The following is a 72,089-nucleotide window of genomic DNA, read 5'->3' on the forward strand; positions in this document are numbered from 1 at the left end:
TCGTTATTTAAAACACCGAGAAACAAATGAGTAAACTTTTTATATCCGGCGGATCTCTGGGAACATTTGTACTAAACTAGGACCTCGCGAGTTTCCTAATGTTGAAACAGTTGGTAGACAATTATAATCGTGCGATTTAAAACGTGCAGTTTTGTAACTGTCGCTACTTTGATACTTAAGCCTTGAAAAAGAAACGAGCACCCGTAGATAATAACTATAGTGAACATTTTGGGATCCGTCATCTATGTAAGGGGAAGTTCTAGCCCCCCTCACTCCCCCACCCATTTCCGTCTTCGCCACTAATCATGTAAATTAAAACTGTGTAAAACAATACTCTACTATTAAAAAGTTAAAATATCTTCTACTTGAGATTCGACCCCACTTCTGCAAACCACGCCTGGTTGTCCAAGCATGCTATTAATTGAATTTTAAATCTCAAAAAATAAAATCCGAATACTGGAGATAAGAAACGAAACAAAGATAAACTTACTTCTAAATTTAAGCTACTCAAAACACTTTGTTATCCCACGATATCTAGACTTGTCTCTTTCTTAATTCCAAGTCGCTCTACTTAACTCTCGCTCTCAAATATCTGTCGCTTCTGTCAGCTAGCTATCTCCTGGCTGTAAGCTAATCTACACCTGAGCTTACCTGTGTCGAACGGTCTGAGTTTACCTGGCCATTCCAGACGATTCAAAGTTTTTTTTGTTTACCTGAGTTCAATCACTAATATCGATTTGCTATCAATTTTTACAGCGGCACTTTCTCTTACCCCCCCCCCCTTTTTTTTCCAACAACCTTTTTTTTAAAGTCATATAAGCAATGAAGCGAGACCTGAACTGAGACCAAAATATGTTTACACGACTGATTTGATAAAAGACCTGGTGACGTCATTCACTTCTGCTTCACCTTTGGCCGTTGTTGTAGACCAATCGCGGCAAATCGGGTGGAAAAATGGCGTGGACGTCGTCGTACGCAAACGTGAGCGGACGTCATTGAGAAAATAAATAAACTTCGGTACACGCTTTAAAAAAAGATCAGGAATTTAAACTTCTAATTCGTGTCACTGGGTGTGAGATCTTCAGCGGTGAGTTTGTCGTTTGTTATGTCACACAAGAGGGAATCTCGACCGTCACATATCGTCACAAAATGTCAGATCCACCCCTCTCCACACCCATCGTATATTATGTCCTAAGTTCTAACTCTTACCATAACCCTAGCTATATTAATCCTTACTACAAATATAAAACTAATCCAGATCCTAAACCTAATGGGTTTGATGAGACCAGGAAGGCTAAAACTTTACTGCAAGTAAGGAACCAGGGGCGCCGGCACTGTTGGCCACCTACCACTGTCGGCCACCCACCACTATCGGCCACCCACCACTGTCGGCCACCCACCACCTCCAACGCTACTTAAGGGAGGGCTATTTCTGAAAAGCAAAAAAGTCTAGAGATCTGTAATAGAATAATCCGCATTAATTTGTTATATATAAATATTACATTATTTTATAATTAATTTTATTGCATATTTTCATAACATAACTAATGCAAAGTATGTTCAAAAAATTATTGTTAAGTAGATTTTTAAATCGCTTTTAAAAATAGTCTTTTTTTTTCAAAGCGCTAAGGTTGCGTACACTTTAATAAATAAGATTGAAATGAAGGGGGGGGATAGTGTTTTCTAAATTAAAAAAATTAAATTCGTGTATTGCTTACTCAGACTGATAAGCCGTCGTAAATTGAATGTTTATAGTTTGTATCAGTAAATCAGACGGGAAGGTGGTAAAACTCAACAGAAAAATGCATTTGACTTAATTCATATGGCGTAGTTGGAAAGGGTCTTGACTTACTTCCCTTAGCCCTCTTTATTACGTTTTGAGCATAGAGTCCCAAACTTTATCTTCAGTTCAAAAGTTTCAGTGAGGGGGTAAATATATACGCCTAAATATAATTGGTAGTTAAATACGTCACTGAATCGAGGCCCGACTACATCGTGTAAGTATGAATAGCAAAACACGAACTATCAGCACAATACCGTAAAGATAGTCAACAGCCGTCAACAAAAGCGAATGGCGTGCCGACCTCTAAAGACAGACAAAAAGTGTTTATAAATTATGGAGAGCTCTGCCCATCCTGGGTTCGAGGCTATCAATGTCTTTACAAAGTCTAGATAGTGTGTTGGTTTAACCCTAATAACCCGATACGCTGTATCGATTAGGTCGACGTCATCAATACGATTTGGAGGGTAATGAAATATCTACAACAGTGTATCTCAAACTGACAGGTGTGGGGCGTGTCATGGGCGTCCCGGGGTGGGGATCATACGTACAACTGTGCAGAGGCGTAGCGGGGGGGGGGGCATATGTCCCCGGGCGCCGAACATAGGGGGCGCCAAAATGGGTTGGAAAAACAAATTGAAAGTTTGAGGGGGGGGGGGTGGAAATCGAAAGTTTGTCCACGGGCGCCGGGAAGGGTCGCTACGCCTCTGCAACTGTGAAAAGGGGTGGTCTATAAATGACGTCACACTAGTAGGAGATGTGTGCCCCTCCCTCCCCCTACGATTTTGAGAGGATTTGTAGTGTGACGTCACTTTGGGGGTAGGGCGGGGGCTGGCTTTTTGTGACGATGTGGGACAATCGAAAGGGGGAGGTAAAAATGGCTTTAAAAAATCGTAATGTCATGGAACACTTCTATGAAAGGAAATAAGTGTAAGGACCACTTAATGTGTTAAAAATAGCAAGGCCGTGAAAACAGCGACCCTAAAAATACATTTTTAGCCTCAGTGAGCTTCTAGCTTGGGTCTAAACCATTTTTACTTTCTCGCATATACGAAGTATAGAGAAAGTCTTGTAATCGTGCAAGTATATTATGTATGCCCCACCCACTTTAACATTTATGACTACCGTGCCCCGCCCACCATTACATATCTGATCTATGCCCCACCTACCATAACATATCTGATGTATGCTCCACCCACTTTAACATGATGTCCAGTTTGCCCCACCCACCATAACATTCTGATGTATGCCCCACCCACCATAACATATCTGATGTATGGCCCACCCACCATAACATATCTGATGTATGCCCCACCCACCATAAAATATCTGATGTATGCCACACCCACTTTAACATGATGTCCAGCTTGCCCCACCCACCATATAACATATCTGATGTATGCCCCACCCACCATATAACATATCTGATGTATGCCCCACCCACTTTAACAGTGATGTCCAGCTTGCCCCACCCACTATTACATTACTGAAGGGTCATTTTATCTGTCCTCTGAGCACAGACCACGATGTTTACAAAATGACAAATTCAAAGCCTACCATTAGCGTCTAGTCACACGGCATTTAAATCTCTGATGTAATATTTACCTGCTGGTATTAAACTTTTTATCTTTGAAGTAATGTTTACCCTAATAATATTTAACTTCAAATCTCTGATGTAATGTTTACCCAGCTGGTATTAAACTTTAGATCTTTGAAGTAATGCTTACAGTGATGAAGTACTTTGAACTAAATATTCGATGTAATGTTTATACTTTTAGTGATATCAAACTTGGAAATAAAATCTCTAATTCTCAGAAAATTATTTTTTTTAAAATTTAACAAGAAATGTTCTTATAAAATGTGTAACCTATTTCCATTATTTTACTCCCATGAACATGAAGCCAGCATCATCAAATAAATTCATTTATTTTTTCATAAGATTTACACTGCCCCTTTTACACTTTTTCTTAAATATAATTCTTACAATACAGTTCTCGTAATTTGGCCTTTGTATCCCAACAAACTTTGTATCCCAACTTTTCTGATATATTATAGATCAGGGGTCTCCAAACTACGGATGCTGCCCGCTGAGATCTTTTTGTCCAAGGAAAAATGTTTGTTGGAGGAGGCTGAGGAAAAATTCAAAACAAATTGAAAATGTAGCATTGAGTGCAAATATAATTGCCCACCGTGTTGCAGCAGTAGCGTAGCGAGGGGGGGGGGGACATATGTCCCCGGGCGCCGACCTTAGGGGGGGCGCCAAATTGAAAGTTTGAGGGGGGGTGCAAATGAAAAGTTCGAGGGGGGGGGGGGTGCAAATCGAAAGTTTGAGGGGGGGTGCAAATCGAAAATTTGCTCCCAAGGGGGCGCCAAATTGAAAGTATGTCCCCGGGCGCCGGGAAGGGTCGCTACGCCTCTGTGTTGCAGACATTCGTGAAAACATTGCATCAAATGACGAAAAATGCAAGCAAGTTTCGCCATTTTTCAATTTCAATAGGCCTATATGAGTCACTTGACAGCTGTATTTATATTTCTATATGAATTAAATTATCGTTGGGGGTGGGGGGAGGTAGACGTTTTTCGGGGGGAGGGGGCGCCACCCCGAAGAGATGCCTGGCAGAAACTCGAACTGATATTTGATAGTTTATGCGGCCCTCGGGATAAAAAGTTTGGAGACCCCTGTTATAGAGCAACTAAAACATTTCTATATAGACCTATTTCCAAATTGATTTCTTCTTGTCTTAAAAGATATTATTTCTATCTTCTAAACTTTTAATTTTTCCTCAAGACATTTTTTTGGTGAGGTAAACTAATTTTTTTACTGCAGTCTACAATGATGTAGCCTACAGCTTTGAAATAGTAGTACTTCCAATGTGTATTCATGAATCTGTAACATAAGCAGAATTGTTCAACAGGGTGTAGAACTCTGGTTTTTATGTGTGCTTTTAGTATTATTATGATTACCTCCCCTCTATTCTTCGCAACATTAAAATTTGCTCTTGTTCAGTTGTGCTCTATTTTTCTTTGATTCTGGTTCTGTTGGGTGATGGTTTTAGTGCTCGTTACATGATTACTTCTGCTGGTTACATAGTTACTTCTGCTTCCCCTCCGACTACGCCACTAACTTATTTAATTTTTTAACGAGTGTCCCATTCGTTTGACCCTACTAGGCCTACGGTAAAACGAACTATGCTGTTGACCTAGTGACCTAGATAGAGAAAACATAAATAGGTCAGTTGTAGCTTTTTTTTTTAAGTAAAGTTTGTGTCTTGTTTGGTCCTATGCTTTCGAAGTCTAAAGAACACTTGCCTTTAAAAAAAAATACAATAGCTGAAATCGATTTTTTTTTTACATTGCACTGTTGATGTAAGAATTATTTAGTTGGAGCAACCCTGTAATGTAACGGCCGGTTAGCTCAGTTGGTTAGAGCGTCGTGCTAATAACGCGAATGTCGTGGGTTCGATCCCCATACTGGCCAGTAACTTTTTGTGTAATTTTGATTATTAAAATTACACAATTTTAATTTAGCTATCACTAATCTCCCGGCGAAACGTGACCCCTGCCAGTTGGACCCTTCATCAATACTTTTAGAGTTAGTTTAAGTAAAGCAACAAACTATGCATGTCTTCTGCAGTAGGTCTTAATTTTATAGGTAAAACCGACGCTCGCTAAAATAATTAGCCCGAACAGCGTTCGCTTATGACAATAAAGTGGGTTGATTTTAGAGTTAAAAACACAAACAGCGGTCGAATTCCGACACATCAGTCTATGATTGATGCCTTTTGAAAAATGCACAGCACTTGAAAGTTATTTAGTCAGATAGCGTCAGATCGTGTAGTGAGGTGGTAACTAAAATTAAAATAATACAATTGTTAGGCCTAGGGTCTACATTCTGAATTAGGTCTCACTCGCAAGCATCCCCCCCCCCCCCCCCCCCCGGAGAAAAAAGTGTGGAAGAAACACTGTTAACCATACATCCTTATGCCATTTCACAATACTTTAATGTTAGTATTTTAAAAACACGATAAAAAAACATTCTAGGGGTCGTCCATGAATGACGTCACACTCGTAGGGGGAGGGGGGGTCCGTAATTTTGTGACGTTGTGTGATGAGGGGGAGGGGGGTCAGATGGTGCGACGTCACACTTTTGCATTATAAAAAAGCAATGCTAGAAAACTAATTTTAGACATTATTTTGCGTTTTAGAAAACTGTTTTAATAAATTGTAATAGGAATTGATTAAAATACTCTATTCTGACAGAGTACAGACAAGATTTTGGAAAAATATCGATGTTTTCAAAAAAAATTCAACTGCATATTTGAGGGGGGGGGGGGGGGTAGGCTGAGGTGTGACGTCATTTTAGGGGGGGTCTGGCTTACTTTTTGTGACGATGTATGACGGAGGGGAGGTAAAAATCGTCCAAAAAAGCGTGACGTCATTTATGGATAACCCCCCTATTAAATAGTATATGGATAAAAGAATTAAAACATACATACTTCATACTAAATATTTTACGTGTTTTATAAATATTACAATATGCACACAACCTACTACGCACATATATCTACAATGCTTACATTACATTTAATTAATCGTAAGTTGATTTGCATCTACTGAATATTTTATGCATAAAAGTAGGCCTATTAAAAAATTCCATGTTAATACACATTTGTGACTTTTTTCACGTGACTTTTTTCTGTTTTTTTTCCTGTGACAATTTTTCCTACAAACTACAATCCAATAAACATTTTGTCTGCCTAGGTGCTAACCAGAAGTCTACAAAATGTGCGAATGAAAAGGACATCTTGGCATGACAGAGTGCTTTTCGGTGATTGCTGGTTTTATTTATCGATCTCATAAAAACAAGTTTGTACATGCTTATGTAAACTTTATGAAAAGCCATTCATAGTCACCATAGTGCTGATACTTAGTCGTTTTTGTTTGTTTGTTTTTTGTTAATAAAGGGGAAATAATCCAACTCAGGTTCAGTGCCTTTACTATAATTCCCATGCCATTGACAAACGTTTTACTAATCATCGAGCTTGGAACATCAAACAATTTTGTAGTTCCCTCCAAATTTAACCCATTCTTGTCTAGATCTAGGTCTAAATATGAAAATAACGCGAATAAATCTCTATAATAGCGCTCATACTGACAGATTTCGGTTATCCTTGTTTTTCATTATTAATGATTTTTCATCAATTATTTTTTCTAGACTGTATTTTTTTTTTTATTTCGACAAATACTGTAGTCTAAAAAGAATCGTTTCTTACTGTGATTAGGTACTACATTTTGTTTGTGGAGTAATAAACTGGTGATGTAGCTTCATTTGCATAATCTCGTATTTTAGCGGGAATTGAATCTAATAGTAAAGACGCCATCTTTGTATAAACACCGAGTTTCGGATAGTTGTCTACGTATTAAAAATGTGAAGATGGTGTGATTTGTTGGTTAAAAAATTCGAATAATCCAGGTAAACATCAGAAAAGACACCACCGTTGTTAATTTTTCCATCGAAAATCTGAACATTGCCTTAAATAATTGTTTTTATAAGTATGCACGACTTATTTCTGCATTCTCTTTCCATACTTCCCAACATCCAGCAGGCAATGAATGTTGTTTTGTGACCTAAATTTACTTTTGCAAACTTCCTTCGGCCTAGTAAAATTCTAGCTCATACTGCAGACGTGAATTATGATAGATTCTAGGTTAGATTTTAGTAGATCTAGATCTAGATCTAGTATTGTAATTTCGTCTAGTTTCATGGTTACGCGGGATGATTGAAGATTTAGATGTCCGATAATAGACTCTTCCAGAAATAGGTGTGTTCGGTTGGTTAGCTTGATAGTTGATAAAGTTAATGTTATGGTTACAAGGCGTATGGATAGGGACTTGGATGAAATTTCATTTTTAAAAAAATAAAAAATGTAGTAGCACCAGTTTATAGAGCTCATTTAGACAAGAACAAAGATACTTTTATTTTAATTTTAGCTCAAACGGTTACGAAGTTATGAATTTTTAATGTATTTAATTTTCTGGTTTTTTTACTATGGGGTTTTCTCAATTTTTTGCTTCCCTACTTTTTTGGATGCGAACTAAAATCTCTGTAACTTTTTAAATAGCAGGTATTTTTTAATGAAAATTCACTAAGATCAAGCTTATGATATCAGTAAAAGAGTAAGATAAAAATAATTGAATTGGATGAGAATGATCATAAAAAATAATGTTAACAAAGAGGGTCACCCCCCTAAAATTTTTGAATAAGCGTCTTTGATAGGCTACACACAATCTGTTGCCAAATTTTTATTATATGGAATATCTTACTGAAAATTGGCCTGAATAGTGCCAACACTGTATACATAGGCTTTTTGATGAGAATTACAGAATGATTTTTTTATTAAAAATGTATTAATAATAGCTAGAATACTAGTAAACTAAGCTAATTTAGCATATTTTAACTTTCTGTGCAAAGTCATTATTACTAAAAAAAATTCCAAAGTCAGGTCAGCCTGTGGCACCCTCCACTGAACTTGAAAGAAGGAAAAAAAACTTGACCCGTGACCTTCATTAAAACAGAATTTACTTATGTTTCTTTTTAACTATTAGTAAACATGTGCTTAATATTACCCAATAAGTAATAAAAATTTGACAATTAATTTTAATTACTGTTATAAAGTGAGATAAACAGCTTAATAAACACGTGTTTTCTTGAGGGGGTGTGACCCGGGTGTGGCACATCGCATGTAACTTTTTATTTCTGTGTCTTATGACTATTTGTTCACAATCAGCATGCTATGCTTTTAAAATTGATAAAGGGTAAGTATACCAAGCTACAAAACCTAAAATCTAACTAATAATTCATACTTTCAGTTTAAAAAATAATAAAAACGATCATCAATGAAGAAAGCGTAAACATTCTATTTTTAGGTGTGACATAAAAAAACAGTCATAAACCTAGCCAAATGATTGGATTCTTGCGCGGCACACATTTTCCCGCGCCTCGTGTTCACCAAAAAAGATTATAATAAAATGGCATTATTACTTGAACGGACCACATCTCATTCCGACCATAAGTTATTACCAGTAAATTGTAATGTGTGTAAAATTGATACTTTCAAGTTTCATATACACTTAGTTTGGTTTATTATACACGGGGTATTTTAGAGTTATTTGATTCGAAAGATGAGACTTATATAGAGCTACTTTCACTAAGGCGCCGCTTGCGAGACAAACAAAGAAATTAGGCCAAAAGTAGATCCGACAATTCTTAATTAATAGACTTAAATAGAAACGGATAGTTCCGATTTCTAAAATTAACGATGGCTTCGTAATCATTAGTTTTATCCCTCTACCCATTAGTGAAAGCGAAACTGGTCGCCATTTTTGGTAAGCGCATGAGCCGTGAGATGGCTTCAAAACAACAAACCCGGAAGCTGTGAATCGAACGGCCTACTGTATACATTAACAGAAAGTCAAAATATTTTACTTAGCTTATGTGGTTTTATTACAATGTTGGACAAAATAAAAAAGTCATTTTTATTCTGCGCAACTACTTTTTTTGCAAGAAAGAAGTACAATGTTGAGCTGATTTTAGATTACTTTGCTTATATGCAAGAAATATTGTAAACATGAAGGTTATTATATACTTTGATATTTCCTTTGTTCAAATTTGATTTTAAAAATATTTTATTTAATGAAAAAGGGGTTTAAACTCATATACCCCCCTTAATTTTAAACAATAAATTCTGCTATAGGCAACACATAATCTGTTGCCAAATTTTTATTATATGGAATATCTTAATGAAAATTGGCCTAATTGGTGCCAACATTGTATACATCCACACAAAGTAAACATATTTCACTTAGCTTATGTGGTTTTGTTACAATGTTGGTCAAATTTAAAAAGTCATTTTTGTTCTGCGCAACTACTTTTTTGCAAGAAAGAAGCACAATGCTAAACTGATTTTAGATTACTAAAATTGTATCTAAATGTTGTCAATATGCATGATATTTCATCCCTGTTATGTGTATGTTATCATAGAATTGATATAATTTAATTTACAATTATTGTTGAACAAATAATTTAATAATTGGAATGATTTTTTTATTGGTGGAGTAATGATCACCATTTAATGTTAAAGGTAAGTTTTATAATTAAGAAACATCTGTCATATATTTAAGTGACATCTCATGCTGTGTGGATAACATGTTTAAGTCTGTTAGCTTGTATCACTTTTTTACTTTAAAAAATAACACCATCAATGATTTAAAAATGAAATCTGATTAAACATCTACTGAAGCTGTGTCTCCTCTGACTGATAGCTTTTAGAACTGTAATAAAAACCAGCAACATCCATTCTTAAGTGGACCTATTTCTCTTTCATTGAAGTTGCTTATGAGTAGATCCACATCTTTTGATTCTCTATCCCCTTGTGAACTGGTACATTTTATCTAGGGCCAAGACTAGTAAAAAAGCAGCTGAGATGTATACTACAGCAAAAATACAGTAGTATCATATGTACTTCAAATAGGCCTACAGATGAAGACAGAACATTGTACAAGGATTGTAGTAATTTAGTAATAAATCTAAACGAACAAAGTCCTAGAGCTATAAAGAAAATATAGGACTCCTAAAATGTTTGAATATTAGTAATATTGGTAATAAAAATTCGCTTGAAAAGCAATCAAAAGGCTAAATGTTTAATATAGAATTACCCTATTGGCCTATATCTTATTATAAGAAAATTTATAGACCAAATGATAGGCAAATGGAATTTTATATTAGATTCTAGATCTAGGCCTATATCAAGCTTTAAAATTTAAGAAAAATGTGGAAAGTACACAAGATACTATAATGATAGCTAATATAAAATATAGAACTCATTCAAGAACAATATAGATCTATATCTAGGCCATACAATTAAAATGAAACAATAATTCAACTAGAAATCTATTTTTAGATCTAACTCAAAATTACAAAAAAAATGAATCTAAATAGAAAATATGCGCACAAAGTCAACAAAAAATCATAGTTTTATCAATATAAAATATAATTCTATAGTTTAAAATGATTTTAAAGTCAGATTCGTGTGGATGTTGCTGGATTTACAAATCAATTCAATTGAGAGCAATGGCGTCATTAACAACACAAGTACACTTCCGGTTTCAACCTCTGTCTTTCCCGGTAGTTGTAAAATGGCTTAAGGCTATACTTTCTAAACTATTTATAAAAAAATACTTTGCTATCGATTAACTTTATGAAAATTTACACACATAAAGAAAAATGGTGATTATGGTCGGAGGGCTTTTTAATGGCCTTCCTTGTTAGTAAGTTTTTATGGTACAAAGAGTTTTACGTAGCCAAAGTTTGGCTCAAAAAATCCATTTTCACCTTCAACAAAATCTCAAAACAAAAATACCGTAACATATGAAATCCATTTGTTTTTCAGAATCAGTCATCAAATTATTAGTAGCATCGGCGATTTTTAATAAAAAAAAATTTTTTCGATCATCACCCGCGACCGCACGGCTAAATCGACGAAACTCGGTATGGGCAGAAAACTCTCGTTTTTAGTGCCTCAAAATCTACATCATCCAAGTCCCTACGTATGGACCAGGGTTGGGTTAGCGGTTAGGGCTAGGGATAAGGTTAGCATGGACATTAGCTAGCCATGTGTGTATTTAGTTAACTACCAGTAACCTAACGCCTAACACCCTTTTTTAAAGAAGATTCCATTATCTGCGTGAAAGGCAGCAGCAGAAATTACATTTTGATTTGCAGCACATAATTTCATAATCATTCTCCTGTTTTTTTGTGTGTGAAATTTGTAGTTGTAATGGTTTTGTTTTCAAACAGATTGCTTTTGATGCACGGTTCATTTTGTGCACTAGTGAAATACATACCAATGTTTTTTAAAAGAACCACTGGTCTAGTTCTAAAGTTAGTGATCTAGACTTGTAGGCCTATTGTCTACTCGAGAAAGATTTTCCATCCTAGCGTCTCCACCTGGTCGGCAAAAAATAGCTCTGCACATGCACAGTGACCTATGGTTAGGGCTAGGGTTCTGCGGTTGTAAACACGTGCATGTGCAGTACCATCTAAAACATCACAGCGAAGGCAAGTCGTAGTTTCTCTCCATTGCGCATACATATCTTTTTTCGGCTAGAATCAGCTATAACTATATAGTACAATTTACTCAGGTTTAGTCACTTTTATGGTCAGAATTTGGTTTAGAGATATCTAGATTTGACAACAGCAAGCAATAGCCTATTAGTATTTAAGTCATTTAGGTACATACCCATATTGAAATATCCAGGTTTAGTGTATACTAACTGTTGTCAGATATGAGGGTTACGTCTGCTATGGTAGGACTTGTATGTAGTGAATGTATGCCTATGGAATTAGAAGTTTTTTTATTGCTGTAGCAAAAATGCAATATGTGTAAGCTGTCTAGAGAGCAGTACTACCCCATGTTGACATTGTTCCTACTCCACATTGAGATAATACAAATATACATATTACTGTGAAATAGTGGGAGGTGAGCTGGAGGAATGAAATTGAGCAGTAATAAAATTTTCTAGTAGTATAGGCCAATATACCTTATAATAATTATTATTACAAGTGAAGATATTCATGGCATTATTCTATTCCTACAGGGCCTACTATTTAACTGGTAGTTTTTGAGACAGCTTTAGAACAAGTTGTACAGTTATTGGTGTTGTTTTTACTTAAGAGCATGCTGTAAAAGCTCTTGAGTGAAGACTGATATTCCATTTAACAGCTTAGCATTTATGAATTTATTAAAATGTTGACTTTTCTCCCTTCAGATTTATCAACTTGTACACAGAAAGTCTAATACAAAATGTTTTACGCAAGCTTTGTGCTTAACAAAAAAGGGCCCCTGGCTCGAATATGGCTGGCTGCTCATTGGGACAAAAAACTGACCAAGGCACATGTTTTTGAGACCAACATCGATAGCAGTGTTGAGGCCATACTTAAACCTAAGGTAGGCAAATAATAGTTTAATCAAATTGCTAATCATCCTGTACTTTTTCAAAACACTGTGTTCTGCACAAAATGTAATGCTATAATTTGTTTCTAATTATATTCCAAAATTAGAATATAATACTAATTCTTGCAGGTCAAAATGGCACTTCGGACTTCTGGCCACTTGCTGCTTGGTGTGGTTCGAATCTACTCAAGAAAAGCAAAGTATTTGTTGGCTGATTGCAATGAAGCTTTTGTTAAGATTAAAATGGCCTTCCGGCCTGGTGTGGTGGATTTGCCTGAAGAAAACAGAGAGGCTGCTGTGGCTGCCATCACTTTACAAGAAAATTTTCATGACTTTGAGACAACACTTGCTGATTTAGAGTAAGTTCAAACTTAACTTCCTTTGTAGTTAGTGTTTAAGAATGATATAAATTATATACCCACTCACATATACACAATATTTTTTTTTAAATTACAAGAGTTTTGGTGTGTTGTTTTTTTTTATTTTACTAATTAAATGAATTGTAACTTTTTACTTTACTTCAGGGACATAAATGTTCAAGCGCAGTTTTCTGTAAATCAGAGTCGACCTGAGGAAATAACAATGAGGGAAGACTTGGGGTCAATAACTCTCATGGGCGATGATGGCTTTGGTTAGTTTTCTTTTTAATCTTAGCTTGTTGCTTAAACTTTTCCAGACCATTTTTGTATACATGTATACATTTCCAGCAAGTGTATTTTATGTAAATGTTGTTTTGTTTTTGCATCTACATTGTTTTTTAACGCAAGCAACACATTTTCTGTCTGCAAAGATTTTAATCGGCTCTTTCAATCAATGATTTTTTTTTTTTTTTTTGGGAAATTTGGGTGTTTTCTTAGGATGTAGTACCCCTTGAAACTTAATAATTTTAGTGTACTTTTATCAGCAAACAATTATGAATTTTTTTGTCCCTCTTAGTTCTCGAATTGTATGAATATCTTCTAGTAAGATACCTGTTGACAATGATAAATAAAACAAATAGGCATAGTTATTAGTTTAATTATTTTATTCAAAACGTATAGCTCGGCATTTTTCATTTACTACAATTTCCTAAATTATCAGGTCCATTGGAAGACGATTCCTTGGGAGAAACTGTAACTAATGAAAAACTTTGCCTTATAATTTATGGGGAAGCATCTAATTTTATCAAACATCCACTGAGTGAAGATTTTCTTTGTGAATTACTGGACAGAGCCCTGACATTAAAATCAACATATCTCAGTTGTTTAGTCTGTAAAATGTCATCTCAGCTTGAGTGTGTTTGCAGGCGTTCAACTGCATATCATCATGAAACCATTGTAACCATCTGTGATAGAAATTCTCGTATAGACAGTGGGATTGAGAATGATGTTGAAAATACCTGTGATATAACAAATCCAAACACCTTGTTGACCTCTCCTAGTTGTTTCGACCATTCCACACCTATAAAAAGTCATGGCAGCTATACTGTTGACTCTTGTGACAATATTCTATCACCATCTACCTCAGAAATTGAACCGTTTATGACTCCTCCTCAATCTTCTAGAAAAATACATTTATCGCTAGCTTCTTCGTCTCAGGATAAAAACTTTTGTGCCCAGTGTGCCAACTGCCCTTGCCGTAAACGTTTAAGTGCCTCAAGAAAATTAGATGCCAGTTTTGATAACGCAGCTGAGAATGCTGACAGACTTCCTCTTGAGCATTCAGATAGTGGCATTGGACTAGACACTGACCCTGGTTTCTATGACATGGAATCGGGGTCAGAGGAAGAATGGGATGATTCCGAATATAATTTTCAAGATGATAAATGTGTCACTACCACCCGTCGCTGTCACCATAATCATAAAGAACATGCTTGTGATATAGATGAAATAGCTTGTAACAGTAAATGTCTTGAAAAATTGCCATGTCCAGACAAAATTGATACATCAGAAAAGACAGACCTCAGTGTTGGGGGGTTGCTAAATGGCAAGGGTAAGAAGCTACTTTCTTTTGGGTCAAAGGTTGTTGGCTTTTTGGTTGTTGTTTTTTTTTTTTTCCTTCATTTCTCCAACCACCTTCTCCTTCTTGTAATGTGGGAGATTCCAATTGGAGTTATTTCCCTTACCATTTAGGTGGGTACAATACTGTTCTTTACTTTACTAAGATTTTTTTTTTTCTTATTCATTCATTGTTCAAAAAGTTGCCTTTGACCCCCATAGAGAGTGGCTTTTTATCTAAAGGCATTTTATAATACAAGATGTTTCCACTCACACATATTTACAGATTGATGGCGTGCCTCCAATTGGAATCATGAGTGAATGGCTTTTGTGTGGCTTGTTTGGTTGAAGTGGCTACTCAAAATTTCTTTGTTAGCTTTTAAATATGATTTAAGAAGCTTAAGCTTTATGAATAGAAATTTACTTGAGAAATAATGTGCTTTCAAAAAGTAGTTATGTCATTATTGGTACTTCAGGTGATGTGGGATTTGATGAGAGGGAAATTCTTCATGAAGATGGACATCTAGATGATGGTCTATATAAGCCATCAGACATAGATGTGCCAAAAGATGACCAACCTCATTCTCCAGCTGACAAGGAAAAGCCAATGGACATAGACTTACCTCCCCCAGTTGTGGGAGATGGGTTTGGTGATGAGTTTATGGGTAAGTGCTAGTTGTGGTTTTGTAAAGTAGTTTCACTCTTACAGTTATTTTGTTTTTATTTATATTTGGTTTTATCTATTGTTTTTCAGATGCAGATGATGGCTGTGATGAAGATAATGATGACAACTTTGGAGATATTGATCAGGATTTTTTCGGTAGGCTATATTTTAGTCTCTTTGAAGAAGTTTTGGTGATGAAATAAGTTTGATCAGTATTATTATTTATTCCTATTTCAAATAGTTGTACTTGTCATTAAACAGCACAAAACTTTATGGGCACTGGAGGTTTGTTTGAAGATCCACCTGCCATGTCTAATGTCAACGCCACGAATGACGCATCTGAGGCTGCTTCCGCTTCACCTAAACGAGGTATGTTTAGAACAACTTGCAATAATTAATTAGCTGTTGTCATAAAACGTAGCGCCAACATTTTTAACTTTGATGTTGATTTCTCAGATGAGAGGGATAAGAAGTCTTTGGGTGGTGAGACTGATGCAGAGGAAACTGTTCCCCTCCAAGCTGCAGCTGCTGGTGTGTCGGCTGTTTCTAGCACTATGGGGGAACAGACTACACTTGTCCATAATGAGGAAGAAGCTTTTGCTCTAGAACCTCTTGATATCACAACTGTTCCAGGTATGTTGGAGTTTTTTATTATTATCATCAACTCTTATTGGAGCAAGACATCCCTTTATTAAAGCATAGTATTAAATTTGATTGATTTTGTACTTGAAAGGTCGTGCTGTGTTTCTCACTTAGCTAATAATGTTAATTCTAAAGGTCGTTACATCAGCTGTACAATGGGTATTGTTCTAGACTTCTCACTTTCTATATATTTTGATGTTAAAGCAAAGAATGGAGCTGAACAAATTACATAAGCAACTAGCAAAGAAAGATTTACATATTTCATTATTTTTTACCTGCTATACCAGTTGTATTGTGTTTTTTCACATGTGGCAATTAATTTTTGATTCAACAGGTACAGAAAGGAAGGGAAAACGAAAGCGTAAGCTTATTGTTGATGAGCAAAAGGGCATACCCAGTGAAACCATGAAGTTGCAACTCTCAGACACATCAGACATTGTATCTGCCCTAGATCTAGCCCCACCCACAAAGAAATTAATGCTCTGGAAAGAGACTGGTGGAGTGGAGAAGGTCTTTGTTTTACCGGGCAGGCCTATCATTTCCAAGGTTCTTGTAAAGGTGGGTGTAAAACTATTTGCTAACACTTTAATAAACTTAACATCCGTATGTATGTAAATTGTAGAGTGGGTTTATTTTCTCCTATTTTAGCTGGTTGACATTAATGTTTGAGATCTTAATTGAGTCACTATAATATTTTGTCTTCGTTGTTCTTATAGAAACTCAATGCTACTGGGTTTATTGGGCTTTTTTTTTATCAATGGGGTGGTGTTAAAAGCATGGGTGTTTTATTTGAATTTTACAACACTAAGCAATAGTGATTTATTTATTGGTTTAATTTTTCTCCAGCACTTTACCCGAAACCTTGTTTGCCGGCCAATGTCTGATGACTATGAGCCAGGATCTTCTAAAATTGATCTGGACATGGCCCCTGAGATAGCCAGAGAGAATGAACGTAACAGCACCTTGATAGATGCCAGCAAGCAATTGCAGATGTCCACAATACTGGAGGAGACCAGGAATATCAATGAATCATCAATAGCAGTGGAACCTTCCATCAATGTTTCGGAAATTGTAGCAAATACACCAGTTTCTAAGAGATCTCGGTCACGACATGAAGAAAGTATTGAACCACCTCGCAGGTAAATTACATTGTAGTAAAACATGATTTATATACAAAACCCTTTGAATAATATGCATGTATATTTTAATAAATATCGAAATACCACTATATTTAATTGTAATGTGTATTGTCTAGATAGACTCTTCTAAGTACATTTGGATCAACTCTTGTCATTAAAGATGTTTGTTATCTTGCTTGCAGAACTGAAGAGCTACCAAGAGAAAACGAGTCAGTATTTGATCAGATACCTGACATAACCTTAGCACCATCAGAAGTCCCAACAGATCCATCAAATATTGTTCCCACCATTAATCCCCTGCTGGATGATGGACCACCTTCAGTTGCTCCGTTCTCCGTGGCTCCACCATCAGTCGCCCCACAATCTGTTGCGCCTGGAATGGTAATTACTTTCTTCTTCTTCGTTCTTAATTTTATAGTGTTGGAATGGATCGAGCCTTATCTGCCAGAAGATTTGAACTCGAGACGTTTTTCGAATTTGACAATCATGTAATACTTAAATGGCTTTTGTCCTTATTTAACAACGCTCATTAAATTGTCTGTCTGGTGCCTATTCGCTGAAACCTTTTTATATTTCATAAACATTTGGTGATTTGAATGTTGTTTGCCTAATGCTATTTCACTATTTAAAAACTTTATTTTTTTTTAATTTATTAGACATTTGATGACTTGGAACAAGAACAGGAAGCTGATCAAATGCCAGAAAATGCAGAGCAAGAAGAAAAGAGATGGAGCAAGCGCACACAGCAGATGCAACAGATATTTGAACAGGCATTCACATTTTCAGATGTTTTGAGCTTCAAGGAAATGGCTCGTAATCACAACCGCAAACAGGCGGCATCTAGGTTTTACACACTTTTAGTTCTCAAAAAGCACCAGGCTGTTAATACCAAGCAGGAGGAGCCCTTTGGAGATATTTATATTTCTAAAGGTCCCAACTTTGGTGTTGCATGTTAATTAAGCCACATGTTTGAACAGACTAGAAAGTTTATTAATTTATTTGCAAATAGTTTTATTTACATCAAGCGTTGTTTTTTTTTTATTTCCCCCCACTGTCACAATAAAACACTTTATCTGTGGCTAAAAACCTGTTACTTTGTTTGGCTTAACTTTTGGGAGGATAAGTATTCTAGGCTGTCAGGTGAAGATCATTGGGGGGGGGGGGTGTGTTAGTGGTTATTACAGGGGATCTAAATGTAAAGCAGAGTTGATTATGCCTGTAGAAGTGTACAGCAAGTTAATGGAATAGAAATACTGTACAAATTCTTAAAATACCTGTAATGATTAATTTACTTTTTTTGAGCCAACTTTATTTTTTTTTTTAATTTTTACTTTTAAACAATCTGGACACTAGGGAAGTGTGTGGTGGGTCAATTTTGTTCATCATGTTAATTATTTTGGCATTTGCATTTTTCATCTTATTTGAGAGCAGTGCTCGTTTGATTCATTAAAATATACATTCAGTTATTTAAAATGTGGAGTGTATAACATCAGGCAAATTACGCAGTAACAAACTGATAACGGACAGAGTGGCATTGTTTCTTAGCAGTCTTCTTATATTTCTTTGATGAGGGGCTGGTTCTTCAGGCTGTCATATCCTCTTTAATTTTAAGATTTTTCTCTGTAGTCTTATGAATGTGTGGTGGTGCATTTGTAAGCCATTGGTGTTCAATTACTCATTAGTTTATCGTTAACTTTGATTAAACTTGGCAGCAGGATGTTTCCTCATTGCTTGTAAAATATCATAAATCATTAGACGTCCCGTGTACATGTTCTGTCACATCATTTATTCATTTCAATATTATCATGTTAATGTAATAAAAATCTATTTGGATGGCTTTGTTTTAAAAATTGCTAGAGTTTTTCTTTCACACAAACCATAGCACTTGGTCTATTGATTTTGCTCCAAAAATACCATTGTGGCCTTATATTCCAATTCATTTTTCCTTCCTGAGCAGGCTATGTACAAATCTTATTTCAACCTATGACAGAGCATCCTTATACTTTAAAATGTTTTCAAGGAACTGGTTCACCATGTGAAATACTAACTAGAACATCACTTGACCTGATTTCTTAATGCATGGAGTCCCTTATCTGAGGACTTTGATATCTAGGTCCAACTGATACTTTTATCTTCTATGTTAAATACATCAACAAAATATAACATTTGAGGAAAATTCTCAAACTTCACATTGTTATATGTAAAGATTACTTTAGCAAGTATAAGACACTATTTTTTGCTACAACTTACATTTGTTAACATAATTTGAGTTATTTTCCCTAGAAATTTTTGATGTAACAAAACAATTTTGACCAAATTATCAGAATTCTTAATACTGTAATTTACATATTTAATGATTCACATTAACATCAAAATGTTTATAATAAAAAAAATAGGTTATTACAAAACAAAGGTGTAAAATTGCACTAAAATAGAAGCTTAAGTAACAAGTGGCTGAGAGAAGACAAATCTTTGTTCACAGTAGATTTAGAAATGAGTAAAATTAGAAAAATAATTTTCTATCATGAACAAAAAAGATGGAATGTAATTTTGTTTAAATAGTACACAAAAAATAGTGAATAAGAATTTACAAAAATATTTAAATGCGAAGGATTGAATCAGACATTTCTACAACATATATGCATTTACATCTGCACACAACACAAAATCAAAAACATGTATATGTAAAACCATTCTAAAAATAAAACATGACCAAGCAATGCTTTTAAGCATTTCACCAAGTCTTTGTCCACAATAAATATTTTTGTTGAATTCTTTAAGTTAGTATAAACATTTTCAATATAATGCACACTATCAAGCATTTTAAATAAATATTCATGTGATCAAACAATAAGAAAACAAATACTGATATGTTGGTGCCATAATAAAGGGATGGCATTTACATAAAACTTTATAACTATACGATCAAGTTTGTAATCATTACATATTTATTCCATTTACCTACTTTATTGAGTAATTATTATAGATATATTTAATGGAATTCATAAAATATAAACATAATTTTCTAGTAGAAAAAAGTTTTGAATAGAGAACTTAAATACTTCACTAACCCTAATATTGGCCCCTAGGTGTATAATATTACAACGCAAATACTGTATTAAGCTAATCTCTGGACCTTAGCTATACAACTCAAATACTGTACTAAAGCTATACAACATAAATACTGTACTAAAGCTTATTTCTGGACCTTAGCTTTACAAATCAAATACTTAACTAAAGAAAATTACTGGACCTTGGCTACAAATCAAATACTAAACTAAAGCCAATTTCTGGACCTAAGCTATACAAATCAAATACTTAACTAAAGCCAATTTCTGGACCTAAGCTATACAAATTAAATACTACACTGAAGCTAATTACTGGCCCCTAGCTCCTTAGCCCTGAGAGTTGCAGCCTCCACAGCGTCCATTAAAATTCCACGGAAACCTTTCTTCTCCAGGACATGCATGGCAGCAATGGTTGTTCCCGCAGGTGAGCACACCTCGTCCTTTAACTGGCCTGGGTGTTTCCCTGTCTCCAGCACCATCTTAGCTGCACCCTGGGAAACATCCCATAATTTTATAGGCTACAATCTTGTCACAGATAAACCCATCATTCATGTCACATTTTTTTGTGATATTGTCAAAAAATTAATCTTTAAATTAAGTATGTGAAAAATCTAACCCTTAAGCGCGCCATTTCACGATCATGGTTTTGCTGTTACATAACTTGTAATGCGTTAAGTAATCTATTTCAATGCACTAGTGTGAATACTGGCAATGCTTCTCTTACAATCAGTAGAGTAAGAACAAAAATAATGTTTTTAAACCCTTTAAAAGTTATGTTTCAGAATCCGTGGTCAGCAGCCTTTACTTTCCCAGATTTAATTTAGGTACCAATAAGAGCTGGATGGACTCAGGGGCATCCTACTGACTAAAGTCTGTAAACTTGTGACTTTCTAGTTAGTAATGTGTACTCAACCACACCATCTCCATTTTCACCAAGACTTACCAGCAATGTTTGGGCAGCCAATTTAGTGGCTAGTTCTCTGGGCAGTCCCATCTTGACCCCACCGTCAGACAGAGATTCAATGGCAGCAAATGCCTGGAATAGCAGTAAAAATAATTACCACACTTTTATCAGAAGACTAATTTTTTCATGAACCAGAGGATTAAATTACTTTGACAATCAATAAGACAATATTAGTATTAGTAAATAATTGTATTGTTTTATCCAAAGTTTAGTTAATCTGATTCCTTATTTTTATTTGCAATGAAAGACTTCTAAAATTAAGTGAAAGCGCAGTTGGTTGACTCATTTAGTTCTATTCAGTGAAACTAACTAATTGGTCCTCTCCTTATTACGTGACATTCCCTACCACCAGGTACTGTACCAACAACTTACATAGGCAGGTCCACTGCCACTGACACCGGTCACTGCGTCCAGCAAATACTCCGGACTCTCCTCACAGATGCCGATAGTCCTCAACAGCTCCTGGACCAAGATGACATCATCAGGTAGAGCGCTGCTGCCAGACGCCATCACGGCAGCACCAGCCTGCACCAGGGCGGGGGTGTTGGGCATCACACGCACCACACGGGTACCCGCAGGAAGATTCTAGAGGGAAATTTTTTTTTTCTTTATTAATTACAAAATTATTATATCAATGTTAAAAGCTGGAATTATTGATAACATAAAGATCTGAAATACAAAAATGTTTGGAGTCGTTCTTAATCCAGGTTCAAGGCTTTGGATTACACATTTTTGGATTGTTCTTGCTCTGTACTCATAAAGGTTGACTTCGAGACCCAATAGTGCTGTACTTGTTAGAAACAAATAGGTTTTTACTATTATTTAGCCAACAGGATACACTGTTTCCATGGCATATGAGGGACGTGTGCACTTGGTGCTTTAATTTATTTGCTGGGCTCATTAGCGTGTAACAAAGTTATATTTCTTGACCCAGATTCAAACAATTGCCTATTGTTTAATCCTATCTTTACCTTTATCTCTTTATTCTTGTCAGGCAACATCATAATCTACAGCTTTGCTGTGGCTATTTAACCACACACACACACACACACACACACACAGACATACATACACATAGAACCACTCACCTGTTCAATTGACCTGATGGTTACACCTGCAGCAATAGACACAAACAGGTGCTTGTCAGGGGAGACGACTCCAGCCACTTCTTTCAATATGGGGGCCACAATGTTAGGTTTGACAGCTATGACGATGAGTTCGCTGTTCTCAACGACTTCTTTGTTGGACATTGTAGTGTTTACCCCTATTTCCTGGGGTAAAATGTATTATAATATAGGCCTATACATTAAGGAACATAAATATTAATAGCGAGATTAAAGATGCAAACAGAGTACATTAAAATTATGTTTTCTATATTACATAATATGTTCCGGGTTAAATATAAATTACATTTTTACTGTCACCGTGTTAATGTGGTGACCCTGATAAATATAGTGATACTGTCTAATATGGTGACACAGTTTAATATAGGACACTGTTTAGTATAGTGACCCTGCTTAATATAGTGACCCTGTTTAATATGGTAATCCAGTTTAATATTGTGCTGTGACCCATTTAATGTAGTGACACTGTTTAATATAGAGACCATGTCCAATAAAGTGATGCAGTTCAGTATGATGACCCAGATTTTAACAGTGACCGAGTAACAAGGAGGGAGGGGGTAGTAATCTTATTGCCGTGGGGTGGGAGGGATAAAAATAGGCTATGTTGAGTGACGTCATGTATTAAAGATTGATCCCCCCTTTCCCACCCAAGCCACTGGTGTAAAATTATAAATAACTTGAACTCAAGTGCCGAACAGACAAGAACACATGGGGAAACTGATGAGCGGTGTTTTTCCAGACTTATTTTCTCGGGGGGGGGGGGGGGATTTTAAATTTTCGGGGGGACGGGACGACGACGACACACTGTTAAAAGTATATATTTTCTATATAAATTCAATTTCGTTCGAGGGGGGGGGGGGGGGCGGAAAACTCTTGGGGGTGGGGGGAGGGGGTTCTGCTCCCAGGAAGAGATGCCTGGAAGAATAACTGCTGATGAGAAAACAAAGCAGACAAAGACAAAAAAAAAACGTAGACAAAAACAAGATGAACCTACCCCCACCATGGAGAGCATCTGTTGACTGTTGTCACTGACGAGGATATTTTTAGCCCGCACCAGACCTGCAGAGATAAATGTGTATTCAAGTTCCAGAGATTCGTTGTGTCAACATAACAATATCATGCTTCACGTCAAACCAACATCACAGCCGCCACACCCCCCCCCTTCCAATCCAATAACATTTACGAAAGTTGCATTAGTTGTGGACGTAACAATGGCAGGTCCTACCTCTACCAGGAATCGGTAGACCCACGTATTAAAATTATGCTAATTGATGCTATTTGGTCTACTACTATAATAATAATAATTCAAGTAACCCTATCTCTAATCCCAAAAAAGCAACTATACTATACATAATACAGCATAAACCTGCCAGCTAGTTTTGTAATACCCCAAAAAAAATCTGAATCAAAAGAATGTCAAGAAGTGCACGTGCTATGAGTCACTACCGAAAAACATCCCATAATGTGTTACTTATTTTTTCATTTTTCTTTCGCATAAGTTTTAAAATTATTATTTGCATGCACGCGTTGCATCATTCAAACAGCTCTGCCTCCAGCAATCGACCGCGTGAGGTCTGTTGACTGTGAACGCTGCTGGTATGTTGGTAAACAATATTTCACCCAGTTGCGTCACGCCTGCTTCTTACATTCGATTGCATCACGCGCTATCCCCCCCCCCCCCCCCAAAGACGTCACGCTTGTAACGGTCACTCGGTAAACTGGCGACGGCTTTTGTTTGTTGCACCCCCTACACCCCTCCCCCACTATACATACTAATCCGTGTTGGTATGTTTTCTGGTGAACATACTTTTTTATTCAATCTTCAAAGAAACAGCAGCAGCCAGTCAGCTGAATGCGTGAACGACATTGTATATAATGGGTGGGGATATCACCAATAAGTTGGTCAATTGGCTAACAGTATGTTTGTCAACATGCTAGTCAGTGTGATGACCTTTGTAGTGCAGACCTTGACCTAATCTCAAGTTCCAAGTAGAATGTAAACCTAAAGACATCAACTGGACACACCTTTCTCAGGTATATCTAAACCAAACGATAGCATCTTTAGAAATTCACAACCCAGTTTAACATTTTCAGGCCAACATCTCGACACTTCCATCAAATCCGAGTTAGGCGTTACTGCATACGTGACCTTAATCCCTGCGTCATCTGTGTGCCGGATTATCCCCTTGTGACGTCGCTGGTAAAAATCTATTTTTTTTATTTTTAAAAAATTATTTTGTTTGCGTTTTTTTTTTAACAACATTGTTGGTTTTCAAATAGAAGTGCAGTGTTTGGGTTGTTTCTCGTGGATGCGATTATCGCCTTTTACAAGTCTCTTAACTTCAAACACTAAATGTGATAGAGATATGTAAACATTCAGTCAAGCTACTATAGGTGGCCCATCCATATCAAGGCCATATAGTGAGACAATCTCCAGAAAGCCTCATGCATATCAAGACCATATAGATGTAGTGAGAATCTCCAACATGCCTTACTGCCACACGCCATCCCTTATATGCACTGTCCACACCAAAAAAGTGATTTTCTGAATATTCTGCTGACTACGCTTAGACAACTTCTAAACAACTACTGCCACTAATGTTGTCACCTGTCAATTTACTTGATGACAGGTGAACGGTTGCATTGGTCGACCACTGGATAGCCTCGTGTTTGAGAGATTGTATCATCACTACTGGTTAAAAGCGTTGACCCCGTTTGTGCTTACTAATAGACTGGAGGCTTGCAACGTAGATTATATCTATACAGAGACGTAGCGACCCTTCCCGGCGCCCGAGGACAAACTTTCGATTTGCACCCCCCCCCCCCTCAAACTTTCGATTACTTTTTCCAACCCATTTTGGCGCCCCTAAGGTCGGCGCCCGGGAACATATGTCCCCCCCCTGCCCCCCCCCCCCCCCATCGCTACGCCTCTGTATCTATACAGGGGCTAAAAGGTCTGTACAAGCTCTTCTCTTGTTGTGTCTATAACTAGATCTATGTACTGTATTACTGTATTGTACTGTTTATGTGGCTGGGGCAGGACGTCCACAAATGACGTCATACTTTTTGCAACATAATAAACTTTAAACTGATTTTTTTTTTCTCTGTTATTTCAATGTATTAAGTCTTTGTGGGAATTGTAATACACTTATTGATAGCAACAACCAGAGTTTCTTCCAGGTATCTCTTCGGGGGGGGGGGGGATGGAGAATGTTACTTTTTATTACAAAAAAAAGTCTCAAAAAATAGTGACATTTTAAATTTTCGGTGATACTTGACTTGTCACTTGGGTTCTGCAGGCATTTCATTAGTTTTTAATTTGATGGAGATTTTTTTCACCTACTAGATCTAGATCTAGAATCTAGACGTGGTTAGATTTTAGATCTAGATTCTAGATCTAGAATCCAGATTCTAGTTCTAGATTTCTAGATTCTCCTCTATCGCTGGCTAATGTCAGTGAGTGTTAACTGTTAACTGTTAGGCTAGGCGTTGTATGTGATCAGATTTTCGTAGCATCGTAGGTTCCATTAGAGTTAGAGTGTGGCATTATCGGACCCTGGTATAACTGTAGTTAGTAGTTAAGTATATCACATACGATGACCATCAACACACCATAGCCTACGATCTACAAGGATAAACTTTTAACCTAGCTTTTAACACGTGCACGCAAAAATGTAAACACGCGCAGTTATCATGCTAATTTTTAAAGGCCACGACTTACCAGACGATATGAATCCCTTCGCCATGGCTTGGGCCATACGACCACCGCCAATAAATCCCACCATTTTGGTTACTTCCTTCTGAGATTTTGTATTTGTTGAGGCATCCATTTCAGAATTGTTTTTGAGTCCGATCTTTTATACTTAGCACAAATTTTAACAGCCGTGGAAGCCAGACGCAAGCCGGTTCACTGAAAAATGGATGGCGAATGGGAATGTCTGCGATTGGCTGGCTGTGTTGACCTCGTTGAAACCACGCCTTCTGGGATGTTTTAAGGTCATGAAAACTCAACCAAAACAAAACTCGAGTTCACGCCCGTGTTTTCGTCTGTTTCCAACAATCAAAACCAAAGCTAGAAAAAGATACGCAATGAAGGAAACCGTTTCGCATGTGACGAACAGTAGTAGATCTAGAATGTTATATTGTAAACGCACATAATTTGTTATTTGTCTTTAAGAAAATTTTAACATATAGAATAGATCTAGATCTATTAAATATTACCTTTCTTACAACTTTTTACAGGTTTACAAATATTTTTTTCTTAATTTTTTTTTTTTTTGCTTTTAATTTTAAAATGATTCTAGCGCCTAAAGTAAAATGTATTCAAGTGTCTGACTGATTTTCAGTGTTGCCAGTGCCACATAGGATGATACGGATGGGCCTATCTTAATAAACAAACATTTGGTTTAAACGTTGATCTACTTCACTAAATGTTTAAGTTCGGTTTAGAAATTTTGAAGTTTAAAATTAAGAGTTTAGAGTAAGAGCATGCATCTTCTTAATTAGCAGTACCAATCGCTAGATAATATATAAATAGACCACGTTCTTTCAGTCTCAGTTCTGATTTCGGACTCGAGTTTGTAAGATGTCCATGAGTCCACCCAGCTCTGATGGGTACCCGACTCACGTGAAAGGAAAGTAAGAGCGGTTGTGCATAGTGACCACATATCATTCCAGTGGTCGCGTTAAATGGGGCTCGTGATGGAGTCCAACTGTATTTGAGGGGGGGGGGGGGGGGTTACCAGTGTTTCTTCCAGACTTTTTTCTTCGGGGGGGGGGGGGGGCACTTGAAATTTTCGGGGGGGGGGGGCGGTAGAATTTCTTCGGGGGGGGGGGGGGCGGACACTGTTAAAAGTATATATTTTCTATATTAATTCTATAAATTTAATTTCGTTCGGGGGGGGGGGGGCGGCAGAAATTTTTTCGCCCCCCCCCCCCCCCCCGAAGAGATGCCTGGAAGAAACTCTGTTAAGAAATAGCATCAAAATAATAATTTAAAAGACACCAAGCTAAAGGCAATTAGTTTACAACATCTATTTTTATTAATTTACATGCGAGTCCGTCTTTCATTCGTCTTGTAACTGAGAGAATCAATTATGTAACAAAATAATATAATTACTTCTTACATTTGCATCATCATTCAATTCATTTTAAGAATATATAAAAAGGCACGTGTGGACTGACGGTATAATTATTTTCACATCAATCTACATTTATCGTTGGCTTTCACAATTTTAAAGTTATCTGGCCGAGTGCCCGCCCAAAACCCAAGATTTCTACACTCAGTCACAATGAACTCGTCCACTTCAATACCGTGATGGACGTCCACTTCCGAGTTGAGGCTCAGTCTACTTATGTGCACGGGGGGTGCTGGTTTTGTGTTCGGCGTTTTCCACATCCCGTTGAATCACGGTCCAGTCGAGAGGTCCTCCGAGGTAGTTTCTGGTAGCCAGCTCCAGATTCACAACAGGCAGGGCTAAATGGACATTTTTAAAATCAGTATTTCCTTCAGTTATTTTATCCGGGAGGGGGGCGGGGACACGGAACACTTGAAACTTCGGGTCGGTTTTATATATATTTTCTGTATAATTTATAAATTTAATATTTTGTCCGAGGAGACAGTGCCCTCTCCACCCCCACCACAAAGAGATGCCTAAAAGAAACTGTTTAAAAATACATTGAATATAAAATTACAGATCTCCAATACTACTAATATCCCCCCACCCCCCCCCCCCCACACCTCTTTGATTAAGCAGGTGCTGCTATGCACACATCCACCCCCCTTCCACACCACACATGCACCCCCTCCACACACACACACCCCCACACATCCATCCCACCTCTTTGATTAAGCAGGTGCTGGTATACACACATCCACCCCCACCCCACACATCCACCCCCACACCTCCACCCCCACCCCACCCATCCACCCCACCTCTTTGATTCAGCAGGTGCTGGTATGCACACGTCCACCCCACCCACTCCCCCACACATCCACCCACACCCCCACACATCCACCCACCCCAACACATCCACCCACACCCACACATTCATCCCCATCCCCACACATCCATCCCCACCCCAACCCCACCCATCCACCCCACCTCTTTGATTCAGCAGGTGCTGGTATGCACACATCCACCCCACCCCACACCTCCACCCCACCTCTTTGATTCAGCAGGTGCTGGTATGCAGGTATTACGGACTGTGGATCCAGCAGGTGAAGCTTAACAAACAGAGCGTTCATGTCGCGGTTGTACGTCTGCTCGGAGTACTTCCCCTTGACGATCTTCTGGTGTATGACCCTCGTCCAAGAAGGTTCGAGAATGTGCGAGACTAGCCGTTCGGCCCAAATATGGCTGCAAAAATTGGAACATCTGTAACCAACCAGTAGTAGTATTTTAAAATATAAACAAGCGATCAATATTCGTTGAACTTTTGTACAAACATCTATGTGTGCATTCTTTTTTTTTTACCAGCATCACAAAACAGACTTGTTATGACGAGGGTTAAGGCTAGGTTTTGAGTTATGGATCGGTATGGATAATTAATCGAAATAATTGATGTTTTCTTGTTACTTTTTTATTTATTAATTTTTGTTTTGTGTTAGGGGCCGTGCGTTATTTATGGGGGCCGGGGATGGAGGGCTGTTTAAACTTGAGACAATGTATTACATGTTCATTTACGTTTGATTAAGTTTTTTTTTCTAGGGGGCAACTTTTTGTAACTTGTTTGAGAAGGGGGCGGGGGGCAACTAAAATAGCGTATCATCATACCCTATATTTTCAGGGATATATTGATTAAACTTTGGCACCCTAATTTCAGATTTGAAAAAAAAGAAGGCCCTCTACAAAACCGTTAAGTTAGTGAAGTGATGTAGTAATTTCTTAATGGGATTTACGGATTACTAAAAATAAACACACATGCTATTCTAGTTCGTATGTAAAAGATAGCGTTGAATATCCATTATGATAGGCGACCTTCGTTTGTACAGCGGATAATGTTTCTAGGGGAAGTAACTTAGAACAATGTGACGCAATGTTGTATATGCATACCCGGTGAGATCCCTTAATTAAGAAACAAATTTAAATATTACTATTATTACTTGGGGTTTTTAATCCCCACCCCCACCCCGAAATTATGTTTTTTTTTTTCATCACATTGAAATTTGACAACTTAGGCAAGTGAAGTAACTCGCGATATTTAACTTCACTATTCGTGTTTATTCCCTATAAAAACGAAATTAACTATAATTCTATGAGTAATTTAATAAAGAATTTACCCGCAACATAAAAAAAAATTCCTGAAAGTAATTTATTAAAAATATTATGAGAACGTTTACTCATGCTCCCAGTGTTTTTATCTGGCGGTCAATGACCTCTTACCCGTCTGCTGCCATGAAGTCGCGTAAGGTCACGTGTGTTTTGGCATCTTTCACAACATCCGGGTACACCAGAGTGTAGAGCTGGAAACCTGAATTGTATCATAATATCAAAGTCAACATTGGCCAGTATAAATTTTCCGCCCTTGTCGGAATCAAGGGAAATAACCCCCAATTCATTTTGGTTATTTCCCTTACTTCGGTGAACGGGAGAGGAAAACTTTAATTGCATTCATTATGGTAGGGAAATTAACCGAACACAAACTGGTGTAATTTTCTGTTGATCATAAATTTAAAAAGTATTTTCTAGATTCGACAATAGTAAAACTTGTGATGTATTTGCCAATACGTAATATATTAAAAAATATAGGCACCTGCTTAGCCCATCAAAAATGAGAGAAAGGGGTTAACACTACTATAGCAATTTTCTTAACCTCTTTTAATGCATTTTTTTTTTAAAATCCGAATTTAAACAACAATGAAACAAAACAGACTGGACAGTTAATCCTTATTAAATATAGAGGCAGATATGAAACACATCATGTTTTCACTATCGTCGAAAAGTTTGGTTATTATAATAGCTGTAGAAAACTTGTTTAAATTACAAGTAAGATGGGAAGTATTAACTGGATCATATTTGACATTTCATTAAATCTTTTCATCTGCGGTTTAATCGCAGACGGTTTAGAGAGAGCGTCAAAATTCTTTGTCCTGGACACCATAACCTTGATAAAAAGCGCCGAAAATTGGATATTATATAGAAAATATATACTTATACCAGTGTCTCTTATACCCCACCCCCCCCCCCCCCCCCGGAAAAAAATTAGTCTGAAATAAACACTGATAGAAACTTTGTGAAATTACATTTAAAATATCTCTGTCGTCTTTACCGAACTTCTGTTATTACAAATTTTCATGAATCTCTTTGAATAATAAACCGGGAGTGATCTCCCCTAAACTTTCTCGAATATTTTTATATAAAATAACAGGAGATGGGAACTCGGGCTATAGACATGATTTTTAATCCATTTTTAAATACTTAAAGTTTTAAAAATAGAATAAAATCTCGTAGACAAAAGAATTGCACACCAAGTGAACGCTAAATAAAAAAGTGCATAATAGTGCGCAATATTATTAGTACTTTAAAAATTTACCTTAGTTTTTTGAGAAATCGGAAGTAGCGTAAATTACTACTTCCGGTCAACGGAAATGACTCAAAATTTAACAGAAGGTAGAGAATTAGATCTTTTACTTACATGTGAAATTTCGTTTTTCTATCTGAAATAGTACTCAAGTTATAGGCTTTTGAAAATTTCAAAGTAGGAAAAGTACCACTTCCGGTTATCGGAAATTGCTCAAAAGCTGATACGGATCTACGATTTTGATAAAATACTTATGTATGAAATTTCATCAACCTAGCTGTAACGGTACTCAAGTTATCGTGTTTACACACACACACACACACATTCACACACAGACATACGGACAGAATTGCAAAGTCCAGTTTTTCAGACTGGATTACGCATAAAACCTCTTAATTTTGATAAATCTGGATTGATAATTTTTGCCCGATTAAAATAAGTCCTCTATACTTCGGATGTGATGAAGGACTGAGGTGTAATACGGTGAAAATTGTTAAAATTTCAAGTGATTTTTGTGCACGATTACAATACTTTCTCTATACTTCGTATATACGAGGAAGTAAAAATGAATTGTGTCCGTAAAATGTTTTTAACCCTGTGATCCTTACCTAACTTCTTTTACAGAAAACTTTCATAAATCTCTTTGAATAAAAATCGTTTTTTTGCAAAAAATAAATTTCAAAATCTCTGTTGTCTTTCCCTAACTTCTTCTACTGCAAACAGTAAAAAATTTCTGTGACTAAAAATAAACTGTGCCCGTAAAATTAAATTATCTGCGTTCCTACAATTTAAAAACATCTGTTGTCCTTACCCAACTTCTTCCACTGAAGACTTTCATAAATCTCTCTCAACTTCTGCTCCACGACGCCGTGGTTGATGGTACTGTGGAAGTTGTATGGATCTTTCAACTTGGCGATCGCCTCCGCTAGAAAGGCCGTCGACAGCGTGTTGATGGGGAAGGATCTCAAATCGACGAGTCTCGTCCCCGCGGGGGTCTCAAAGTTCGGGAAGAAGATTTTTTTTATTCGAGGCTCGCATTTGATGCAGCCGAGAAGCAGGTCACGTGACGCCTTGGTGGCGACGTCAGAGCCGTCAGAATGAAAGGGCGTCAGCGATTGGAGAATGTCTAATGTAAGACGGTCTGCCATTGGTTTATCTGTCCATGAGTTTCCTAATGATTTTCAAAAGACACAGTATTTATAAATTAATATAAAAAATTTAATAGGCTCGTTAAATATTGCAATAAGTGCAAGGTTCATAAATTAAACTTCGTTACTTATAAGCCCCCACACACGTTCAAAAAATAAAAAAATAAAATGAAACATTTTTTAAAAATCCACCATAATCTGTCCTCTATAAAATGATGATAAACACACGTTAGATATACTTTAAAGAACTTGAAATATAGGCTTTTAAAACATATTTAACTGACTATTTGTAATTACACGCTATTGGTGGTATGCTCAAATATTTTGTGCAGTCCACTAAAAAACAACAGGAATCTCCATCAGATCCACTGCATTATTCCAAGACAAGATTAAAATAAGTATAAAATCCTTTGTAATAACAATAATGTCACTAACATATTTTTTCTAAACTATTGATCTATAATAATAAAAAAAAAAGTTTTTCTAGAAATGGTTTCAATACATTTAGCCTTTAGCCACTGACAATTCTATTGTTAATTTAATATCTGCATGAAATGTATGCAGGTTTCTTACAGTCTTCTTAGTCCGGCTAGTCAACTTAGACACTGGAGAGCTCTCATTTTTGAAAATATCTGTAGTTATCATAGTTAACATAGTTATCCTGATTATTCCTGATGGATCAGTATCGCTACTTCTTAATCTTGTTGTTTCATATTTTGTCATTGCCAATGGTCATTTTCAAATTAACGTGTAATGGCAAACTTATTAAATAAATTGTGTTGTCGTTGGAAATGAATTGATCTGGAAACTTCTTAACGAAGTCGCCGTAATAGACGTGAGTCAGAACAATAACAAATTTTGACCTAATACTCAGTGGCGTAGCGAGGTCGGGTCGGGTGTCACCCGGTGCGGCACTTAATGGTGTCACCCCCCCAGAGGCGATTTGCACCCCCCTCAAAATTTCGATTTGCACCCCCCCCCTCAAACTTTCGGTTTGCACCTCTTAAAAGACTAATTAATCACTTAAGGGAAATAATCATTTTTCTCTATATATTTTGCTACTTTTTGCCTTAGTGTCCCCCCCCCCCCTAAATGGTGTCACCGTGACGTATGTAGATGTTTGTAGCCAGTGAGTGGTGAGGTAGTGTTGACATTACAAGCTCTCGATTATGTGGATATATGTGCTTTCTGCTTAGGGGTCGTCCATAAATGACGTCACAATCGTAGGGGGACGGGGGTATTCTGTTATTTTGTGACGATGTGTGCTGAGGGGGGGGGGGGGGGCAATGTTTCCTCTAAAGGGAAAAAGATCGTGTGCAACATGTATTTGTGTGTGCGGTATTCTAAAAGTCTTATAAAAGGATATATGTATTGTACAAAATGACTGCGCGGCAGTTAAAAACTACTGCGCCGACGCGCAACCGCGCAGCTTAGAGAGAACATGGGGGGGGGGGGGGGGGGGGGGTCCTGAGAGTGTGACGTCCTACTTTTTCATATAAAAAGTGATGCTAGAAACTGAATTTTAGCAATTGTTTCGCGTTTTAGAAAACTGTATTAATAAGTTGTCATAGAAATTTATTAAAATACTCTATGTTAACTAAGCTAAGTCAAAATTTTAGAAAAATATAGATGTTTAAAAAAAAATTCTAATGCAGTTTTGAGGGGGTGGGGGGGGGGGGGGGGTTGTAGACTGAATTTTGACGTCAATTTAAGGGCGGGGTTCTGGCTTTCGTGACGATGTGTGACGGAGGGGAGGGGATGTAAAAATCTTTTTAAAAAGCATGACGTCATTAAAGGATGATCCCCTAAACACCCAGAAAGACCTTTCAGATTTCATTACTATTGAGATGTATACGGTACAGGGGATGTAACAAAACATTTTTACAAGCTTTTATTTAACCTCACTTCCTCTGTCTGTCGTCAGTCTGTTTGTCTAGATCGAAACGCCCGTGCGAAATTGCAGGCACTTCTAACTGAAGGTACGGTTCGTAATTGGTACGTAGGCAAGACATGAAGACAATGCATCGTGACATTCAATTTGACTTAATTGGTCGCCTAATTATTTTTTTTATGAATTAATTATTAAGTGCTTTATTATCGTTTTTGAAAAATATAAGTAATATAACTACTCACTGTCTGTCAACAGACTCTGGCGAAACACCCCTTTAGCGATCACCTATACGTCCTGATTAACTGTATGTCCTTATCACATGTATGTCCTTATCGCGTGTATGTCCTTATCGCGTGTATGTCCTGATCACATGCTTAAAGACACATCCGGTCAGCAATTGTGTGGAGGACAGGCACCGGTCAAGACACTTTGGAAAGTCCACTTACAAGAAAGTGATTCACGGACCACTCATCACCAGTTCATTGATTTTATGCATGTGTTCTCAAGATAAGGCCGCTACACATTTAGGTCAGACTACTAAACCACACAGGTGCACACACACACACACCTCCCTGTAATTAACAGAGAATGCAATAAACCTATAATTACACTGTTGGTAATTGGGTAAACGAGGCGGTGGCTACTTCGTTCAGACACAGCCCAACTACGCACACCCACGTCATAGAGAGTTCTAGAACACGTTGCAATCGTGAGAGCAGTTGAAATGTCAAACACATCTGATATGTAGGCCTGCAATTAACGACACACGCAATATATGTTTAGTAACATACAGATCTACAAATAACAAAAAACAGACACTATGATTCTCATATGCTGGCCCACGACACACGTTATACACGCAACATACTTCGAACATACTCATAGGGCCTGTAGCCCTTACAAATACCGACACACACAATGATTGTAATATTCAACCGTATGCGTGTTGTTAAGACCATCGCATTAGTAAGCTTAACCTAGGGGCATACACAGGTAAAACATGATTAAGTCATATTTCTCCCATTTATTAGTTCAAACTATCAGTTATTCTTGCTCCGCATTAATCTTTTAAATGTTTTTGAGCAACTTTATATTTTATATCCAAGTTTAAATCTTTATAATTTACATTAGAAGTTATTCGTTTAAAAATTACGGCATTTTTATAAGTTTTCATTTTTTCCGAGGGTTATTTAAAAAATTATGTGACGCCTTTCTTGCTCGGAAAACTAAAATGCTGGTTATCCTAGCTATTTATAACTATTATAAAAAATTAGGCCTAGGTTATATTTTCTAGAAACTAAAACGATTCATTGACTTCTGAGTCTATATGATCTGATCATTTTAGTTTTACTTTTAGGATCTTCTAAAACTGATGAGTTTTTAATTTAAAGATAGTTTTATAAAAATAAAAGTCAGTCTTCTAGGAAGAAATTCCAATTGGACAAAGTTACCATAAGTTTATTTTTTTAAAAAGGTCTCTTGCAAATTTTTTTTGTTTCCTTACTTAATTAAAAATTTTTAGTCCATATTTTAAAACAACTTTAGTTAACTCACAACTTTATGTCCTGACCCCTACAAGTTTGCAGCTGTTTCAATCAATGAATGAAAGTCACTTTAGAACAAGAGTTCACCCCCCTGATCACACATGAAGATCTCGCCATAGGAAAGTAGTATTGACCAGCCCCCCCCCCCCCCCCCCCAACACCTGTTAAGTCTACAAAGATGTGCGTGAATATAGATAATAAAGCAGCCCTAGGTAAGCAATATAGACCAGTTTTTCAACTAAGCTGATCTTACCTTTCACTATTATTTTTAGGGAGGAGTGGAGGAAGGTTGTGGGCTGCACCTACATGCCCCTCCTGAGATGCAATATTTCTTCCAGACTTTTTTCTTCGGGGGGGGGGGGGGGGGCTGTTTAAAAGTATATATTTTCTATATATAAGTTCCATTCCGTTCGGGGGGAGGGTCTGTCCCGCCGAAGAGATGCCCAGACTGCCCCCCCCCCCCCGAACGAAATTTATATAATTTATATAGAAAATATATACTTTTAACAGTTATACCACCCCCCCCCCCCCCCCCCCGGAGAAAAAAGTTTGGAAGAAACACTGGAGATTCCTGGAAGAAACTCTGCGCATATACGTTGTAAAATAATACAAACATAAAAGAACATTAAAAACACCATCGTGCATATATTTTTTTGGGCTGGAGATTGTTAGATCTGCCCTTGGTTACTCACACAACCAAACGACGCTAATCGTGTGTCGCAGTGGCGTGGAAAAGAGAGCTCGGGTAATTAACAAATGACGTCATGCTACACGTGGAACGTCCCCTCAAGGATCGTCAGATACTATCCACTACCGATTTGAGTTATTTTTTAGTGCAACTTTTTGAAATAAGAAGTCTTATAAATAAACATTGATTTACTGAACAGTTCAGTCGAAAACGAATCATCCCCCCCCCCCCCCAGCTATAAAAAAAAATAACGCCTGTACCACCAATATGATATACCCACCAGTCAACTACTTGAACAATCTTCCGTGGAATAAACAAAGCTAATAATACATCACATATTGGAATCCAAAGCACTGAATTTCTGCTGCTTGAATATAAACACCCAGAACAGAGCCCCACACTTCTGATCCTGTTCAGTGGGGGGGGGGGGGTTTACAGTAAATTCTGAGTCTCAGTTGTTCCCACAGCCCAGCAGTAAAATAATTCACCCAATTACTCCCACTCGTCAGGCCTGACATTTAACACTTGTACTGTGTAGACCCTGGGCTCTTACTGTATTTTTACAGTATTGTATACTCTTTTCACACCTAAGCATTTTCTAAATATATTCTAAGGTAGCCCGCAATTTAGAGACGAGCATTGCACTGGTAAATTAAAATTTTGAACTCCCAGACGAAATGTACTACCCTTAGAATTTATTTTGAAAATTGCGGACAGAAGGCAGTGTAGCTAATAAAAAAAAAAAAAAGTTCAGTCTAACTTGCCCACAAGGTTACAATTTTTATAGTCAGAAGTGAACATAAACTACTTCAGCATGTATTTCATTTAAAAGTACTAATCCCGATACTGCTGTTATTACAAGCATGAGCCCAAACAAGCAATTAGTAGCAAACTAACACATTCACATAATGAAACATAAGAATTTTTTTTAACAGACAACTTTATTAATCCAATCTAAGATGCAGCTGGCTGTTGCTCTGTTGGCATGCTGCGGATGATATCAGAGTCACCTGGAGAAAAACAAAAAATATTTAACATGTGACCAAGATTATAATTCACAACATAATAAACAACAGAAATAATGTACAATGAATAAAACTTTCCATGGCGAAGTAACAAGTCACCACAGGAAGACTGTATCATCCATGTCAATATATGGCAGCATGGAAGGGCAAGCAGCCACAAGGCTGTTCCCATGGTTATGCCAAAACTTAATATATGTTCAGAAGTTTCTAGTCACCTGGGTCTGTGATTGACAGTGTGCAGCAACGGAAATACTTTCCGCAGGCTGTACCTAGCTCAATATTGTTTCCACCATAGTGATGGACACCAGTCTTGGCCAACATAGCATAGTACTCAATCTCTGACTTCCTGTAACCAATGGTACAATCAAAATTTGAGCAAAATGAAGAGGAATAATAAAAACAACAACAAAAATGCACTTCAAGACAACATCAGACAGGTGTAACCAATTTACTTTGTTAACTGACATTTTGTAATTTATTATCACCACACACAAAATAATTACTGTCTACTAATACTAAAATTAATTACTGATATAGACCTTTTAAATAAAACTTCCAAATAATAAACCAAGCATGGTCCATGCTAAATCAACTGATGTTCAGATAGCTTTGAAAAGAAAGCATAAAATTGTGAAAAGAAGAATGACTTCCTCTTCACTACTTTAACAGCAGCTCCGAAGTCTAATTAAAATAAATCTTATATAAAAGTATTTAAATTAAAATGCAGGTAACCAACTAAATGATGGCAATTTGAGCAATATTTAATTTTTGGGTGCTTTACTGCTATATAGATCTTTACCTCAGTGGTGGAGTGTTGTTGGCAATAATTACAAGCTTAGCTTTTCCAGCTCTCAAGGTCTTGAGTGTCTGCTTATAGCCCAAAACATATTTGCCAGATTTCATCACCAGTGCCAAACGGGCATTGATGTTGTCTGCTGTCTTTTTCTGTAAATGCAAAACAAAGGTTTAAGTCAAATAGACTTGTTTAAAATGTATTTAAACCTAAAACCTTGGGCCAAAGTCTTTTATGCTGTATTTTAAATTTTTGAAATGACTACGAGTCTTGCAGAGCGTGGCCCTTAACGAAGTGACTATTCATATCGCTAGTTGGATTTGCCATCGTGTGATTGAAAATGCTTATTTATTCCTTCTCCAACACTTCCAGTGTGGTTGAGGCAACAGTGTGCCAGCTGTAGACTGTAGTTCATAGACCTGGAGCTCCAAGTTCGAACCTGGGGCTAGCACGACAGATACTGGTGTCTTATTTACATTTAATCTTGTTTGTATTGAAAACATGATGGATGATTATTTTAAAATAAATTTTCCAAACATCGTCACTGGCGTGATTGCTTACATGTACTATCATGTGAGTGAAAAATCCCATCATGGCCCACCTGAGTTCAGCAGGCCTAAAGCATACATCAGAATGAATACAAGTTCAACGAGAACGTCTGTGTCTTCACTTCTCCTCCCCCCTCAAGCAAATTGAAAGTCTAAGTTTACATAGGATTAATAATATAGACTTAGATCTACCATCATGCATGCTAGATAGCTGTAAAACTGTAAAAACATCACCAAATGGCAGTTTGATTTAGCTAGATCTAGGACTATCACCTGACCCGCTATTGACACTGTACTGTTTTATATCAAGTTCTAGACTAGATCCCTAGAATACACTTAACTAGATCTATGTCAACAATAAATGGCTAACACAACAAAAAAAAATCGGGAGTCCTGATATCTATTTTTTTAGATCGCGTGCCACATAGGATAAAGATTTAGCGTAAAGCGAAGCGAACCACGCAAATGCTGCCTTAAATTTGTTTTCCAATCTATTAATAATACAATCAACAACACTTTAAAAAGTAAAATATTTCAATCATTAAAATAGAATCTAAACAAATAAAATAAAGAAAGAGTAGAATGGCAGCAGAGAATTTCCCATCAAAAACAGTTACCAAATTACGCCCAATTAAAACCGGGAGTTGTGATCCCCTGTGTGACACGCTGCACTTTAAAATTACATACAGTAGTGTAATTTGTCAGATATGCCAACGGGTTGGGGGGCGGGGGGAAAGGGGAATTTTGTGTGTATCATAGGACATTAGTATTTTTAACCCCAGCAAAGAACATCAGTATCTTTAAACTTTAACCCCAGCAACAATCTCTAACACAGCTGCTGTGTGCTCATCAGAAACTACCCTCATGAACTTCTTTCCTTTTCATTTTTTGTATTTTATCAGACAGTTCTTTAACTACAAGCTGTGATGTTATACAAGTCTAGTCGATGTCTAAACCCATTATTTATTGAATGGGGGGAAAAAAGGTAAACTTGAGAGAAGAGAGACAAGGTTCTGAATTGATGAGTTGGTAGAAATCTGGTGTGTGATAAAATTTGATTAACTCACCGCTTTCTTCTGAGCGACCATTTTCGCAGTTCAACAACCTTTTCGTTTAATCTGTAACGGTAAAAGTAATTCTAGTGTAAGTATTAGTTCACATAAGTTCAAAAATAACTAAATTACTGTAATTTTATCTGAAAATAAGACCATCGAATTATACGTGCTTACCACGAGGAGTGTGGAAGTAAAAAGGAAGTTGAAAGAAATCGGACGTCTGATTTTAGCGGAATGCTGTAGAGGTTTAGTTTCGATACCACTTGAATTTGATATTAAAACTTATAACTGTGAATATCTATATTCTTGTATTATAATTCTTAAGATGTATATAAGTACATTAAATATAGAAACGTATTTCTACTGCAAAAGGTTTGATTTTGTATGCGAAAGAATAAAATTAGGCATCTAATCGTAACCTTGAATACATTTACGGTTACTCAAATAGTAAGGAAAAAAACGAAAATAACCGGTGATCTTATACGAAAATAGCCAGTAAGCATTGGCTATGGGTTAGTTTAATTAATAGTTTATATATTTTTGATAATCCCTTTAAATGTTTTGATTAATCAAAAACTAAAAGAAGTAAGAATAAAACTAGGCCAAACAAGATTTAAAGCTGTTTCTCGATTCAGCGACATATAATAGGCCTAAATAACCATTTATCAGATCAATCGGCTAGATTAAAAACGACGAGGGTCCAATCAGGATCGTATTGTGCTTAAAGACAATTTAACTTAAATCAATCATTAACTGATCAAGCAAGATGCATTTTTTTTCTAAAAATTTAGCCATTTTTCGCATTGGGTTTACTCCCCCATAAATGGTGTCACCCGGTGCGGTCCACAACACAGTCCGTCCGCCCCCCCCCCTCCCACCACCATCTTCGCGACGCCTCTGTATGTGTTGTCGTATGTTATTAGTTGTATGTAAAGAAGGTATTAAATACATGAGCATCGATAGAGAAATGGTGAGATCGAGAAATGACGCATTACATCTTCAACAGTCTCGACTACTGTACGCGAGGAAACGATAGCTAATCGAAAACAAACACTTCTTCATTCGTAAACAGTGTGATTAAAACCAGGGGGGGGGACTACCTCAGCGCATGTCCACGTCTATACCAGTTTCTTTCAGACATTTTGCTCTAGAGGATAGCAGGGGGGGGGGGGGAGTTGTGGCACAATAATCACTGGTAACTGTCAAAGACGTAGGTAGGGAAGGTGGGTGGGGCTAGAGGCGTAGCGACCCTTCCCGGCGCCCGGGGACAAACTTTCAATTTGGCGCCCCCTCGGGAACAATCTTTCAATTTTCAATTTGCACCCCCCCTCAAACTTTCAATTTGAACCCCCCCCCCTCAAACTTTCAATTTGCACCCCCCCCCCTCTAACTTTCAATTTGCACCCCCCCCCCCCTTAAACTTTCAATTTGTTTTTCCAACCCATTTTGGCGCCCCCCTAAGGTCGGCGCCCGGGGACATATGTACCGCTCCCCCTCGCTACGCCTCTGGGTGGGGCTGTCGCCTAGGCGCTAACCCTAGGGGAGGGGGCAAACAGGGTAGACCTGCATTACTGCATTATACAGTTAATGTTTTAAAAAAGTAGAAATAACAAACAGAAACACTAGTCCAGAGTAGCCTACTCAAGCTCATATGATAAACGACAATCTGGACAGATTACTACAAGCTACGCCTACAAAATTTCACTCCTGCTATTAAAAAAAATGATATATAAAGACAGTTATTAAACGCGAACATATCGCGTAACGAGCTTTTAAGTTCACGTGAAGTAAGAAAAAGTAACAAATATGCACGATATGTTATTGTTAACCTTTAATTTAAAAGTTTTTGTGTGATGTATTTAAGGCAAGCCATCACCAAGGGGAAGCTACTTTCATAGTTGACGCAGTAATTTAAGGATGAGTATTTTCCCTTGAAAATTAATGAATTCAATATATATAGGCCTATATATTTTTTATATATTGCAGTACAGATGAAAAAAATATTGATACGTGTAATATGCGTTAGTTATATGAATTCTGTCATATACATCAATCTAGTTATCAAAATAGGTTAGACTTTTGATGAAATTTCTTAAATATGGTCTTTTACTTAATTTAATTTTGTCAATTATTCTAAACCAAGAGACCAAATAAAACCGAATATTCACATTAATTATTCTTGGATTGTTTAATGCACACGTGATCGCGAATCGAATTATGCCAAATATGCGCAAGTGATTCAAGTCACAGCGCACTTGTTGAATGCGATAGCGTAATCTAATTATAGGTTACAAGGAGTGTACCTAGTTTAAGGGTATTCCCGATTGAGTGTGGGCCTAGTTAAGCGTAAGGCTGTGATTTCGAAACGGGACTTTTCTTACAAACTTATCTATCGTTTGTTCGGTATGGAAGCCAGAATATTGTATTAACTTGAATTTTTGTACGTTGAGCGTATATCTGAACACCGGATAATCCTTTTTTCTTATTTTTTTAAAAAATACGTTTCTAAATTGACTGGAAACTGGAAACTTTCGTTTGAAGAGAATCTGCTGTTCCCTTTCTTACTGTGTGTCGATGTCTTTCGCCTATCAAACAACCATAAAATGTTATAACAGTTTTTAAGTTTGATATTTTCTTTGATTAAAAATTAACCAGTCATGAAAGATCACCATTTTATTTCTATAAACTTGAAAACGTCTCCCGTTTCCCTCCTGCCCACATCAGAAAGATTCGCTACTGTTAGATGCGAGACGCGCATGCGCGAGCCAATATGGCGTCCTAGTGAAATCTAACGGTGTTTTGTGTGTGCTGGCGAAACAAGCCTGGAGTATAAGAGCCGTCTGTTGTTTTGTGTTGTGGGTCAGGACCGTGGGGGCAGCAAGATGATCATTTGGCTCCTCAGGTGAAGACAAATGTGCGAATGCAGTTTAAAAAGAGATTCACTCTTATCTCCATGTTCGGATTCCTGACCGTTGTTGGCTATTTGATCTACACCCGTTTTCATGCCTTCACGACGAACGGATCCAGTCTTAAGTATCGCTCGGTCACCACCGACAGTACAAACAGAAAAAAACCTCATGAGCATGGGGATGCCTTCGGCCCTCGATCCTACCTCGCGGAGGATGTGTTCTCAGACGACACACACACAGATCCTGAGAACCGCTCCCAGTTGGAGACCCGCCAGGATTGGAAAAAGTGTCGGATGGAGACCTGCTTTGATTTCAGCAGGTGTAAAAACGGTTTCAAAATATACCTGTACCCTCGCCAGGCATCAGTGTCAGCCCCATACGCAAAGATCCTCAGCGTCATAGAAAAGTCTCGATATCTCACAGCCAATCCACACGAGGCTTGTATATTTGTTCCGTCGATCGACACTCTCGACCAAGACGTACTCAGCAGAGACTACGTCCCAGATGTCGACAAAAAATTACAGAACCTTCCGTTTTGGAACGGTGGCCGAAACCACTTACTCTTCAACCAGTATTCCGGTACTTGGCCGAATTATTCAGAGGAGCTCAAATTCATCGAGCAGGCCATGCTTGTGAAGTCCAGCATGTCTATAGACTGGATAAGGTATGGATTCGATGTATCCATGCCTCTTTTTCCCAAAGACCATCCGCAGTCTGGCGGTGATTTAGGATATTTAAACAACGCTTCCAACTCAATTCCGTCACTCCGGCATTATTTACTCGCCTTTAAAGGGAAGAGATATTTGAACGGTATAGGTTCGGATACGAGGAATAGCTTGTACCATTTACACAATGGCAAGGATATTGTTTTATTGACTACGTGTAAGCACGGGAAAGGTTGGGAGAAATTAATGGATGAAAGGTGTTTACAGGATAATGATGAATACGAAAAGTAAGTATCCTAAAATGTAATTATGAAATAATATTTTTAATTATTATTCAGTATTTTAAAAAGTTATTTAATGTATAACACATCTTAAAAACAAAATATTTCATACAGTTTCAATTTTTTTTCCTTTGTATTGGATAACAATAATGTGTGCTATGGGTTTGTTTTCTAATCATGCTAGGAACAGTGATAGTGTTGGGTTGGATTACTTACTTCTTCTATTAATATACCAAATGATACATTTTCAAAATGATAAATATGGCCTATAAATATAATCGGTAAAAAAAAAATTTAAATTAATTATCTGTGATTAGTAAATTGTTGGACTTAAGCCTATAGCGTCATCTAAAAGAAAAATGTATTTGTATAGGCCTACCCATTCAATTTGTGAATATTATTTGTTTTAATATTCATACCTTTTTTAAAATACTGAAAAAGCTACTACGGCATTCTAAAAAATTCTATAAAGCATTAACAATACCAATGATATATATTTATGTAGGCTTATCTAAATTAAATTCCAAAGATGTAAAATTCTGTTTGTCAATTATATTTAAAATTTAAAAAAAAATTATAAAAATACATTTTTAAGAGAAAATGTAATTGAATTTTCAACATTAAGTATGGAAATCTCATGAAAACCCAGCATGAGTACACCCACCTTCCCCACATTACACACTCTTTAGAAACCCCTTACATTACATTATATTATAACTGAAACAAAGAGGCCTTAAATTTCCTGTTACAGTTTACACCCACCCATCTGTGTGTCATAGACTTCCTGTTGATTTGTTCTGTAAACTTAGGAAAACTTGATTCAGATTTTTTATAAACATTACCAAACAGTGTAGCCTGATTAAAAGATTAATTTCTGACTGACTTTGGACTGAACTAATTTTTTATAAGCTAATTTATCAGTTAAAAAAACTATAGAAATTTTAAAAAAGAAATCCTTCTAACTGTAATATTTTGATAGGCTTAAAACTATTCTTAAAATATGAAGTAGTGTTGATTGTTTCTAATACAAGATTTTATTTGTAAACCACTTTATAATGTTTACCCAGAGTTGTATATACAGATGTCAATTGTCATCTAAATATAAAACACATCACTGGTGTGAATAATCAAATAAGTAAAAAAAAAACAATTTAATATTTTTTGCCCAGTTTGAATCAACATAATAAAATAAAATAAATGACAGATCCAAAAAAAATAAAAATTAAATATATATGATCAATACAAAAACAATTAGAATGTGACCATTATGAAAAGATAAACCGTTTGATGTTGTTTTGATAAATACATGCCCATTGGCCAATCTGTGATGAAGTGTAGTGAAGCAGTTTGTGGAGATTAGGAATTTTATTGCAAAGTATTGATTAAAACTAAACAATAATCTTTTGCTTCTTTCCAGTATATATACATGATTGAACACTCAGTGTTGAAGATGTACATAAAAGAGTGTACTCAGCATTGAAGATGTAAATTTTAAGTGGAACTATAGCGGGTTGTCTTGAGAAACTGACTCATTGGTTCCTAATTAAACCATGGGAAAATCGTAGCCTATACCCACAAGAGCCATACACAAATCTTTTTATCAAACGGGAAATCTGTGCCAACTTGCCCCCCCCCCCTTCCCCCCTCGGCTTTTCCAGGACTTAGAACGGTTTAGCAAGCTAGTCTCTCTACCAGTTGTTAATAGTGGATTAGCGACACTCTTGTATGGTTCTAGCGGTATTGTAACGGCTGAACCTAACTTCACGGTTGAAGATGGATCCCACCGATACCCCATGTACCAAAATGTTGAAGTGGGTACAGTTATTCAACTTTTAAAAATTCAGCTTAACCCCTCCCCCACCCCCTCACACACGAAACACCCCATTATCAGTGTACTCTGGTTTGATGGTTGCGAATTATCGTTACAGCCATTACGAAATAACAAATCTCTCAGCATAATGCTGGCCCATGCGCCCCCCCCCCCCCTCCCCCTTTTCCATGTTTCGTCTTACGGTATTCAGGTTGGCCTGCTATTTGTTCGTTCGCGATTTCCATGTCACTCCTCTAGGCGAGAAACTCGTCTTTTTTTTTTCTAGGGGTTTAGTGTTTCGCTTACGGTTAGTTTGGGGCTGTGTTTCGTTATCGGCGATGTTGATTCAACGTATTGCTCCATATCTGTTTAAATTTCTACTGCAGTCTAAACGGATTTTTTTTCTCTTTTAGCAGTCGTCTTTACCGTCTAGCGGAAAGCACCAAAATTTAATCCTGGTCTGTTCAACAAAAGTGTGAAGTTATTTAAATGTTAAAATATTTGTCTACCCCCCTCCTCCTCACACACTTTTAGTGTATAAATGGTTAGAACTCCCCTCTCCCTATTCCTCCGCCACCCTCCCCGTCTTCACACAGCACCTGATTGAAAATATTTTCTTGACCAGGTCGCCCTTCAGCGTTTCAAATTTACTTTTCAAAATTTAGTTGTTTTTTTTTCGCCCGCAGGCAACAAGCAACAATATTTTCCTTTCTTATCTTTAAAAGTTTTGTTTTGAAAAGGAAAGAGGCCACATCATAAAACTATTAAAACGTAAAAAGAAATCATACCGCTTTTAGCCTCCTCCGATTTAGCTTGCCACAAAGTAACAACGACATTTTTAATAATTAATTTTCATTCTCCGGGAAGCATTAAGCGACCCCTGGATGTAAGGGGTCGTAAGAAGAAATTAGGGGTCGGGAGTTAGATGGGAAGTGCGGGGATCTTTGTTTAAAGGCGGAATCGTAGTTAGTTTTGAATCGTAAAGCTAGTTTTGAATCGTTATGTTAGTTTTGAATCGTTATGTTGGTTTTGAATCGTAAAGTTAGTTTTGAATCGTAAAGTTAGTTTTGAATCGTTGTTAGTTTGGAAGTGTTTGTTCTTCTGCAGTGGTGTGCCAGGGTTGTGGGGGGGGGGGGGGGGGGGAATAGAAATAATATTACATTTAATATTACATTTCTATACGAAATACTTAAACCATTTCCATGTATCAGCACCGTCACCACCTGAAGTTTCAAAGGGCCTCCAACCTCAGATAAATAAATCTCTGAAATAAACCTTACATCAGCGGCAATCATACGTTAACATCACCGCGTGAGTTATCTGATGTCAGTGTAAAACCCGTGTTATTTTGACTTTAATTAACACCTAGGGTCCCTACGTTCCAGTTTCTCTTGTAGAGGTTTTGTACATTTGTCGTATGTGCGGGAAAGACAAGCACACTACGACACGGTTGGTAGACTTTCGGTCTGTTGGGCTAAAACTTAAAGCAGAACGAGGAATTCAGAAAACGTATTCAAATGTGGGTCAGCATTCTTCGCATCAGGTTTCACGTCTGCTTGAAATATTTTTTTTTTGAAGACGCGGGGTGTGGGGATTAGATTAAAAAAATGTTCATGTTGTTAAATTAAAAAAATGTGTAACGTCTTGGACAAAAAGTCTCCACAGGTGACCATGTTCCTGCTGCTTCACGGTTCACTTCATCAATGGTCATCAAAAACCTGCGCAACATGTCCTTTTATAGTGCCTCGGCTGTGGTGTATTTTGTACCTCGGCTGTGGTGTATTTTGTACCTCGGCTGTGGTGTATTTTGTACCTCGGCTGTGGTGTATTTAGTACCTCGGCTGTGGTGTATTTTGTACCTCGGCTATGGTGTATTTTGTACCTCGGCTGTGGTGTATTTTGTACCTCGGCTGTGGTGTATTTTGTACCTCGGCTATGGTGTATTTTGTACCTCGGCTGTGGTGTATTTTGTACCTCGGCTGTGGTGTATTTTGTACCTCGGCTGTGGTGTATTTTGTACCTCGGCTGTGGTATATTTTGTACATCGGCTGTGGTGTATTTTGTACCTCGGCTGTGGTGTATTTTGTACCTCGGCTGTGGTGTATTTTGTACCTCGGCTGTGGTGTATTTAGTACCTCGGCTGTGGTGTATTTTGTACCTTGGCTGTGGTGTATTTTGTACCTCGGCTTTGGTGGTCTTTGTACTTCGACTGTTACCTTCTTAACAGAAAACTTTTCTCGAGTACATTCACATGTATTCATTAGTGACGTATACTCGCAAATCGAAAAACCCCCGCAGTAAATCCCCCCCCCCCCCCCACCCCCGCCCATCATTTATGCTTCTCAAAGTTTTGCCCTTATTGCCCTTTGTGTGTGCTGTAACCGCACATATAGCCCATATATATATAGCGGCTGCACTACCTTATTGCCAAAGCCCAAATACTAGTCTCTTTTACCATACACACATAGCCCCATCATAATGTTTCGCCATATTCATATAGCAACATAGCCAAATGGGTGTCCGGTCAAAAAAACCCTGGACAAATACCCCCTGGACAAAAACCCCCCGCGACATAAACCCCCTGGACAAAAACCCCCCGCGACATAAACCCCCCTGGACAAAAACCCCCCGCGATATAAACCCCCCGGATAATAACCCCCGGACTGAGGTTTATATAGAGAAAAAATAACGATGATGTGAACCAAGAAATTTTTAAAAATTACATTAAATTAATGTAATTTTTTTACGACTAAGAAAATAGTTTCTACCTAAAAAAAAATGCTTTTCGAAATCAAGGAGTGACCTTAGTTGTATTTGATCAAAGATCGGGCACCGACAACACCTTAGATATAGGCCATCCACATTTGGGAGCCGTGCGGATCAAAGCAACACATTCAAAAGATGAGAGGGATTCACCGGCGGAAGCTTGGTTCATATCCACCTTGGCATACAGAACCATGGTATAAATATAAAATCAAATTTATTTCTCGACAAATCGTATATTTTCTGGAATGGAGTTCGTTCAATTCAGGACTCTGGCCTTCAACAACTCTACCAAGTTGATAGTGAATTTGCTCTCAAGCACAGAATGCGTTGGCCTTTGTTCCCATCGAACACATGAGTTATGCCTTTGAAAAATTATTGGAAATTTTCCCTAAGAAGCAACGCCGATTGCAGACTACTTTGAGGACTACTATGTTGGCAGACCACAACGTCGAGGTAGAAGACAACCTATGTTTCCACTTGACATGTGGAACATGCACACACGTGCAGAAGACCTTATGCCAAAAACAAACAACTCAGTTGAAGGCTGGCACAGAAGTTTTCAGTCGAATATGGGATGTTGCCCTCCAAATATTTGGAAATTTATTGACTTTATTAAAAAGGAACAATCTCCCCAACAAGTTTATTGTACACATATTAATTCAGGTCACTGTTTACCAAAACAGAAAAAAAATATATTGATAGCAGCTCTCGAATTTTAACTGTTGTTAAAAATGTTAATGAGTCCACCATTATTTAGTATTTGCGAGGCATCGCTCACAATCTGTCTTTTTAAAGTTATAATAAAAATAAAAGTTTTTTCTTATGTTTGTTTTGTATTTTTATATTAATTTTGTTTCTCATCATCTTTGGTTTTTCCTTATATAAACCTCAATTGGGGGGGTTTTGTCCAGGGGGTTTATATCGCGGGGGGTTTTTGTCCAGGGGGTTTATATCGCGGGGGGTTTTTGTCCAGGGGGTTTATGTCGCGGGGGTTTTTTGTCCAGGGGGTTTATGTCGGGGGGTTTATGTCCAGGGGGTTTATGTCCAGGGGTTTTTTGACCGGGAGCCAGCCAAATGTACTCTTTAAGCACATAACCCCTACTCACACATATCATAATGCCTTAAATATAGCTCCATAGTTCTAAAGATACTTTTTAATTTTTTTATTTATTATGTCATTATCCGCACATCAAATGCGTGTTTATATTTATTATGATTATTTCTGCGCTAAATTACCTTTTTATTGATTACAGCAATATCTACATTGAATTATTTTCTGATATACACACACAAAATTGCTTGATATAAATAATTTTTATCTTGATGATTCGTGTCCCGTATCCTATTGACGTCCGCGGATGGATTTTGACGTCATGCACGCGTGAGCCGTTAACGGCCTACATTTTGGCACCGGGTTAAGATATAATGCATGTGCATGTTTCTCAGTTTGGCGCGTGAACTCGGGGGGTTATTTTTGGCTTTGTTTTTCACTTCTTTGCTCAGATATAGATGGTTTCTATAAATAGAACCGTTTCCAGGTGGTTTCAGGTAAGCTTTAAACAAAGCCGGCTGTTAAACTTAATCCCTGTATTAGCCCACTTTAGGATGAGCTTCCGAGAACACACCTACCCTTTAAGTGTTTTCTACCTGTGGCTAACCGCCGTTAGGTAACAAAATACAGGTGTTTATTTCTTCCTTAAAGTTTCTGTTTTTACGGTAGGGTAATTAGGTAAGTTTGAATTATTGCATAACCGGTTTATACCATTCTCAGGTGTCCCTTAGCTGGCAGGTTTTTACAACACAAGTCACACCTTTCAGTTGAAAGATTTTGTATGACAGGCAGGTGTTTTTATATGACTGTAAATAGTGATGTGGTTTCTGGGGCGCCGTGTCGACTCGGTTCTTTGGGCGCTGTGATAACGCGGTTTGTGGGGCGCCGTGATGACGCGGTTCTTGGGGCGCCGTGTTGACGCGGTTCTTGGGGGCGCCGTGATGACGCGGTTCTTGGGGCGCCGTGTTGACGCGGTTCTTGGGGGCGCCGTCATGACGCGGTTCTTGGGGCGCCGTGATCAAAAGGTTCTTGGGGCGCCGTGATGAAAAGGTTCTTGGGGCGCCGTGATCTCCACAGTTTTAACGACAATCTAATGATTAACGAGACCACACTCCATAAACTTTAGTTGTTGACCAAATTTAATTGGAGAAACATTTGTTTGACCAAAGGCTTTGTGATAACTGTTGTTCATCTAAATCCTGTTGGGATGATTTTGATGGAATTGTGTGACAAGTCCTGCTGTGCTAATTTATCTAAAACACCTCTGGCGTCCAGACCCCCTTGTCCCATCCACGAAATTAGTTTACTTAACGCCGCTGTCACCCCACAGTGAAGCTAAACCTCCCTCACCACATAAGTCCATTATTTGACCAGTGTCCACTAGCACCGCCCCAGTTCCAGACAGCGGTCTACTCACCAGCTATCGAACGGGATGAACTCATTCTTTGGAAGCGATGGACGTGGTTTGAACTTTTAACCCCGCCCGTCCATTCCATTGTTTGCATAGCGCTACGGCGTCGGTTTTTTTTTTTGTATGTGTGTGTGGCAGTTATCGGGAAATGTCGTTGTGGAGAAAATACAGCGGGTAAAAACGACGGCAAATGTCATGACATAATGTCGCCGTGTCTGATGAGCCCATCGCTTGCAATGACATACGTACATCTCCGACAAAAACACAATTCAGTGACACAATCCGATAATACTGACGCAATGTAAGGTCACATCTATCTAGTTACAGAAGCCCCATACGACACGATCCCAGTGTAAAGACATATTTGATTGTATAGGTACAAAAGCCCAATACCACGACACATCTATTTAAGTTCTCAAACTTTGTATAAGAAAACAAATCTATATACAATACACAAGCCAAATTCAAGGACACATATCTACATAAATAGGCTACAAAAGCACAATAGTAAAGACACATCTATATACGCACACAAGCCAAATTCAAGACCACATATCTACATACATTGGCGTAGGCGGGGGGGGGGGGGGGTTGGGGGGCGGGGTCATAACCCCCCCCCCCCCCATAGACCCCTCGGTATATATATATAAAGTATGACGGGGGGGTGGAAATCGAAAGTTTGAGGGGGGGGGGGGTGCAAATCGAAAGTTTGTCCCCGGGTAAAAATTGGACCCCCCCCCTTGAGACGATCCTGGCTACGCCACTGTCTACATAGATATGCCCACAAAAGCCCAGTAATAAAGTCACATCTATATTAACTAACACAAGCCCAATTCAGGGGCACATATCTACATAAATAGGCTACATAAGCCCAGTAATAAGGACACATCTGTATACGTACACAAGCCAAATTCATGGACAAATATCTACATAAATATGCCCACAAAAGCCCAGTAATAAAGACACATCTATATTAACGCACACAAGCCCAATTCAAGAACACGTATCCACACACATAGGCTACAAATGCTCAGTAATAAAGACACATCTATATACGTACACAAGCCGAATTCAAGGACACGTATCTACATAAATAGGCTACAAAGCCCAATAATAAAGACACATCTATATTAACTAACACAAGCCAAATTCAAAGGCACATATCTACATAAATAGGCTACAAAAGCCCAGTAATAAAGACACATCTATATTAACTAACACAAGCCCAATACAAGGGCACATATCTACATAAATATGCTACAAAAGCCCAGTAATAATGACACATCTATATTAACTAACACAAGCCCAATTCAATAACACATATCTACATAAATATGCTACAAAAGCCCAGTAATAATGACACATCTATATTAACTAACACAAGCCCAATTCAATAACACATATCTACATAAATATGTTACAAAAGCCCAGTAATAATGACACATCTATATTAACTAACACAAGCCCAATTCAATAACACATATCTACATAAATATGCTACAAAAGCCCAGTAATAATGACACATCTATATTAACCAACACAAGCCCAATACATGACAATCTTGACGTGTCCACACACATCCGCCATTCGACACGCCCACGTAGACATCTGTTTTGGTATTCAAACACGCCGTAATACGTGTTCCTACATGCACGCGATCCGGGCCGATTGCCGTCCGTTGATTTCGTTAAAGCCGCTCATCGCCCGGACATCACCTTCTGGACATGGACACCTCACAGAAATACAAACAACCTCACATCATCCCCACTCTATCACTTGACCATGGCAGACAGCCTTGAACTTGGGGAACTCCTGCTTATTTCCTGTGATTTTTTCTCTCCCCCCCCCCCCCCCACCCCAGGCTACAATTAGTCATCAAATAATTTTATGTATTAGTGCTGCAATTGTCGTAAATCTAGCATTGTATTTTACATTTATCACAGTATAATTTTTTTTTACGTCGCTGTGGATTAAAATGGTTAAATTTAAGAAGCTAAAACAAAAGACTATAAAACTATGAATCAGTCTATGATAAGGTTTAATAAAACAATCATGTTCCGATATGGATCACCCACCGAGTGATTCATCTTGTCACGAGTCGGGTGTTGAGGGCCAACACTGCCCGAGTCAAGTAGTAGTTGCGGGCCCTTAAATATGGGCTGACATCGTTGGTGCTTATCTTTACAAAGAGTTGATACCTACACATACCTAGACATAGCTACACATTTTTAGACATAGCTACACATACTTAGGCATAGCTGCACATACTTAGGCATAGTTTCTTATACTTAGGCATAGCTACATATAACTAGGCATACCTTCACAAAACCTAGGCATAGCTATACGTACCTAGGCATAGCTACACATACCTAGACATATCTTCATACACTTAGGTATATCTACATTATACCTAGGCATCCTACATATACCTAGGCTTAGCTACACATACCTAGACATACCTACACATAACTAGGCATAGCTACACAGGCCTAGTCATCTGGGAAGTCCTCATAATTAGTCCCTCCCTAACACATTAGTAATCTTATATATCTCTGTACTGTGTAACATGTTGCATCCTCAGTATACAATTCATCACACTTTCCCCACCAGCCGCCACCCCCTCCCTTCCGTTTCCCACCATTTCACCACGGGCTAATCCCAGTGAATTAATTGTAATTAATGAGTAAAATACTTGGCGCTTGAACCCTATCCACTGACACACATATAGCTTATGTTAGGCGTAGTTTCTGTATTAAACAAAACATGCAACACGCTGATACAGTTTAGTGAATAAAAGTATGGTACATGCCTAGCTATGCAGTACGTCTAGATATTCATACAACGCAAGCATGGCTATGTATATTATTAACATGACTCTTGCTACGAGTCTATAATAATATATTTAGCTAGAGATAGTGATAGTATGACTTTGGTTTCAAATTTCATCCATTTGATATTTGACGTGCCTAAATATACAAGTAGATAAAACAAGGGCGTGTGCCATTAAACTCACACTGACTTTCAGACACGCTGACACATCAATCAAATATACATGTATCCGTAGGGCAGTATGACGCGCTTGGTACCATCGTCACCCAATATACTTCCACCATTCCTCGACAGTGGATTAAACCAAGCTATAGCATTACTGGAGAGAATGCATGCATATACCATATTGTATAATGAATGCAAATGCGTTGTTTTATACAGTGGGACCATTAGTAAATTTGTACTGTTATTCGTCCAGATTTTGTTAAATTAAACCAATTTTACGAGAACAAAATAAAATAAAAATTTAAAAAACTTCAAGACACGCAACCTTTTATTTTACCGTGCCCTCACACCTACCTCGGTTGAAAATATGCGACTATACAAGACAGCAAAATGTTCCAGAAAAAACGTTCTTTAGAGCCTTATCAGAAAACAAAAAATCATTACCACCTTGAGTCATCTTTTCCTGTTGTACCTTTTATTTCCACGGTGGCCAATAGCGAATCGATTAGGGACCGGAAGTAACCATTCGTTTTCGCGTGCTCTTCCGCTGTCAACGCTTTCATAAATGTGTTGATTTTTTTTCTTCGTCTGTTTCTATTTAGAGAGTGTCAGTGTCGGACATTATTCTTGTGTATCTTGTTCTCACTTTTAATATGGTGTAAAACACACTTTATTCTTACACATCTTGTTCTTACGTGTAATGTCTTGTAAAACACAGGGCCTTCACTATACTTTGACATATCTTGTTCTTACATTTGATATGGTGCAAAGCGTACACTTTATTCTGAAACATCTTGTTCTTACTTGTAATATGTTGTAAAACATATAGTTAAGTTTATTCTGAAACATCTTGTTCTTACATTTAATATGTTGTAAAACATACAGTTAAGTTTATTCTGAAACATCTTGTTCTTACATTTAATATGTTGTAAAACATACAGTTCAGTTTATTCTGAAACATCTTGTTCTTACATTTAATATGTTGTAAAACATACAGTTAAGTTTATTCTGAAACATCTTGTTCTTACATTTAATATGTTGTAAAACACACAGTTAAGTTTATTCTGAAACATCTTGTTCTTACATTTAATATGTTGTAAAACACACAGTTAAGTTTATTCTGAAACATCTTGTTCTTACATTTAATATGTTGTAAAACACACAGTTAAGTTTATTCTGAAACATCTTGTTCTTACATTTAATATGTTGTAGAACACACAGTTAAGTTTATTCTGTCACATCGCAAACTGCCAGTCGGCGCACGTACACCCAGTTCTAAGCCAAGATCAAATACCGCAGACCTGTCTGGAATAATAAAATATCACTGTGTTGTCCTACATCTCATGTGGTTTGAGATTGCTGTCATGTTATCTAATATGTGTAGGTCTCAACTTGTTTAACCTCTGAGTTAAGGGAAATCACCATACTAAAGGGAAACCACTTAACGAAATAAAAACCACCTAACTAAAGGAAACCGCTTATCTAACAGAAAAACCACCAAACTAAAGGGAACCCATCATACTAAAAGGAAACCACCTACGAAATGAAAACCACCTAACTAAAGGGAAACACCAATCCAATGGACATATCACCAGATGAGCGGAAACGACCCAGCAGACGTTGACTGGTCTACTGACCCTAGTGTCGCAACATTCCCCTGCCCGTCCCGCCTTGAGGGAAAGCTCGTTAACTACCTGGGCTACCTGCGAGACTTCACGTTGTCCTGCAGGTACACGGACAGGTAGCCCGCAAACGTCTGTGACAACACCGACGGCTTTGTGTGACCGAGACAGTTTGACACGTCCCCCCCTCCCCCTACGGGAGATCAGTACGTCATCACCCCTCCCTGGTAGAACAATCATCGCCTTAAAAAAACGGAATGTCACCTGGCCAGGCGCTTGTCTGAGGTAATTAAAGCGAAAACATCGCTAATTATTTTAGTCTATGTTTAGTAAACATACAGCTCGTAACTTTCAATCTCTCGATTCGGTGGTGTGAGCGAAGAGACGGCCCCCACCCCCGCCCACCTAGATGTGCAGCCACCCCTATGCCTAATTACGCGAACAGCTGCACGCGTGCATCCATACGCACATCCGCACACAACTTGGTCGCACATCATCAACTAGCAAATTACCCGTCCAAAGTGTGGCGGGAGTTTTTATAATAAAGCTAACTCGTCTGCTGCTGAAAGGAAACCACTAATTAAAATAAACAGCACATCCCTTTTCGTCGAAGCTAAATAGCTAAGTGGTTTTGTTAGTTTGTAACTGTATCCCTTCATTCTGTGTGTAACGGTATGACTGAGAGTGCTAAAAATAAATACTTTCAGTAAAAAAACAAAACAAACAGTCAAACCTTATTTTCTTCCTTTATTGTTTTTTTTATGCCTCAGACATGAAAATTTACAGTTCTAGTTTGCCATGCCAAGTCAGCCTTAGTATTACAGTTTTCATCATCGGCTTGTGAGGACGGATACATATAGTAATACTTCTTCCTGACTTGCACTTTCATTCATTGAAGATGGTTTACTTATACGCAAATCAAAACGTCCAATTTCAATTATATTTTTAAAATCTTAAATTTAAATGTATAATCAAACGATGATTCAATGCTCTGTGGTGATATTTTTAAAAATTGCATAAAAAACGTTTTGATAACAATCTTTTATGTAATAATGCATTAAAAAACGAGAAAATAAATTATTTAAAAAAATATATAATAATACACAACTATTTAAATAACTAAAGAAAAGCGTGGGTCACTATTTATTGGATACCTTAACAATATATTAAATAAATTTGGGATTAAATGAAAATAACATTTAAATATTCTAAGCATCACGGATGGTAGGTTAAGTTAGTGTTAAACCATTGTCTAATGTCAACAAGCTTGAGTAGTTTCTATCCACATTTGAAGCTCGTGGGCTCTAAAACAATTTAGACCTACGTATTCCTTGACAGCAGCGCCTAACGTCGTGTCTTCTGCAGCGAAAAAACACCTCAACACTCCAGCTGGGCAGTGGGCATCTGTTACGTTTCACGGGTACCTCACCGTTGGTCTAAACCCTGTCATAACTCTGATACTGACCGTAGCATTTAAAAAACAATAACAGGTACGGGAGAAAAGAAAAAATAGTCTTAAAAGCTGAAGTACCTTTATCCCCACACCCCCGGTTCGTAGCTTACAGAAAGATATTTTGTATTGTTTTCCTATAGTGTTGTCTGTGGTGTTGTTGCCTGTTGTGTTTGTCTGCAGTTTTGTCTGTTGTTTCGTCTGTCGTGTTGTCTGTCGTGTTGTCTGTCGTGTTGTCTGCAGTTTCGTCTGTCGTGTGCAAGAAGGAAGTACTTTGCAGTTATCTTGAATCACCATTTTGCCGTGTCACCTAATTTTCTAACTTGGCCATTAAAAAAAAATATCTAAAGTTTGTTTTTGTAGATGGGAGCTTATTAGTTCATGCGTTCCCCCCTCCCAACTCTTGTTTCTAAAAATAGCGAAAATACGTTTCAAATTACCTCCCCTTGTGAATTAATAAAAATCAATTAGGGTGTCGCTGTTATTCTTGATTGCTATGCCACGAGGCATATCAACACGCCAATGTAAAAAAAAAAAACAACTAAGCTGGCATATCAATCATCGTACACATTTTTAAAAACTTTTTAACCTAAATTTGTATTAAAAAAAAAACAAACAAAGAATGAAAATATGCATTGAATAAATACCGCAAAGACGAAATCGTTTAAACGAATGTGACGTTTTGACATATTTATTTTGATGTTTTGTTGCTTTTTTTAGAAACCTACGGCGCAGTCTTTCAAATACAATAGAACAAAACAAAACAAACAACAACAAAACGGAACGTTTTTTTTATTTAAGCTAATTTTGGTTCTAAACGAAATTCGTTTGTGACTAATTAGCTTCGTTGCATAATAATTATTTTCATTAGAACAGCAATATAAAACACATTTCCTAATTGTTATAGTAAAAAAATTATATTTGAGAATTGAAAATCTCTAAACCCAGACTGTCCGCAAGAAAAATATTTTATTTTGGGGGTAGGAGAGGATGGAACCAAGGGTGGATAATTCTAACCCAGTGGTTCCCAACCTTTTTCGGGTGGCGACCCCCTTTTATAAAAAGTAAGTGACCCGCGACCCCCATAGAATTAAAAATCCGAAATTAGTATGGAAATCAATAAGCACTAAAATAAGATTTTCTAGTAGACTTTCAATATGAACTACTCTTGATAACTATTTTAATAGCATGAGTAAAATTGCATACTATTCACTAAACCTTCGTGGTTAAGTTTTTAATTTTAAAAAAAATTTGTTAACGCCAACCTATGTCATTATAATTATCTTAATTTTGTTTTTAACCGAAGAACAGTGTTGAAAATATATTCTCGAAAAGGCAATCAATTTTACGTTTGGGTATGAATGGTGAATACTACACCAAAATTGTGTCTGCAGTTTTTCATCTTACTCGGAATCATTCTACAAATCAAAGAATTCATCTTGTAATTCATCGGGAATGCTGGCAACATCATGGGAAGAAGAGAATGAGTAATGCGTAAATGCAGATTCTTCTTTTTTCAGCTCAGAGAAATAGCGATGCAGTTCGTTTTCAAGAGATTCTAGATGCCCAGAAATCGCTTCTTTCAAAATTTCTCAAATTTACAATATTTCCTAGATTTATTTTCTTTACCAATTTTGCAGCTTTGATAAAAATGCCCCGAGATTATCATGGAAAGTTATAATATTCGTTCATTTTCCCTGAAGCTTCAGGTTAAGCTTATCTTGATGTTCGAACACATCTGCCAGGTATGATACTCTCTCCAACCACTCTATGTCGTTTTAAGTATACCAAAAAGTCTTGTTTCCTTTGCACTTCCAAAAACAATTTGATTTCAGATATCAATTCATAAACACAATTTACAACATTTGGTTTGACAGCCAGCGTACTGTAGTGTAGAAGAGCAGAACCTCGTGATATATATTTATGTTTTTGCTCAGTTCTTTGAAGGCTCCAGATTTTATATAATTTACGACTTATACTAGCAATGGACTCTTGATGTCGATTGGTTAGGGCAGTGGTTAGGGAGCTAAATCTTTTCTGTTTTCTGAAAGCCCGATTTTGAGCTAAGCATAGATGGCGCATCATCCGTACAAACCCCCACAGCCGTTCTAACCCATTTTAATCATCCAGTTTCAAAAAAGGTATTTATTTTCTCCATGCTATCTTCACAAAAGAGCAACTCTTCTTTGCTATCATCCGCATGAATATAGACACAGACCAGCAACTGCGAACACGAACTCACGTCTGTTGATTTATCAACTTGAAAAGCAAACAATGGTGAAAGCTTAATTTCGATAAAAATGTGTTATTTAACATTTACGTACATGCAACGTTTGATGAGATTTTCTCCGATTGTTTTTTTTTTTTTGCTTGGCATTTTCTATCGCGACTTCATTTGATGCCTGCACTAATGCTGGTGAAAACTTCCTGTTCGATCAAGTCTCTGGCGTTTGCAACTAGCTTCTTATCTACGAAAGAACTCCATATATTTTTTGGTGTGTTCCGAATGACTCGTCTCAAATGGTGTTTTAGTTTTGAAGATTTCATAGATTCGTGACTGAGAACAACTTTGTACAGTGCGCTTTGTTCCTTCTCTATTACATTTCCAGTTATGTTAATGAAGCCGAATTTCAAAAATTCTTCTAAATATTTATGTTTTGTTTCAAATTACTAAGGTTTAGTATAACCGTTGGCGACCCCCCAGAAAGACCTTCGCGACCCCCAAGGGGGTCGCGACCCCCAGGTTGGGAACACGTGTTCTAACCTCTCCAAACCAAAATGAACGCCCCTGGCTGTACGCCGGCCTAGTTTTGAGAGCTGAGCAACTGTCGATATTGTCCCGGCACGTCCGCTCTTTGAGAAATATTTTATTGGGCCCCTAACCAAACACTGCACTGATTTATGATGCGGTAGCTATTGGCTTGTTCGTAGACTGCACTCGGGAGGGTTTGGCCTCGTCAGAGCTCGGGTTCTTCGCCACTTGCCGTAGAGTTAGCAGCGTTTGTTGTACGTTGACTCTTGTGATAGGAGACATTGTAATTTTAAGGTTGGGTGCTGAAGAAAGATGGGATAAGTAGTTGACACAGCTCGTCGCAGCTTAATGACGCTTAGGTTAGATTTGGAGGTATAGATTTAGTTGTTGTGATGAGGAATTGCTGTTCTTTAGCTATGGAATATAGCTGTAGTGATGAGATATAGCTGTATTGATGAGATATAGATGTATTGATGAAATATAGCTGTACTATGGCGATGAGGTGTAGCTGTAGTGATGAGGTATAACTGTACCATAGCGATGAGATACAGTGCAGTACTGATGAGAATGAGGTATAAATGTACAGTACTTTACAATAGGTCTCTAGCACCAGTAGTTGGCCTGTTGTCCCAATAGAACTTAAACTAAGTTGAGCAAATTTTCTATTTTTAGCTCTGTGACAGAGGGGTCATCTCATTCATCTAAAATATATTCTTTTTTTTTTTTAACACAGGCACTAGCTTGATAAGTTACAATATTTTTACGCACCACATTGCAACTCGATAATATAGGTTTGAATTAATGGTAACAAATGGTGCGCAAATAACTAAACTACACGGCGACATGTGGACAAGTGCGACACGCCACATTCAGACAACAGCCGCATCGGCATCAGTGTTCAGTACTAGTCTAATTAAAGTTATATTTAAACAAAGTAAATTTTTTTCATAACAATAATTTGTTATGGACGTTCAATACTTAACTGTGGTTAAATTTAATTTTTTTTTTGGGTAGACTATGACCGTGTTTTGATCAGTAATGAAGTATTTCCTAGTCCAGCTATAATAAGACTTAGAGTTATGTAATAAATTGATCTCATTGTTCAACTTGTTGTTTGAAATTTATAGGTTTTTATTGATTTTATCAAGCTTTATATGTGTCTCTGTAACTTGCTGAAATTTAGCACGAGTCTTGACTTGTAAAGTACACGTCATTCGGTGCACACTTCACTCAGTGCACGAGTCATTCGATGCACATTTCACTCAGTGCACACGTCACTCAGTGCACACGTCACTCAGTGCACACTTCACTCAGTGCACACGTCATTCGGTTCACACTTCACTCAGTGCACACGTCATTCGGTGCACGCGTCATTCGGTGCACACTTTACTCAGTGCACGTGTCATTCGGTGCACACTTCACTCAGTGCACACGTCCCTATTCACCACGTCAAGCATTTTCCTCTTGAAAAATTTTCAGCGTTTTTAAAAAAAAAAACGACGGAAAGCAATAACTTTCCAGTTTTAACTAATTGTGGTATTAAATTACTTATAAATTGCCTTGTAAAAATGTTTCTGCTTTCTAGCTTTGTTTGATTTTTTTTTCTCTTTACAAAGCAGCGAAAATAAAAAAAAAATTCACTGTAGATTTTCATTGATTTAAAACAAACATAAAATTGAAAATGTTTATTTCATAGTCAACTCAATCATGAATAAAAAAAATTAAATAAAAAAAAGCTTTAGAATAACGTTAGACAACTCTGTGATTAAACGTGTCACGTAAGGGAAACAACCATCGCTAGGTCACTATCTAGTGTTGTAACAAATCGTTTGGGGGAGGGGGTAGGTGTGCAAACAGGAAGTGGAAGATTTACAGTTAAACAAAACGGTTTGCCGGTACCTATCGTAACACAATCGCAGTGCCAAGCTGAGGTCGTATTGTTTAGCGGGGTCCTACAAATAGAAGAACAAAGGGCGAAAACCCATATGTGGGACATCATCCAGTCTAAAGACCATTGTTAGATGACCCTGGTTGTCTCGCCTTGACGCCGGCCGCTGGAATGTCGGAGCTATGACCTTTAGACAATCACTTTATACATCTGACCTTTATATTTTTTCTCTCTCGAATATCTGACTTTTTTCAACCCTCGGAGGAAAACAATGGCCGACACGAGAGATGAGCCAAGTGAAATTTTAGACTCCTGAAAATAATAATAGGAGAAAAACATTCAGTGTCATACATTCAGTGTCGTAGATTTAGTGTCACATATTACATCTAGTGTCATACATTAGTGTCATACACTCAGTGTCATACATTAGTGTCATACATTAGTGTCACATGTTATAGCTAGTGTCAGTCTTATACATTTAGTGTCACATATTACATCTAGTGTCATACATTAGTGTCATACTTTTCGTGTCAGACATTCAGTGTCATACATTCATGTTAAATCTAGTGTCATACATTGAGTGTACCATACATAAACATAAAGACTGGGATACATACAAATGTATGTGACTCAATCAATCGCTAATGATAGGATGAGTCGTACGAGAAGTACGGATACTGCACAGATACACTCACAGATACTGCACAGATACACTCACAGATACTGCACAGATACACTCACAGATACTGCACAGATACACTCACAGATACTGCACAGATACTCACAGATACACTCACAGATACTGCACAGATACTGCACAGATACTGCACAGATACACTCACAGATACTGCACAGATACACTCACAGATACTGCACAGATACACTCACACTCACAGATACTGCACAGATACACTCACAGATACTGCACAGATACACTCACAGATACTGCACAGATACACTCACAGATACTGCACAGATACTGCACAGATACTCACACTCACAGATACTGCACAGATACACTCACATATACTGCACAGATACTGCACAGATACTCACACTCACAGATACTGCACAGATACACTCACAGATACTGCACAGATACACTCACAGATACTGCACAGATACTGCACAGATACTGCACAGATACACTCACAGATACTGCACAGATACTCACACTCACAGATACTGCACAGATACGCTCACAGATACTGCACAGATACACTCACAGATACTGCACAGATACGCTCACAGATACTGCACAGATACACTCACAGATACTGCACAGATACACTCACAGATACTGCACAGATACGCTCACAGATACTGCACAGATACGCTCACAGATACTGCACAGATACGCTCACAGATACTGCACAGATACACTCACAGATACTGCACAGATACGCTCACAGATACTGCACAGATACGCTCACAGATACTGCACAGATACACTCACAGATACTGCACAGATACTGCACAGATACTGCACAGATACTCACACTCACAGATACTGCACAGATACACTCACAGATACTGCACAGATACACTCACAGATACTGCACAGATACTGCACAGATACTGCACAGATACTCACACTCACAGATACTGCACAGATACACTCACAGATACTGCACAGATACACTCACAGATACTGCACAGATACTGCACAGATACTGCACAGATACTCACACTCACAGATACTGCACAGATACACTCACAGATACTGCACAGATACACTCACAGATACTGCACAGATACTGCACAGATACTGCACAGATACACTCACAGATACTGCACAGATACGCTCACAGATACTGCACAGATACACTCACAGATACTGCACAGATACTGCACAGATACTCACGCTCACAGATACTCACACTCACAGATACTGCCAGATACAGATACTGCATGAGTCACATTACATTCGTTTGAGAAACTCTTGTACAAATGATGAATTCGTATGTGTAGCACACACATATTCACGTGCATATTTAAACTCTGTTGTTTTTATATAAAGTTAAGGTCAAAAAGAAAGAAATGTTCCAAGGTTTTATACCAGCTTAGTTTTTTTTTAAAAATGTTTTTGTTTTTACTATGGTATGTTGATATGCCTCGTGGCGGCACACACATATATCAATTCACACACCATCCACCATCCACACGGACACATCAGCCTTCATTAGCACATCCGTGTAAATATAATTAGCCTATAGACTACATCCTGGTATACACTCATTCATAGAACGGATGAAATAATGCAGTTACAATGAATTACATTGTTGAAGTGTTGTTAATGCTCGTAGTGTTGTTGTTGCTTATAGTGTTGTTGCTGTAGTGTTTTTGTAGTGTAGGATGTTGCAAGTGGTGGGTGAGGCCTTGTATTTTGGTGTATATGACAAATTTATAAGTGGCTCTAATTAACGTTGTACTTAAGTTTGTAACATTAAGGATTTCGTAGTTTGGCCTCAATTTTTTTTTTGTATTGGTAAACATTAATATTGATGTATAGTTGATACATAAAAAAATGTTTTAACAAAGATAATCCCTAAATGGCCAATCAGATGATGAATGCTGTGTGTGGACATCAATCTCACAGCCAGTCAGCCCCACCCCACCCCACCCCCAAACTGTCCACAGAATCCCGTGCAGTCAGTCAGCCCCACCCCCAGACAAACTGCCCACAGAATCACGTGATGAGGTCAGGGTAAAGTAATTAAATCCTCGCCGTCTCAGTCATTCCATCTTGTAGGACAACTCTGGGCCCAAGATTTCCGGAAGTACGTCATAAACTCCAAGAGATGTGTCCCCCCTTCCCCCTCAGACTGAATCCGATACCCGAGCTGTCGGGCGAGGGTTTTATCTACGGGTGTCTGCATTGAGTCGGTCTGTTTACCTTGCTCTTCTCCCAGTGTTGGCCCATCCTAGGAATTTCGGTTTGTCTCAAGTGGTCGTGATGTAACAAAACGAGATCGTCTGCTACGAGGGGCCCGCGCGGGAACGTTAAAAACTTGGAATGACAATTTTTTTTTCATTGAAGAAGAGTGGGACGAAACTCGTTAAAAAGCCACCAATTTCCTGGAGTTTTGATTTAAGAAAAAAAAACAGTTTTAGAGCCAGCGTCTTGAAGATTCTTATCTCTTAGAAATGTGGGTTAATGTTTTTTTTTTTAAAGAGAAATTCTTTCTTTGGTAAACTCACGCTAGCCGTTATGTCGTCTGCAGGAAGATGTAGCTAAACCCAGTGTCAATGTTGCTCTCAGATTTTGATTAGGAGCCGCCTCCTGTCTATATATATATATATATATATATATATATATATATATATATATATATATATATATATATATATATATATATCATATATATATCATATACAATTATATGCTAAGATACACGTTTGAAAGACAATAACAATATAGCTACTACTATCCTAAACACAATAAGACTGTATAAATATGGTATGAGAACCATTTATCTCTAGCGGTGGTACACATTGTGTTTGCAAACCCCCTGACTTCAAGAGGCGATAAAATATTGTTTGAGATCCATTGATCTCTAGGTGCGATAAAGTCGCCAGAACAGTTGATTACTTGTGTGAAAGGATACTTACCAACGATCTATTGGTTCGCTGGGTTTCAATACCCGTCTAAGCCTCCAAACCTTTCCCATGTACTATGCTCGTGGGTCGGGGTGAGAGGTGGGCGGGGTGGAGAAATTCGTCACGGTTTTGACGACACCAGCGTGGACTAAAAATCTCCTTCCCGTCCATGAGTAAACACAAGTATGCTACGGTTGGCTTCACTTTTTTTTATGTGGCAAGCCTGTCGCTTTTTTAATGACGGTATTAAAAGTGGATTTGTTCTGGTCCACACAGGCTCTTGACGGTCCGTAAAGACTCAATTATCAGTGGGTTGAAGTGTTCCGTGGGCCGTTATAAAACTACCTCGGCGTTTAGTACCGGTGTGCTGGCGATAACATGCTTTCTACCGTGCGGGAATTTATTATAGACTGAACCGGCCAATGTTTGCCAGGCGTTGAAGCGATGCCGTGTCGAAACTTTTACAAACTCGAGCCGTGTTTTATTTTGCGGACACAGAGAAGCGATCGATTGTATTTTTATAACGACAGTTGAAGTAGAGTTCGCCTGATTTTGTGGTATCGGGGATTATAGTTTTGTTTGACCAATGTAATGTAATACCCCCTCCCACCTCCCTTATTACCTGAATATTATGTTAATTTACAGACACTTTTGTTGACATTCTTAGATAACCTTTTTTCACGACCACCCCTCCCCCCCCCCACCACCACGAGGAAAGTAAGGAAACCGAAAAAAAAAATTTAAATGGTTTTTACTTTCTCGTATATACGAAGTATAGAGAAAGTATTGTAATCGTGCACAAAAATCACTTGAAATTTTAACAATTTTCACCGTATTACACCTCAGCCCTTCATCACATCCGAAGTATAGAGGACTTATTTTAATCGGGCAAAAATTATCAATCCAGATTTATCAAAATTAAGAGGTTTTATGCGTAATCCAGTCTGAAAAACTGGGCTTTGCAATTCTGTCCGTATGTCTGTGTGTCTGTCTGTCTTTGTGTGTGTGTGTCTGTGTGTAAACACGATTACTTGAGTACCGTTACAGCTAGGTTGATGAAATTTCATATATAAGTATTTTATCAAAATCGTAGATCCGTATCAACTTTTGAGCGATTTCCGATAACCGGAAGTGGTACTTTTTCTACTTTGAATTTTTCAAAAGCCTATAACTTGAGTACTATTTCAGATAGATAAATGAAATTTCACATTAAAGTATAAGATCTAATTCTCTACCTTCTGTTAAATTTTGAGTAATTTCCGTTGACCGGAAGTAGTAATTTACGCTACTTCCGATTTCTCAAAAAACTAATGTAAATTTTTAAAGTACTAATAATATTGCGCACTATTATACGCTTTTTTATTTGGCGTTCACTTGGTGTGCAATTCTTTAGTCTACGAGGTTTTATTCTATTTTTAAAACTGTAAGTATTTACTAGAATACCCGTCATCCGTTGGATAACTGTGGGTTTCGGGGGTCATCCATCAAAAAACATCACGTCTGTCACTCAGAGGCATAGCGACCCTTCCCGGCGCCCGGGGACAAACTTTTCGATTTTAACCCCCCCCCCCCTAAGATTTCGATTTTCAACCCCCCCCTCAAACTTTTGATGTGCACCCCCCCCCCCCTCACTCAAACTTTCGATTTGAACCCCCCTCAACCTTTCAATTTATTTTTCCAAACCATTTTGGCGCCCCAACATATGTCCCCCCGCCCCCCCCCCTTCCCCCCTCCACCTCCCCCCGCCCCCGCCCCCGCCTCCCCTCCCGCCCCCCCCCCCTCCTCGCTACGCTACTGCAGTGTCACTTATCGTCACAAAAAACAGACCCCACATTCAAAAATATGTTTCTTATCTTTTAAAAACACCGAAAACACCGATTTCGGACTATCCCTTCATATACTGACGTCACATGTGACCTACTCAACTCTACCTCACCTGCCCAGTGTCCCGCCAAGTCTCAGACAACATGTTTTTATCGTTTAAAAAACGATTCCAGCCGAGCATGTCTCTGACCACACTATCCTTTCATATGCTTAGGACAAAGAAACAGATGAACTCTACTTCACCTGCCCTGTATCCTGCCAAGTTCAGATAGGCAACTTTATCATTCACATCTAAAAAAAAAAAAATTGAAAAAAAATATCATTGACATATTGGTCTAGAACCTGTACCACCCGCATGAGAGCGGACTACGCTACAAACTTAGCTATTTACTCGTGACGTCACAAATGAATTTTTATACTATACTTTTGAGTCTCCGCGCATAGATCTAGATCTAAGTCTAGTAGTAGAATCTAGTAACTTTCAAATTAAAATTTATCTTAAATTAGCCAAACAAAGATTTATATAAAATAATTAAGGCCTGAAATAGATTCTAGATGTATTAAGGCCTGAAATAGATTCTAGATGTAGAATTTACATTAAGTCTAGTTCTAGAATTTACATTGAGTCTAGTGACCTAGATCTAGGCTAGATCTAGATCTAGGCTAGATTCATAACTTTCCTTCGACAGCTGATCTTTAGATCTAGAGAAATTTATTGTAAAACCAAATGAAAAAAGACAGTTTAAAATTGATATAAGTGTTGGAACGTAATAAATACAGCAAACGGACGTATTGTTAAAGTTATGACCGACAGAAAATTAGATTTAGAACGCGTTAAACTTTTGAATGGGAACACAATTTTCTTCGATAGACGCCGCCATTTTATTGTACTAAAGAGTAAACAAAAAACTGTGACGTCACGGTCCCGCCGAGTGTAGTGGTCGTTCTAAACTTTTAAAAAAAAAATGGGTTACTCTGCGTATGAATAAATCAATAAATTAATTAACGTCTTTAAATAAATGTGTGATTAACAGTCTGTCTTAAAACAAAATTTTTTCTCTACCTACATACTATTTTACAGCTTTCCACGATGAGTGCAACCATGCGAGATAGTCAATCAGGCAAACAAACAAACAAACAAACAAAAAAAACAAATAAATATTCAAACATGTAAACAAACTTGACTTTTAGTAGTATATAGATAGATAGATAGATAGATAGAAAATGGATTAAAAATCATGTCTATAGCCCGAGTTCCCATCCCCTGTTGTTTTATATAAGAATATTCGAGAAAGTTTAGGGGAGATCACTCCAGGTTTATTTAAATATTTAATTCCATATCGAATTTGTCTAAGCCGTCTTGTATCAGCCAGTGTAATATTTTCTCCCCTAACTCAGAACCCACGACGTATCATGACCTTCTGATACCATCAGTAGCAACCTATCGGAACCTTAGCTCTAAATTTAATTTCACAAAGTCGGTTGGTGGGATTGAGTTTCAATCTTGTTAACGAACTCTTCTCTGTTTGGATCTATTAATAGTGAAATCAACGGTCGATGGAATTAGTTTTAGAGACTTCATGAACGAACAGTGCTTTTACTATTTCATGTAGATCTAAATCTCAAGAAAGGCAAAGTTTATTTGTGTACATTTAATAAAACACAAACACTTCAAGTAAAAGCGGACAATAATTTATAAACTATACGCAGCTTCTCCCCCCCCCCCCCATACTCCCCCTCGACCCCAAAAGTCTACCACTCTGCCCTCAATATACGCACCCCTTTCACCTCTCTATACGCACCCCTCTGCCCTCACTATACGCACCCCTCTGTCCTCGCTATACGCACCCCTCTGTCCTCTCTATACGCACCCCTCTGTCCTCTCCATACGCACCCCTCTCTCGTCTCTATACACACCCCTCTCTCTTCTATATACGCACCCCTCTGCCCTCACTATACACACCCCTCTCTCCTCTCAATACGCACTCCTCTCTCCTCTCTATACACACCCCTCTCTCCTCTATATACGCACCCCTCCGTCCTCTATATACACACCCCTCTCTCCTCTCTATACACACCCCTCTCTCCTCTCTATACACACCCTCTCTCCTCTCTATACGCACCTCTCTCTCCTCTCTATACGCACCCCTCTCTCCTCTCTATACGCACCTCTCTCTCCTCTCTATACGCACCTCTCTCTCCTCTCTATACGCACCTCTCTCTCCTCTCTATACGCACCTCTCTTTCCTCTCTATACGCATCCCTCTCTCCTCTCTATACGCACCTCTCTCTCCTCTCTATACGCACCTCTCTTTCCTCTCTATACGCACCTCTCTCTCCTCTCTATACGCACCTCTCTCTCCTCTCTATACGCACCTCTCTCTCCTCTCTATACGCACCTCTCTTTCCTCTCTATACGCACCTCTCTCTCCTCTCTATACGCACCTCTCTCTCCTCTCTATACGCACCTCTCTTTCCTCTCTATACGCATCCCTCTCTCCTCTCTATACGCACCTCTCTCTCCTCTCTATACGCACCTCTCTTTCCTCTCTATACGCACCCCTCTCTCTAGACGCACCCCCCTTTAGGCCTCTCCCTCAGCCATACACTTGTTACCATGATGTATTAAACAGACACCAGACACACTGCACCAGTCTGCTCTCTCTCTCGACCACACAACCCAAAGTTCAGCGAACCGTGTCAGTCACAGTTGAGGTCATCATACCATATCGGCATGTGGGAGTTTTATTCCCTCTTTACTGGCTCTGTGAACTGTTTCACCACGTCTGTCGCAATGTCACATTTCACAAACTCACAGTACACACTATCATAACGCACCCTGTCTAAATGAACCATGTCACAATGAACCCTGCCACAATGAACCCTGTCTAAATGAACATTGTCACAACACACCCAGCCATTATACACGCTGTCACAAGGCATCCTCATAACGCACCCTGCCGCAGTGAACCCTGCCACAATGAACCCTGTCACAATTCCCCAATCAATCGTCAGCAGGAAGACTTACATCCAACAACAAAATGCCCGTATTAAACCGCCAAATCAGTGGCGTAGGCAGATGGGGGGATGTTAGAGAGGGGGGGGGGGGGTCATAACCCTCCCATAGACCCCTCGGTATATATAAAGGTATATATAAAAAGTATGAGGGGGGGTGCAAATCGAAAGTTTGAGGGGGGGGTGCAAATCGAAAGTTTGAGGGGGGGGGGGGGGTGCAAATCAAAAGTTTGAGGGGGGTGCAAATCGAAAGTTTGTCCCCGGGTAAAAATTGGACCCCCCCCCCCTTGAGACGATCCTGGCTACGCCACTGCGCTAATTACAGCGACGGGAGTCTTAAGAAACGGATTAAGAAAATATCTCTATGAATAAAAACTTCAACACATTTTTACAAATAAATCTTGATGAATAAAAACTTAAGTATTTATTTTTAGTCGTTATGAATATAAAGCTTATCGGATTGCATATTTTTCGCCTGTCTTTTTTTAAACCCTACAAGGGCCCTTCAAAAAAAGTCTGTTTTTAAAGCTTTTCATAAATTATGATTTACAGCTTCGCCTGATGAGTATTCATACCACCACCCACCCTCTACCTTGACCTGCGTAAAAAACAACAACCTATTAGTTAGAAGAAACTTTCAAGCGTCGGGCTAAGCATAGTATGTCTCTCCCCCCCCCCCCCCCCCCCCCCCCACCCCACCGGCACCTCTGTTGTAGAATACACCACCTTAGCAGTGTGAGATGTGTATAAAAATCAATATCTAGATACACATCATTAAATTATATATTAATATCTAACCCCCCCCCCCTCCTCCTCTTCAACGTGGCAATATCTTTATAACAGGACAACCTGTCGCCTGCACCTGCAGAAAACCAGGTCACTGACAATGTGACCCCGCAGAGTTCGCAGAACGGAAAGTAGCCAATTCAAACCTTCCTCGAACGGTCCTAGGTAACAATCACCTATTCTCAGCCCTCGGTCTTAAGCTCGCGGGGTGATTGTTTAAACGAGTTCAGTCAGCTAGTATGAGCTGCGTGCGGCCTTTGAATCATTGATTACAACTTGTTTTTGTGTCCGCAGGTAGATCAATACTTGGGATGTTATTATCTGCGATGTTTATGTTTAAATTTGGGTTTATTGCTATGTGCGTTGGCTATGTGTTTCTAGCGGGTTAGGAAGGGGTGGTTGATTTAGGGAGAGATAAATGTGGAGGCTGTCAAGGCGAGGGCTGTTTGTGAAGGGTAATTTTTTTGAGAGCTGTTTATGGCTTTGTTTGGGTAGATGCTGTGGGGGTTGGGGGGGATGAGGGGGAGCTAATTCCTTATCAGGATGAGGTGAGGACATCTGGAACAATGCACCACCACATGCGGGTGTCCCCCTGCTCGTGTAGGTGTCGTGTAACCACGGCGAGGGCATTAATCTCCACCTGTAAGAGCTACCCTTTTTTTTTTGCAACGTGTCGACATCAAACATGAACCGTTGCCCTGTATCACGTGACCGAGCTTGCTTTCTCTCCTCCTCCCCCCCCCCCCCCACACACACACTTTACCAAAGGTCACGGCAGTTATGTCGAAAAGATTTGTCTTTGTTACCGTAGATCGCTGTACCTGAGCTAGAGCGGCAGGTAAGAAACAGATAGGTATCTTACGGCAGGTTTTTACCTACCCCTCTCCCTTACACGATGTCCACCTGCCGCCGAGGGAGGGAGGGGCGGGGGAAGCAAAAACAAAAGGTACAGCAGATGCCAAGAATCAGTTGTATTCAGGTCAAGTAGAGTCGGCAGGACTGATCCAAGCGCCCTCGTCTTGACTTACTCGCGTAGATCTGTCATAAAACTACTCGTCCGTTCTCGTTACTTGTGGTCTCGTTTTTTAAACACAAGTTTTTGTGACGGGTATATTAGGGTGTCGGTCTGTGTTCGGGTACTGAGGTCGTCGGGACGGGTACTGTGGGCAGGTACTATGTACACTTACTGTGGTAAGGTACTATGGGCAGGTGCTATGTGCAGCTGCTGAGTAAAGTAAAGTTTCCCTTTCAAACCTGACGGTCTATAGGGCAAGTGAAGTAGAGTTCACATCCGCTGAGTATGGTTAGTTTAATCTGGACGGTTAGGCTACTGTGTAGTGTACTGGGGGGTACTAATTCTGTGTACAGTATTTCCATACACGGCTGAAGCTCGTTCTTTAATGACTTCACGCATTTAATTTTACCCATTATTTTAACCCCCACCCTCACCCCCTTTTTGTCACATTTCTTCACCAAAAGCCAGACTACTATCTCTCCTTCCCCCCCCCCCCCCCCCCCCCCCGGCTATAATTACAGTCTGAAGAAAAAATTATTGTGTTCTTTATCATTGTTTTCGTTTTTAAAATTCAATAAATAAATAAAAGCCACGTCGCACTCTTTTTCAGTCCCTCCCTAGATCCGTATCACAAAGATCCGAACCCAATCCTCCATCTGAAGTGTG

General features: G+C 38.2%; 4 protein-coding genes, 1 non-coding gene and 1 pseudogene across 6 annotated transcripts in view; 3 read left to right on the forward strand and 3 right to left on the reverse strand.

The window, feature by feature from the left end:
• The first annotated feature begins 5,184 nt into the window (after positions 1–5,184).
• On the forward strand, positions 5,185–5,258 carry Trnai-aau (transfer RNA isoleucine (anticodon AAU)). The gene has a single exon. It is a non-coding gene; the product is annotated as a tRNA-Ile (tRNA).
• Positions 5,259–7,126: 1,868 nt separating this feature from the next.
• LOC131954623 (double-strand-break repair protein rad21 homolog) lies at positions 7,127–19,046 on the forward strand. 2 transcript variants are annotated; one of them, XM_059318401.1, is made up of 13 exons: positions 7,127–7,253; positions 12,608–12,786; positions 12,922–13,151; positions 13,317–13,423; positions 13,873–14,763; positions 15,245–15,433; positions 15,523–15,588; positions 15,694–15,801; positions 15,889–16,065; positions 16,409–16,632; positions 16,921–17,213; positions 17,396–17,594; positions 17,870–19,046. In XM_059318401.1, exons 2-13 carry the CDS (start codon positions 12,643–12,645, stop codon positions 18,167–18,169), a joined length of 2,928 nt encoding a protein of 975 aa, XP_059174384.1. In that variant the 5' UTR covers positions 7,127–7,253; positions 12,608–12,642; the 3' UTR covers positions 18,170–19,046. The 2 variants fall into 2 exon arrangements, with proteins under 2 accessions (XP_059174384.1, XP_059174385.1); XM_059318402.1 differs by lacking the exon at positions 13,873–14,763.
• Positions 19,047–19,455: 409 nt separating this feature from the next.
• LOC131954613 (pyrroline-5-carboxylate reductase 1, mitochondrial) lies at positions 19,456–26,304 on the reverse strand. The gene is made up of 6 exons (XM_059318386.1): positions 26,091–26,304; positions 23,364–23,428; positions 22,334–22,516; positions 21,618–21,830; positions 21,225–21,317; positions 19,456–20,772 (listed from the first exon to the last, which is right to left on the reverse strand). Exons 1-6 carry the CDS (start codon positions 26,197–26,199, stop codon positions 20,587–20,589), a joined length of 849 nt encoding a protein of 282 aa, XP_059174369.1. The 5' UTR covers positions 26,200–26,304; the 3' UTR covers positions 19,456–20,586.
• Positions 26,305–27,399: 1,095 nt separating this feature from the next.
• On the reverse strand, positions 27,400–34,630 carry LOC131954620 (uncharacterized; annotated as a pseudogene).
• Positions 34,631–37,067: 2,437 nt separating this feature from the next.
• Positions 37,068–39,824, reverse strand: LOC131954616 (large ribosomal subunit protein eL30). Its single transcript, XM_059318393.1, has 5 exons — positions 39,759–39,824; positions 39,597–39,647; positions 37,988–38,133; positions 37,404–37,534; positions 37,068–37,173 (listed from the first exon to the last, which is right to left on the reverse strand). The coding sequence occupies exons 2-5, from the start codon at positions 39,615–39,617 to the stop codon at positions 37,118–37,120; spliced, it is 354 nt and encodes a 117-aa protein (XP_059174376.1). The 5' UTR covers positions 39,618–39,647; positions 39,759–39,824; the 3' UTR covers positions 37,068–37,117.
• A 2,085-nt stretch (positions 39,825–41,909) lies between these two features.
• Positions 41,910–72,089, forward strand: part of LOC131954615 (exostosin-1a) — a 76,093-nt gene continuing 45,913 nt past the window's right edge. The window contains exon 1 of the mRNA XM_059318392.1: positions 41,910–43,445. Coding sequence (XP_059174375.1) covers positions 42,505–43,445 — 941 coding nt within the window. The 5' untranslated portion in view covers positions 41,910–42,504. The remainder of the gene's footprint in view (positions 43,446–72,089) is intronic.

Source organism: Physella acuta, unplaced genomic scaffold (genome assembly GCF_028476545.2).
Source record: "Physella acuta isolate Inbredline_101_S28 unplaced genomic scaffold, ASM2847654v3 ptg001016l, whole genome shotgun sequence".
Classification (NCBI taxonomy): Eukaryota; Metazoa; Mollusca; class Gastropoda; family Physidae; genus Physella; species Physella acuta.

Bases quoted from the DNA above. Each gene is read 5' to 3' on its own strand.
- LOC131954623 (XM_059318401.1), top strand. From the start codon at position 12,643: ATGTTTTACGCAAGCTTTGTGCTTAACAAAAAAGGGCCCCTGGCTCGA. The intron at 13,152-13,316 runs GTAAGTTCAAAC...ACTTTACTTCAG, and splicing joins ACAACACTTGCTGATTTAGA to GGACATAAATGTTCAAGCGC. The intron at 15,434-15,522 runs GTAAGTGCTAGT...ATTGTTTTTCAG, and splicing joins GTTTGGTGATGAGTTTATGG to ATGCAGATGATGGCTGTGAT.
- LOC131954613 (XM_059318386.1), bottom strand. From the start codon at position 26,199: ATGGATGCCTCAACAAATACAAAATCTCAGAAGGAAGTAACCAAAATG. The intron at 22,517-23,363 runs GTAGGTTCATCT...ATTTTACCCCAG, and splicing joins AGATGCTCTCCATGGTGGGG to GAAATAGGGGTAAACACTAC. The intron at 20,773-21,224 runs GTAAGTCTTGGT...GATGTTTCCCAG, and splicing joins TGGCTGCCCAAACATTGCTG to GGTGCAGCTAAGATGGTGCT.
- LOC131954616 (XM_059318393.1), bottom strand. From the start codon at position 39,617: ATGGTCGCTCAGAAGAAAGCG. The intron at 37,535-37,987 runs GTAAAGATCTAT...CATTGGTTACAG, and splicing joins AACAACACTCCACCACTGAG to GAAGTCAGAGATTGAGTACT. The intron at 37,174-37,403 runs GTGACTAGAAAC...GTTTTTCTCCAG, and splicing joins ACTGTCAATCACAGACCCAG to GTGACTCTGATATCATCCGC.